Source organism: Panthera uncia, unplaced genomic scaffold (genome assembly GCF_023721935.1).
Source record: "Panthera uncia isolate 11264 unplaced genomic scaffold, Puncia_PCG_1.0 HiC_scaffold_295, whole genome shotgun sequence".
Lineage (NCBI taxonomy): Eukaryota > Metazoa > Chordata > Mammalia > Carnivora > Felidae > Panthera > Panthera uncia.
The window spans coordinates 1-67,226 of NW_026059424.1; the positions used below are offsets into that span (position 1 = coordinate 1).

Consider the following 67,226-nt stretch of genomic DNA (forward strand, 5'->3'; position numbering starts at 1 on the left):
GCTCGCACTGTCTCTCCCTCTCTCAAAGATAAGTAAACATTAAAAAAATTTTTTTAGAATTAAGAGTAATTGACTATTAAAAAATGAAGATCATTCACAACCAAAAGTATCTATCATCAGTGTTCTTTCCTAATTAATTGATAGGCTGTTCCAACTGTATTTTGGGGAATTACACCCTCTCCCATTATAAAGTGCATTTGGAAAAATAAAGAGACAAAACTGGTAAAGAAAATACTGAAGCAGCATTGACGAACCAACTTTATCATATATGAAAACACTATAAAGCAAGGTTTCTCCGCCTTGGCATTATTGACCTTTTGGACTGGATAATTCTTTTGTCGTCAGGGGGCTGTCCAGTGCACTGTAGGATGTTAGCAACATTCCTGCCCTCTATCCCATAGAAGCCTCTAGCACCTCCCAATTAGAATAATAATGAATGTCTCTGGACATTGCTAAGGGTTCCCTTGGGGGGGGGGGGGGGGGGCAAAAATTACCCCTGGTTGAGAATCACAGATTGTAAAGTGCCAGTCATTAAAACTGGGGAACTAATAGAATAAGTTAATGGGAAAAAATATTTATTAAAGGAGGTACCATATGTTAATGGGGTAAAGAAAATTATTCAGTATACTTAGGTCAACAAACAATTTAGTGGAGAAATAAATTTGAAGATTTCATATGATATCTAAAAGAGACTTTGATTAAATAGACTTAAATATGATTTTTAGAAGTCACATTATTAAGCTAGAAGAAAATATGATTGAAATATTAAATTGTTAGACTGGAAGAGCTTTCTAAGGCCAGAAACAAGAGCAATCATAATGGGGAAGATGGGCAGATTACAGAATTTTAAAATATGGTATATCAAAGAATAAAAATAAAAAAGCAGATTGGTAAAATATCTAGCTCAAGAAATTCCCAGCTAGATATAAAGTATCTAGATAGATTGGTTATCTAGCTCAAGGAAGTATTCTCAAATATAGATAAAAGGTATAAATATGATGATATTGATCACAACATTTAGGAAAACAAAAAAGCTAGAAACTATGTATCTAATCATAGAGTAATAAACTGTCATACCAACTTTAGAGACTATTATGTAGCCATTTTAAATGATATTATGAAGACTGATAAAACACAACAATAAGTTTAAGATATGGTAAGTTAAAGTAAATAATAATGTGTACATGTCATATACTTATGACTATATACAATGTGCATGGCAAAAAGATGAGAAATAAATACAAAAGTGGTTATAAAAGCTCGAACAAAAACAGGCTTTTGTGATAACTGTATGATGTTAATTGAAAAAATATCAGGACAGTATAACTTAAAGCTATATGGAAAATATATAGCTATAGATGAGAAAATGGCTAGAAGGAAATATACTACTTACTAAAAAACCTACACCATAATATGTGTAATAGGCATGATATTTGTAAGCATTCAGAGGAAGAATCATCAGAGCATATATACAAACAGAAAAAAAAAAGAAACCAGTTGTGAAAGAGATACTGAAGATGTGAAATATAGGAAATAAATGATGAAATAAGATAGAAGAACCTGTATGAAGGGTGAAGATTTGGATGGTACATGTTTCAGCTTTAAAAGGAAGGAAAGGGCACTTCCTTCCTCTGGTGAGAAGGGAAAGAAAAAATGGCAGGTAAAATTTTGATGTATAGAAGGTGTGGGTTCAAGAATGCATGCAGTATGATTTTTAGCTATGTGAAACTGTTTACAAGAAACATGATTATAAATATAAATGACCAAGGCCAAACTTCTTCTGTAGAATGTATGGTTTATCAAAATTCAACAAAAAAAGATTTCTATGAATATAAAGCACAAAGAAGTATTAAATGATATCAAACAGCTGCCCCAGATGGAAATAAAAAATGGAATGTATATGTTGGGTGTGATCTTAAAAAGTCCTAATAAAGAGAGTAAAATTCTAAGGTGACTCAGGTGCTAGGTATTTATTAAATAAGCATTTTCTGCTGCTATATTACACATATGTATATTCAGTCATTTAATGAAATAAGTATCTTGTTTTATCCAGAAACACAAAAAAATTCAAGAAATGCTTACCAAAGAAAGGCACACACGGTGGATTAATAGACCTGAGTTTTGCCAAATATTTCTTATAGTGATCTTCGCTTAACTCATGAGCTTCTTCTAAAATTTTCTTTTGGCGACTTGGTATTTGCTACAAAAAAAAAAAAAAAAAAAAAAAAAAAAAAAAAATTCAGGGAGTGTGAGTTTATAAAAGGAAGCATAGGTTTTGCCCCAAAATGCCAGGCTAAGAATAAAGCCCAAACACAACGGTATCAGTTTGATTCTAAGAATAACCACATCAAGACACTATCTTCATGGACCCCAGAACAAATTGCAAGAGTGTGGTGTGTGAGTGAAATCTAGCTTATCTTGCCATTCCTTATACAATTACGAGAGTATCTGATTTTATGTTATACATAAATTAAGTGCTGAAAGGTTTTTCTTCTTGTCACCTAGGCTAGGGCCCATGAAAGCATTTTAACGAGAATTCCTAATTTTAAAAGTGCAACCAGTTCAATACAAATACAAATATAGTGGAATTGAGACAATTCCAGGTTTTAAACTGTCACTGAAAACACAGATGAGGCACTTAACAATTAAAGACCATGATTCTTAAAATCCTGATTCTTCATTTACAAAATGACTAGACGAACCTACCTCAAATGTGTGGTCTAGTCTGTAAACAGGAGATGAGTTCATAGCACTGACAACCTCAAGGACACCATTGAAATTGTTCAGCTCTTGAAAGACTTGTAGAATCTCAATTATTCGACTCACCACAGCTACTCTTTCTTCTAAGTTTTCAGTTTCTACAATACATCTGGGAATCAAAGACAAAAAAATGAATTAAATAATCTATAATTTCCCCAACAAAGATATGCTTTAAGGAATTTAGTAAATAAAATAATGTGTGTGTGTGGGGGGGTGCGGTTATCAAGTAACCCCAGAGGATCTATATTCAGAACGACAGGTAAAGAGCAGGAGACTGGATCGCCAGGCGGTGCTCCAGTCAGGCAAGGTGCTCTTCACTGGTTTTCACACGGACACAGCCACCAGTCAATCATTTTCCTGCTGTATTAGAATTAACTGGTGAGACTAACATCTTGTTGACTGTCTGCTGGTCTTCGGGATGTGGGTGTGTCCTAGGGGAATTTATTCTGGAACTCAAGAATTCTGTGTCTCCTATTCTTCACCTAATTTCAAGATTTTGGTGATCATGTTTTCTTTCTTTGAAATAATTAGCTACATTTCTAGGAACGGCTCTTCAGAAAAACATTGTGATGTTAAAAAGTCAATGAAAGTATTTTACCATAATTAAGAATAAAATTTTTTTAATTACTAAGAAAGAGAAAAAAAATCAAAGGCACTTTACATTTAAATACCAAGAATCTTTGGAAGGTATACAGCTAATATACCAATAAATAGCTAAAAGAAAGCATACTCGGTTCAAAAAGAGAAAATTCCTCAGTGAGCATTTACTCTCTAATATTAGAGAGAATCTTAAATTTACTAATCACCAGTAAAGAAAAAGGCATTTTAAACTTGGTTTTTAATAATGTAATATAAAATAATGTATAATCTAAGAAAAACAATACACAAAAGAGAAAATAAATATAAATCAATATTAAACATTTTTAAAATTGTAAAGGTGAAAATTACATTATTCTCTGATGAGGATAACCTGACACTAAGAAAAAAACTGTCGCAGAACTATCAAAATAAACATAAAATCAAATTTGCTATCAAATTAAACATAACATGCTTACATGTTTAAAGCATTAGCTAGATCTCTACAAATACATCATATACTGGCTAACTAGTTAGCTGGACATTTAAAAGGGTATAATACAAGTAGAATATATTTACATCTTGTATTTGACTACTTCAGTTGACATTACCTAGGTATACAAATTGTCACCACCTGTGGAGTTTCTGTAACAACCAGGTAAGTCTGGGGTGATTTATCCATAGGTGACTCCAATTCTAATATACGTCCATGGCTAAGAGCCACCGTAGCAAACGGACAAGAATCTCTCACACTGAAAAGGCAGAAGTTGGAACCCCTGTGTACTGCTGGTGGGGGGAATGCAAATGATACAGCCACTATGGAAAACTGTATGGAGGTTCCTCAAAGATTAAAAGTAGAGCTATTGTATGATTGATCCACCAATCCCACTTTTGGTTATTTATTCAAAAGCAGGGTCTCAAGGAGATATTAGCACTCCATGTTCGTTGCAGTGTTTGTTCATAATAGCCAAGATGTGGAAACAACCCAAATGCCCATCTATGGATGAATGGATAAAGAAAATGTGGTACATACACACAATGGAGTATTACTCAGCTTTAAAAAAGAAGAAAAGCCTGCAATATGTGACAACACTGATGAACACTGAAGACATTATTCTGAGCGAAATAAGCCAGTCACAGAAGGATGAATACTGCATGATTCTACACATATGAGGTATCTAAAATAGTCACAATTATAGAAGCATAGAATGGTGATTGCCAGGAGTCAGGGAGAGGGGAAAATAGGGAGTTACCAATTAGCATGTATAAAAGTTCAGTTATGCAAGATGAATAAATCCTAGAGATCTGCTATACAACATTATGCCTACAAATTAATAATTTATATAACTAAAATTCTGTATTGCACAGTGGAAAAAATCTGTTAAAAGGGTACCTCTCATGTTAAATGTTCTTACAGTAATTTAAAGAAAAAGGAAAAAGTGCAGGAAATGGCCTTTTCAGTCATCTATTAAAAAACAGGACAGAAATAAAAATGGTCTATTTTATCAGTTATGTTTCTCCTTTACAGACACAAATTTTAATTATTATGATGGAAAAGGTCTTCTGCATATTTAAGTGGAATTATTTAATTTGATAATGAAGAAATCAGGAAGCAACACTTAGAGGGCAAATGGTAAAGTTTTACTGTTTACAGGCTAGGAAATAATAACATAAGTGACTTGGAATGCTTATTTCTCTTTAGGAATTGCTTTTAAGTCTTTATCCACATTGTAGCATAGGTTCTAGTCATTCCCTATGTCACTGGCCTCTTGTTCTGATAATTCCAATAGGAACCTCATATCACCCTTATAAAATATTAGTCAACTAGTCATAGTGTTTTTACTAAAAAAAATATGGCTGACATATATAATGCCAATCTGTGGCCCCAACTATAAAACTGCATTGAGATTCTAGATTGCTGACATGACCGTATAAGCAGGTCTGCTTACCCACTCCTCAGTGAAACCAGTGAAGAGTAAATATATGAAGAAAAACATAATCATGATTAATATCATCTTCCCCAACATTTAAAGTCTCTGGAAATGGCTCTAAGAGCAAATGGCAAATAAAGAAACATCTATTTGGGAAAACTACAAAAATTCAGTAAGAGAGGCAAGAGTTTACGGCTTTTGAACCAAGCCCGCTCCCTCCTTGCTCCCAGAGGACCCCAGGCAGTGGAGGGAAGAGTCTACTCCAGACAGCTGCAGCTGAGAATGCAGGCCTCCCTGTCCACCCGGCTCCCAGCTGGAGGGCTTTCTTCTCTGGAGGAACAGGACTTCAGCATTTCCAGTCCCCAGCTGGCGGGGGCTGAGGCTAAATCTCTGGCGAGTGTAGCTGGGAAGTGGGGACTCCCTTCTGCCAAACTCCTGCATGGAACACAGGCTCTCACCTGCAAGTGGCACACTGAGAATGCTGGGAAGACAGCCTCTCCCTGGTTCCCGAGGCAGTGGTTCCATGCCAGGAGAGGTGAGTAAAGAGGACCTTGCACACCACCTGCAACCAGGCACTCAGCTCCTAGAGCAGGAATGTTTCGGGGAAATTTGCCACCAGCACAAGAGTGCAGGCTCAAACAGCTCCTACTCTCTTGTCATTTGCAACAAACCGTTGGAGAAGTTTAAACCTAAAGGTGCTCTCAAGAACAGTGAAGGGGGTGCCTGGGTGGCTCAGTCCATTGAGCGTCTGACTTTGGCGCAGGTCGTGATCTCAATGGTTGATGAGTTTGAGCCACAGGGGGCTTACTTCTCTCAGCACGGAGCCTGCTCCAGATCCTTTGAGTGTCTCTCTCTGTCTCTTTCTCTCTGCCCCTACCCCACTTGTGCGCACGCATGCGTGTGCTCTCTCTCTCAAAACACACACACACACACACACACACACACACACACACACACACACAAACAGTGAAGGTTGTGGTGCAGGGCAATGGTAAGATTCTTGGATCTAACAATTGTTGGTTGACTAGTCTGCAGGAGAGAACCAGGGAATAAGAGCTGGGACGAGCCTTCCAAGGGTCAGAACAAATATCAGAAACCTAAGAAACCACTCCTTAAAAGGAGTCACAATTTGATTGGATTAGTTTGCAGAGCAATTTATACCACTAGGGAAATTGCTGAAAACAATAGAGCAACCAGCTGGCAATTAGCAGAGTTTAACAGCTGGATGTGGTCAGGACAGGAGTGAAAGAAAGCACTACCTCTCCTGCTGCCTTCTTGGAGTGACCGTGGACATACCCAAAACAGTACCTCTCAGAAGAGGAACTCCTCAGCTAAACATCTAAGTGTGGAGGGAGCTGGAGGATAGGCTTGTCGAGAAGAATCCAGCTAGTCACTAAAGGAACAAGCTCTGGGCGGTGGGGAGTCGGAGGGGCAGGACCCACAAGTTGCTACAACAGCAAGTGTCCAACAAAGAATTACCAGGCATGCAAAGAAACAAGAAAGTACAGTAGTGTCCCCTCATCTGCTGTTTTGTTTTCCCCAGTTTCAGTTACCTAGCAGCCAACTATGGTACCACAGATAGCTTCCTTTTGAGGTGTCGTAAGGTGATTTAGTAGCATACCGCTAATGTCACGGTGCCTAAAGCGTTCACCTCACTTCATCTCATCATGTAGGCATTGTGTCATCTCACATCATCACAAGAAGGGTGAGTACAGTGCAGTAAGATATTTTGAGAGAGAGACCACATTCACATACCTTTATTACAGTATACTGTCATAACTGTTCTGTTATTGTTAGTAATGAACAATTAAAAAACAGTATAAGGGGTTTGGTACTATCTGTGGTTTCAGGCATCCACTGAGGGTCCTCTGTGGATAAGGGGGGACTATTGTATGATCCGTTCACCGGGGGAGTAAAAGCAGGGAACAAGCATTGCCTGGGAGAGGGACCAGATGTCAGATTTAACAGAAAATGATTTCACAGTAGCCATTATGAATGTGTTCACAGAACTAAAGGAAAGAAGGCATGATTTAAAAAGTAAAGAAAGATATAATGACAATGTGCAGAAGAAAGTATCATAAAAGACACAGCAATAACAACTGGCAACTCAAACTGAAAAATACGACAGTTTAAAATAAATTTACTAAAGGGGCTCAATTTTTGAACCGCCAGAAGAAAAAATTAATTAACTTGGAGATAGAGCTGTTGTTCAAAAACGAAGGCAAAATAAAGACTTTCCCAGGTGAACAGAAACGGAGAGAATTTGTTGCTAGCACACCCACCGTACGAGAGATAGTAATGGAAGTTCTTCAGGCTGAAAGCAAAGAACCCCAGATGCTAACACCAGTCCACGAAAACAAAGAGCGGTGGTAAAAGTAATTATGTGATTATAGGAGACAGGATAAATGCCCGTTTTTTTCTCATTGCTTCTCTTAACTGATTTAAAAAGCAACTGTATAAAATAATGTGAATGTAACGTATTGTTGGGCCTATAAGATATACATATAGAATAAATTGCCAATAACCAGACAAAGGAGGTGGGGAAGAGCAAAGCTGTAATGGGCTAAGAAAATAACAAAGGGGAAAGCAATAATCGCTACATGTATTGTTAGATTTGCATCATTAATTATATGTAATATGTATGACAACAGTGCCAGGAAAAAGGAAGACAGGGAACAGAGCTATACAGGAGGAACATTTCTATCACTGGGATTAAGCTAGTAGAAATCTGAAGTGGATTCTAATAAGCTGTCTATGGTAAACCTTAAAGCATTCACTAAAAAACCCCCCAAAAGATATAATGAAAAAAATCATTAATGAAATAAAAATGCTACATTAGGAAAGTATTCACTCAGTGCAAAAGAAAGGAGGGACAGAGAACAAAAAAAGGACGCAAGACATATAAAAATAGAATTGCATTTAAAATCATAATAGCTGACTGCTCCGAAATGCGAGAGTGTCAGTAACACTTACTTCTCAAACCACAGAGTGAGGTTAGTGGTGTGCCGGATCATTTTTAGGAGATTAGGAGAATTAATTTCTTTGTCTTCTTTTGTCCACACGCTTCCAACTAATTCTGATGGCTGTACAGCTCTGAAATCATCAAGACATAATTCTCCATGATCCTTTTCCCTGTAGCATACTGTTTTACTAAGTAAATGAGATAAATAAAACTAAACTCCCATATAAACCTTTTGTTTTTACACCAATAGAAAGGTTTATGAAAACAACATATCACAACTAATTATAATTATGTATATTTTTCTATAGATTAAAAAAATATTTTTATGCATATATTTGTGTACTTTTATTATTGCTTTATAGTAGCATTTTGCTTTGGGCAACATTGAGATTTTTTCATATCTTTCCTAGCACTTAACAAAGATTATTTAACAAATTAGGGTGACAATGTAATCGGGGATTGTTCTTTTAAATAATGATACCTGTTATAATAATCAGTTCAATGAGGATAGTAATCACTGTAATTCAGAAATCTTTTTTTTCTTCTAAAGGAGGGAGGGAAACCCTACCACCTTTTGGTAAATAAAGGGAAATAAAATAGATTCTAATATTGGTTTTTGGGAATAGTGATGATCTTTGGGGTGGGAGGAGATCTATAAATTTAGTTCCTTTTTTTTTCATTTAGTTATTTCAAAAGTTTGCAATCCTTACTAGTCCCCATTTAAAACAAACAAACAAGCAAAAATGGACACTTTTTGAGACAGTAGTTACATCAATGTAGAAAAACTAAAAAAGGCTGTGACGGGCCAGGACTTAAGTTTACAACTACAAGGGCAGTAGCTAACTTACTGAGCCCTTACTCTGTGCTGGGCTAAGCACTGTATGTTATATATTGACTGTTTTCAATCTCACAACAGCCCCGAGAATAGGTACCGTTATTAGCTCCATTTTAACCTTGAGGAAGCTAAGGGACAAAGGGATAAAAGTTTCACACGAAGTTTAAAGTTGCCCAAGCATACCCAGCCAGCAACTGGTAAAGACACACGCTGCACTCAGCTTTACCAGGTAGGAGTGAGAGAAGAGGTGGCCTTCTATACATCAGGCTTTATTACTACTCCCCTTCATATACTAGCTCACTTAGGTCTTATAACATTCCTATAAGGCAGAAAACAGTATTTCATTTAAAAAATCAACTCCTTGGAAATGATTTTTCAGCTTGAATGTCAAATTACATACCGATATAGATCTGATTCAAGTAAAGTGAGTTGTCGAGCAATTTCTATTGGGTGTAAGGTGAGCAGGTCAAAAGTCTCTATGTGCCCAGGCCTGCTTATATGCCACTCAACTGTGGGAGGTGAACTCTGAAATGTAATATTATGACCTGGTCCATTGTCTCTTGCAATTTTTTTCCTTTGGATTATTTTAGTGATGGATTCAACCCATTTTTTCATTGCTTTACCTGAAATACATTACATTTTAAATAACATTTAAATACTTTTTACTCAATATTTTATTCTTTTAAAATATTTTAAAATCATACAAGTGATAGTTGAATATATATTTGCTATTACAAGGTTCAAATGATCAAAATAAAAAAAAAAATGGAAGTTCCTCTTTACCATTCCCTGTTCCCTATCCTAATCTCATTCTTCTTCACATGGGTAACTGCGGTTAATAGTCTGATATATATTCCTCTACATCCCTTCTAAATAAAATTAGAAAGTAATTTATTCATAGACATTTTTCACCTTTACTCTTCTGAACGTCAGTTCAAAATATTATAATTCTCCATAAGATAGATCTTACACACATGAGATTTAGAAGTACAGACAATTCATAGTCACTATTAATCTTATTAATGTTGCATTTTATAAACCAAACAGTACCAGAGGATCCATGCCTTCATTTTAGTGCGAGTTTTTGATGTGGCTTTGTTTTGTATTATGCATGAAAGTACTATTATTTAACTCTTTACTTTCTGATTCTCCTTTAGAGTGCACAAGGGCAATTAGAAACAAGTTTGTCTAGGTCATTCTTAGACCTATACGATCACAGAATCCTTAAAACTAGAGGGGAGACTTTGGAAACATCAAGCCTTACTCCTTATGTTACTGATGAGGAAACCCAAGTCTAAAGAATCAAAGTGGCTTGGCCCAAAGTCCTGTATCTGGTGAGTGGCAGTGTTCAGAAGAGAACTCTCGCTTCTTGGCTCTCGGTTCAGTCTGCTCTGCTGCCTCTCTGATACACCTAACTGGGTGTAGTCAGTTTCCTAACTGTTCACCTAACTGGGGCCTCGTCAGTTTCCATCAGTGGTGTTACAATGGCACACCGCTTCCTAATTGTCTTCTGGGACACAGACCTTCAGATAAGTGGAAAGACAGAATGAATTGAGACTTTTTCTGTCCAATTCCAAAATGATCAGTAAGTGGATTTACTAAATGCAAATACATTGGGCCAGCAGGGTGATTATTGAGCAATTTGTAGGTCAAAATGTTGTTTGGTGAAAATTTTTAACTTTTTCAAATGGTTATGTTGCCACTTATAAACAACTCTTAACAACACTGAACAATGACATCAACTGAGAGTCACCAAAAGGTACTTTTATTACATATGAAACCAGGCACTTAAAAAAACCATACCTCTTACTGTTCCAATAAACTCTTCCATTCGCTGCAAAAGATCTGCGTCTCTTTCAAAATCATAGAAATGGTGCTCTACCCAATGCCGACATACATTTAATACTCTATGGCATTAACAAAGAAGAATAACTGAATTACATGGGAACTCAGGCATAAATGTTTATCACAATGAATCACATAAATTAAAACAGTAATTCTTACCAAATAATTTTATAAGTGGCTGACTACTTTCAAAATTCTATGTTAATTAAGACTTATACAATAATTTCTGATAATTGCTTTCTACTTCACTCATTTTACTTGTTACCTTCTCCTTGCTTGGGAAAGATCCTTATTTATGTCAACTCTGGAACAAAACTTCAGTACAGACTTAATGCCTTCAGTTATTTAATTACTGCTTACCGCAGTTGTACAGGCTGTATGTATTCTTTCCTAAACCTTTTTAGTTCTGCACTCAAGGGTTGATCTCCATTCTCTATAGCTATGCGATCAGCTTCTGTTGGCTCAGGCTCTGGAATTTCAAACCTAACATAAAAGAGAACAAACTAATGAAAATACTAATAATATCAAGTTATTCAAATAGAAAACCTCAAACCTTTTCACCAGTCAGCACAATCAAGAGAGCGCTGTAAAAAATTACTAAAGACATACACACACATCGGTGAAAATAAGTAAGACTTCTACTGATCTTAATTTCTAAAAAAGAAATTAATACTTGACAATAAAAACAAACCTAGAAACATAGTTAAGAATAAAGAATACATGCAAAGTCTAAAAATAGATGTGATTATAAAGTTATGGGACTGATGTTTATTTTTGGCTGTGTAATCACTCAATCACCTAACATAAAACTTTACCCTTAAGGGTAATCCTTAAAAAGTAGACTGCTCTCTGAGTGGCTGAAACACTTCTCGATTATATAATGTATTTGTTCACTGACAAGCTCCATTGTATTCAACATGTGGTATATTTGAAAAATTCTGTTTAGAACATCTAAATCATCAAAATTTAGAAGTCTAAAATATACATTTTTTATATAGTTCTTTATATAATAAAACTATATAAAAGTCCAAAATCCAGAGTCTAAAATATACATTTTTATATAGTTCTTTAACTTGACTAATTCCATAAATATGCAATTTCATAGTTACCATATAAAAAAGAATGCTTATTTTTATACTTTAATAAATGAAAACCACAAGATTATTATAAAATAAATGGTCATCTAAGAGATTTTATTTCTTAAAAAAGTACTCACGAACTACAATTTAAAGCTCATACAATTTATTTCTGAGAGACATGTAGGATCTTAGCTCACTCTCTTTAAAAAAAAAAAAAGAATTTACACATTTTACATTAACAGACCTTTCTATTATAAGACTCAGTAGTTCTTGAGGTTTACAAAAGGATCTGTATGTTGTAAGAAATGTCCGAACAAAATTGGGATCTAAGAAGAAAAAGGAAAAATATCTTATTAAAATCTTTGATTCAGAATGATTAAAGCTATTATTAAAACATTTTCAAGAGAGATGAAAAACAGTCAGTTTTGAAATTCCCAAAATGTTTTGACCACATAGAATGCTTTGGACTTTATAACAAACTGCTAGCTTGAGCACTTCCTAAATTAGTGGCAAAACCATTGATACTAGGATTCTGTAACAGCTTATTTCTTGACTTCTGTACACTGTGACTAGCTGAACTGAAACTCCTCATCGGCTGCAGGAATGCAAAAGGAAGAAAGGCAAAAAGAGCACGCAGCACAAGCTCCCCACCTGCTACCTGGATCTTAGAGCATCTCTGGTTGGCTTCTTTCTCTTGAGAAAGACAAAGAGAAAGAGAAAGGCCACAGCAATAGCCCGGTACTTCTTCTGACATCCAGACTGTTTACCTAGGATCAGTTATCTAGATTTCTTTCAATCACATTAACAGAGCATACGACTAGAAACTGGATACTACAATGTTCTAGATTAAGCTAAATACGCTTTCTAAATGATTTGCTAGAGGTTTTAATTAAAGCTGCTAAAAGAAGCTTACACATACCTGTAAGTTATTAAAACTCTTAAATGTGTGAGAATGTGGATTTGGTTCTATTCACAACTTAATCCCTTTTATTTCAAGTAGTCACAATAAGAGTTTCATCATACGAGCAGGGGTCTCCAGCCCCTTCCAAGAGAGGACCTACTTTTCATTCACATCTCCATGAAGTAAATCAGGAGGCTGACTGAATGTCATCACTTCCCCAGGCCTGGCCTACTCCAGTCTCTCCTTGACAGTATTCTCCCAAGTTGTGGAGAAAGGCTGCCGTCATCAGCACAAGAGACCTGGTCTGTCATCTTCTGTGTAAAGAGGGGGAGAGACATCTTCCCACAATGGAAAAAAAAAAAAAATCACGCACTTCTAGAACTCAAATTTCATCAATGTCCACATTTAGTTGTAAGTCTTCAAAAAGAGGGAGGGGAGAATTCATTAACTTTTCTATTGGGAACATCCTTTTCCTATTTTACATTACAGACCGGTAAGCTCTAATTTAATGATAAATTCATTGAGAATAGTGAGTACCTTTGTGGATCCTTTCTAAGTACAATATCTTTTATTCAGATAGGATTTACTAAGACTCAGAGTTCATTTGTGTGGAAAATTTCTACTTAGGCTGATTCCGTCTGATTAAGAACCACTCTAAATTTAGCCTTAACATAAAATAATGATAATATATTAACTCCCCCAGCAAAGCAAATGAATGGATTTATCATAAAAATAGAAGTCTATTTCTAATCTATTGGTACATGTGGTCATCAAGATAATGAACTGACTTAAATATCAGACAACCTTGAATTTATAATGCTTTTATAAATTAAAGAAAATTTACAGAATAAAAACATACTGGTTTTAAATGTCCCTCTTCTCCTTTGCCTTCCAAGTCTACAGTGGGGTACTGATAAAGGTAATTTAAATATATACAATCCTTTAGTAATTTCCTCTCTGTTGGTATCTTATTGTTTGTCTTCAGTTACAGAGTTCCTCAAACGTTAAAGACTAATGTCTCATCCAGAAGAAAAGATTTTAAAACAGAAGGCTGTACAAGATTTTAAAACAGAGATTTATATCGGTTTCATCACAATCCTCCCTTTCAAGAATCTACTTCCTGTTCTGCAAATCTATTTGTAAGGTGAGGCTACTCAAAACATCCTATGTTTAGGAATCCAAAGCAGTGGCCACTATAGAGGTGCTGAGCTGTCTCTAATGGAGAGAGAGCCCAGACTCATGGTACAACAGAGTGTTCCTAGAATCCCTGAGCTGTGTTCTAAATTTAGGCTGACCCCTCCTTTTTAAAAAATTAAAAAAAAAAAAAATTTATTTTGGTCTAAAAGCCTAAAATTAATATTCAGATCCATTTCTTCTCAGATGCCAACTGAGTCAGGTTAAAAAGTTGTGGGATATCAAAGGTACTTTTAAGTTGAAAAACAGAACAAAAGCAAGTTCTAGATGAATTGTTTTTTAAGAAAATTGCCTATTTTTAAAGGCAAACTACTTTAAAATTGCCTTCTCATCTTCTACCAAAACTTCTGGTCATTTCAGTACTTGAGTAACTGATGACAATGCTGGGAAAGTTGTGCTAGGCCTTGGTGCCACATCAGTCACACGGGGATCAAATCAATTCCTGATATCTGTTATGTAACGTTCGCAAAGAGCATTCACATAATTTATTCCATGTGACTTCTGCAAAGTGAGTGGGGCTGTTGTTTTCCCTTTCTACATGTGAGAGAAGTAGCTAAGACTCATCCAAGGTTACACAGTAGAATGGCAGAGTCTAGATTGTGCGATTTCTAGTTTTATGCCTTTTTCTACTGTGTCACACATAACCTCGCTGGATTAAAGGATCCTTTAAGGTTTCCGCAGCTGTGACATATAAATATAAAGAATGGTTCCATGAGTTATGTAATCATTATAGAAAACTTACATAAATGATTAATTTAGAATATAGCTGTACTCTGCTAATCTTGGTTTAAGGCACTAGGAAAATCACTGAAAAATCAGCAGTCTAATTGTGATTCTGTAATTCTTGTTAAGCCTTCTTCCAGATTTTAGGAAGTAGCTGCTGTGCCTTCCTGTACAGTCTTCAGAAAAGGAGTTTCTGAAGCGGGCAGTGAGATAAACACTCCCACAATCGTCACTGTTGTACTACATTCTAAAGTGACTCAAGTTTAAGTTGTTTTTTAGCTTCATCAGAAGTAAAAGCAGTCTTGCCAAAACGAAACAAAACAAACAAAAACCAGCAGAAGCTAAAAATAAGCCAAAAAAATTTGGCAAAAGTTTAAGTACTTTCGAAAAATATCTGAAAGGCTGCATATATTCCCAGGCTTGTATAATTTATAGAATCCATTTTTAGTCTAAAGCAGTGCAAAATTGCTGAGTGAAAAACTTCTATGGAGAGGACATAACACCTGTACTTGAAACTTTACACGAAAGAAGGGTAGATAGTCCAGAAGCTATTTTTACCTCTATCAATTTCCCCACTTAGGTGATTCCAACATGTACTATGTCACACTAACCCCTAGAAACCGTGATCTTACAGATGATGTAAAGGACCCAGATAATTCAATATCTTAAAAATACTCGTCAGTAAGGACAGGCTGTGTACTTTTGTGAGAACGCAGAGTACAGGCAACCATCAAAGCTAAGTCTTAACGCTGGCTCTGCCGGCTGTGGAGGGGCCTCTGCCCACCTGTGTTATAAAACGGTGTTGCATAGACAGCTGGAAGGCAAATGCATGAAAATGCAAAAGCCAGGCCTGCTTTGGTTTTAAAACCTAAGTGCAAATACTTGTGGAGAACACAAAAATTGGCTATTTTGATAGTCTCTTTGTCTGTTTATCACTTGATTGTGGATGTAAATTCCAGGAGCCTCTTTCTCAAACATAATCCCAAATGGATTTCAGTGTGAGCGATGATGCAAACTTCCTTGTGGTTTTTCTTCTTCAATCATTTTACTAGATCCTCCTATCCCTGCAGTAAGATTTCCACCAGGCTCACTAGCTGGTCTGCTTCCTTCCCTCGATGCAGCTCGCCATGCAAACGCCTGCCGGCTGTATTAGCAGATTCCTGGGCTAGGTCCAGGTTGTTTCAAACACAAGCTGCAGGGACTATTTTCTGCTGGTCTTCTCGCTGCCTTGTCTCCCTAACTCGAAAACTATCCTTTGATAATACTTCATCGCACAATTCATCAGAATCTTAGGAACTCAGAATATACTATCCTACGTTAATGTTCAGAATATAACGTACTAAAGTTGAGGTGATAATCCAATCCCTTTTTCTTAGGTACCTATTTTGATTGACACTTGACATTTTATTTGGTAAGGTCAATGAAATTTATGAAATATTTGTTCTATGGAGCTATTTATGTAAAGAACGCCCCTTCCCCCACCACCGTAGTGAAACACTGTTAATCAGGATGTCTGTTCATGTGATAATTCTCCCTCTAATACAGCCATTTAAAAAGCCACCAGAAACAATAAGCTCCTCAACAAGGATTTATAAACAATCACTCTTGAATTCCTTAAAAAAGGAAACAGACGCTATGCTGACGCACAAACACTTTAAAAAAGTTATCAGAGAGTTTAAAAATAGAACAGTACTGCCCTATAGATCAAAAATTGTTCAAGAGATTTTTTTTTAAAAGTTAAGACACCCAAACTGAACTTATATAGGCCATGAAGGCAAAAGAAATCTAATTTAGATTTTTGAGGATTTTCTAGAAGGGCATAAAATACCAGTAAATACTTTAAAGAAAAATATCAACAGGCTTAAGTTTTTCAACACCATTTTCTAGAAAAGAGAAGTTCATCATGCATGGGAAACACCTTTTTCCCACACTTCAAACATGAAAAGCTTTTATTTCCATGTAATGTCAGTTCTAAATTTTCCCTATTTCAAGGTCACCTCATTTCTCTAAAACAAGACGATCAAACCAGACACACCATTACCACACATCTCTTTACTCATGCTGTTGAAAGTCTCAATAATTAATTTGTACTTTAGAAACAGAAGTAAAAGTCCTCCTCTCATCGCTGCTTCTTTATGTACATTGCTCTGTGCTTTCTTAAGGTAGGTAAGGAAGAAAGTCTCTTCCTATTCTTGCCAGATTCAGAATGCTCTAAGTAGATAATGCTCCCACGCCCCACGGCATTTGAAATGAATTCCAAAGTTCTGATGTAGCTAGTGACTTACTCGACGTCCAGAAATATTGCATCTGAGAGACAAGTATAAATCAGATTCCACATAAGACCCTGTGGCAATCTTGTAAGCAACAGTTAAGCATTTTCTAATTAACCTAAATTAAGTTTTTTCTCCCAGAAAGCTTTTCTTTACAGAGCACACAACACCAGTAGACTAATGACTGGATTTTGCTAAAAACTAAAATGATGCCCAGTATCTAACTATATACTAAAGTCTATGCATTAAAATGGAAGTTTATCCATAGTCAGAGTTAATTACCTATTTCAATAAGAGAAAAAAATTACTCTGCTAAAGTCTTCATAGTAAACTTGTGTGTGCCCAATGATGAACAAGCCATTTATACTACTGGAAATTCAAACCAAGCAAGAAATTCTCTTTATTTTTATTATTTGATACACATAGTAAAAATCATGTTATATTTTAATCATGAAGAAAAATTTGCCTTGGATGAGTCACTCTAACATGGTGGAAAGTACAGTCTATTAAGAATCAAGAAACCTAAATTTTAGTCCTTGTTCTGCAATTAATTGAAGATATAATAATTTCTGGCAAATCACATAATTTTCAGGGGCCTTGGGTTTTTGTCTCTAAATTCAGGGATTGGTAATCTGGTCTAACACTACAAATCTATAGCGCTGTTTGAACATTATTGTTAAAAACACTTGAGGGATCAGGTTGGTTAAAGCCACAGTAAAGTCTGAATTAAGTAAGGTTAAGCCAGTTTTTCTTTTTCTTTTCTTTCTTTCTTTTTTTTTTTTTAGGTTTCTGACCAACCCATAACCTAAAAAATGTGTGTAAGTGGTGCTTATCAGATATTAAGTTTTCTTAATTATAGCCATTGTCTTTTATTATAATTCTGTACAATATAATAAAAATGTGCAAGTTAAATTTTAGCCTTTGTTTCAGCCCAACTTGCATTGTGTGTCCTCCAATAAACATATCGAACCAACCAACTGAGACAAACAAACCAAAAAGAGCAGATGAATAATTCTAAAAACAAATGGCAACTTGATCTGTTATTATGGTAGTGAGGACTCAAAGTACATTTGGGCTGGAAAAGACCTTAAAAAATTAACTGCTTTCATGTTTTATGAGTTCATAGATGGTCTATCAGAAACATCCCACGTTGCGTGTAACACGTTCACTGAGACCCCGTCCAGAAGAGCCCAAATAAGCTAGGAATTAATACTAAGCTGTGTGTACTGTAAATCACAGCTCATGAAAACTGCTTGTGGATTCTGGTTACACCAGTCATGTACTTTAGTCACATATGTTAAAATATTCAATTAAGCTTCAAAAGAAGATAGAAAAGAAAAATGTCAAAAAACTCGGCCACAACACTTCCAAAACCAACACTGGCATTTTATTCCTCAAGATATTAATGATTTTTTTTTCAAAATTTTGACTTTTTAAAAAAGTAAAACAGTCTTGTCAATTTAAATGCGAACACACTTAACTTTGCAAAACTTCTATAAATTTAGAAATGTCAGTGTTTTATATTAGCTAGAAGTAAAACACTTAAAAATACTATTCTACTCAAAAGCTAGAAGTTAATATAAGTGAATGCAACTACCTAGAGGGACGAATAAGAAGCCATGGCACACATACTGCGTCTGCAGACTTGGCCAGTGTTGTGCACGTTAAGGAGAAAACACAGCCAAGATGCAGAAAAACCATCGGCTATGCTCATTCACGTCTTAAAGTAGCCTCGTTCAGAAAATAAGTAAAAGGCACACAGTTCCCCAGAAAATATTTAATTGTAGTTCTGCAACTGCTTACTAATAATAGTAAGTTAGTTCTGTGAAATTCAGCAGGCAGTTTAAAAACAATTTTTATCATTAACAATCAAGTTTTACAGAAACAATTACATTTAAAAATTGGGAATTTGAAAATGGTTTCCAACTCAGATCCCACTGACGTGACAGTAAACATTAGGTAAGTCTCCTTAGCACTTTCCACTAATACTGTTCTACAAGAAAAAAAAAGCAGTAAAGCTTTGGTCCCACACAGATAAAAATCTAAGGATCAATTTTACGCTAAAAGGTTTAAGAGCTCAAAACACAGGTATTTAAAATAAAATGATGAATAGCTTAGAATACTTATGTTAAATAAATCAATGACTCTTTCAAGACGCTTAAAAATCAGAATAATGTGGCAAGAAGAGCAATTTAAGCTTGTGTAACCTTAAAAATTCCTTAAAAAGCAAAGAAATAAGTGTTTTGCAACCACAAATTTTGAGTACTTTAATGAAACATTTTTGTAGTTGTATTCTAGGTCTTAAAGAAGTATACAGAGGTTGAAAATCATTTAATAAGTTGGTCATAATGATTACTGAAAATTGCACCTCTCAAAATGTTTTATATGTAAAAAAGTTGCCAGAATAACCTATTTCTTTTTCATGTAAAATCTTAGGCAGCTTATTTAACTTTCCTGTGCTTTGACTTTTTTTTTTTTTTTCTGAGTCAGTAAAATGGGTGCATGGACTGTGGCAGTTTCTAGGCAAAAAATCAGTAGTAAAATTGGAACGCCAGACTAGTCTTATTTCGCCACCTTCAATGTGTTTCAGCTACTGACTGCTATTACCAAATGCAGTCTGTTTAGAGAACCCAAACTGCTTTTAATGGCCTATGGAAAGCACTCATATCTTACTATGGAAAAGGCTAGCAAGAGAACTACCAATGAGAGGCCAAATAAAAATTACAAAGAAAACAAAAGTCTGGCTTATTTATCCCAGAGACATGTGGACACAATGAAACATTATGTTTATAAAAGTGTTTGATATCACTGATAAAAATATTCTAATTTAATTTTACTTTTTTGCAAGGTGGCCCTGATATAGTTGCCAGGCCATTTAAGTAGTTAAGTGGCCATTTAATAAACTGAAAAGATTAACGTTATTGAATGCTAGTCATCTTTGTTACAGTCGAGTAGTTAATGGGTATCTTTAAAAGTTTAATTTAACTGGTGCCAGAGCAGTTTCCAGAGAGAACTGAGAACCCATTTATAGGACTTTAAACAATGAAAAACATCAACGATGAAAAAAACAAACCAAAACCAGAAACACATCTCCCTCAGAAACGCACATCTCCTAGAGACAGAAATATATTTAAGCAAGAAGTATAGGGATGGAGGTTAACTTTCTCATTCAACTATTTAAGAATAACACTTATGTTCTAAGAGTTACATTTCAGTTTATAGGTCTTTGTAATAAAAACATTCTTTGAAAGTAAGTTTACATTTATATTTACAAAGAGCTTTCACCTTTAGCAGTTCATTTATTCTTTCCGACAGCATTTGAAGATAACTGTTGTGATGTTGATTTTTGAGGTGAACTAAGGTTCTGGGATGGTAAGGAGCTGTGACAGAGTGACGACATAAATCCAGATTTCCACTATACCATACGCTACAGTAGTTTACAATTACCAAGCTTTCTACTGAAGGTCGAAGAATATTGGATTATCATTGGTTACTTTATTAGAAGAAATAAAATTACTTAAAAAAAAAATCATCACATTTGTTCCCTGACTCTCAAACATCGTATTTGATTCAGCCTCTACCAATCTTCCTAGGTAGTTTGGACATGTTTGTCCTTAAAAAACTGCCCTACTAAGATGGACTTTTTTTTTTTTTTTTTTTAAATAACATCGGTTGTAAAATGCAAAAAATACTGAAAACTTACATGACTCTCAGGATTGCTAAATTTAATTAAGTCTTAGGAATGGAAATGAAGAAAACCCAATGCTGTGTGTATTTGTACTACCAGCACAATTTTGATGATGAACATATATAAAATTTTTACTGACTTTATCGTCTCAGTAATGGAAACAGACAAAAGAAAAAAAAAAGTGGTGAAGTTTATGTGAAAAAGTTTTTTAGACCCTAACGATGATGATTTCTCAGGACTTTTAGTCTTGTTCCTGCCGCTAACTGGGAAAATTTAGCCAAGTGATTTTATTTTCTCATTTGCAATCGTGGTTATAAAGCTACAAAATAGTATGTAAATGTGGTAGACAAAGTATAAATGGCAGTGTTTTTTAGGCAAAGGAAAATGAACTGGGATAATGCAGAGATCATCCTTCGTTGTTAGTCTGCTTTCTATTTTAGGCACAGTGACCTGTGCAGCAAAGAATCTCAGCTGGAAGCAGCAAAACACAAGTGACAGGCAACTCAATTACATTTCTTACCTGCGTACATATGGTACGTGAGCCTCTCAATAAGCTTAATAACAGTTCCTGCTTTGATAATTGGAATTCCAGCCTTGGGCTGTGTGTTCTCTTCAAATATTATATTCTCTTCGGAGTCAGGCTCTGCAAATCGATAAACATCAGCACTAGGGAGCCTCATCTGCTCCTCCTTCTCTTCCTGTAGCATCGTCACGTCAAGCATCCTTTCCAGTGTGCTCCGGTACTGGAGAGATATCAGTGCTGCCATCCAATTGTTTTTCTCTTCAGCTGACTTGGCAGAAAATATAACACTATTTTCATCTTTTAAAATTATTTCAAAAGCATGCTTGTACTCACTGGTGTCATCTTTGTCATTAATTTGTACCTTTCTCATGAAAAACTTTTCTTTCAGACGATACTCTGCATTGCTAGCACCAGGAAGTCTTGGCTGCCCATGATTTGATTTACAGCAAATCATTAAGCCATCAAAGAGAAATATGTGTCTCTCATGCTTGGCTCCTACACGTGTAAGAGTTCCTTCCATTATAAATTCATTGCAACACTGTCCAATGTCTTTTCCCTCCCAACCATCAATATTCTTTTGAATCTCGTTCATTTTCTTGATTGCTAGTTGTTTCCCCTTCATTTGCTGACTATAAAACCGACATGCAGATTCACTGGGATAAAGGAAAAAACAGTATTAGTGCACAGGTAACAGGCAACCTAGAATTCACGTAAATAAAGGACAGTAATAAGAGTACATTTAAAAAAAAGTTGCACTGACAAGGTGTTCACTAATTCTCCACATATATTAGTGATACAAAACTGTACCATTTAGAAACCAAAGCAACACAGTAGAGACTTTTTTTAGTGACTACTGACAAAATTCTACTCTATAAATCCAGCTACGGAATGATTACTTCTACCTTGGCTACTATTTAGAATGACAAATATTAAAAAGTAGCTCCATACAGTGAAAAGAAGAAGAGACTTAAAAAATTATTTAAAAATGTTTAAGTGGATAAGAGCTAAAGCTAAAAATCATGCACAGATTATAATGAGGAAACTGGAAGCAATGTATCTGAATTAATACCTCAAGTTACATAACCCCTAAATAAAGGACACTACGAATTTTACTTTCACAGAACGGTGATGTTGACATAAATCTACGCAAGACATTTTTCTCTCTCTCTCCTTTAGCTTACCAGTTGGCTCTCAGGAGGTCTTGTCTGGGAGTATGCAAGGAAAATGCACAAATATGAAAGGTTTTTCAAACAATAACAAATTCTCTTGGCTTTGATGTCACTTCCTCTGAAAGACCAAGCTTGTCACTAAAACTATTTTCTTCATTGTTTACTGACGAGGGAACTGAGATCCCTGAATCTATACCAAAATATTCAGGGTGAAAAGGAGGATTATTAAAAAAGTAAAAATATTCACCTCAGTCTTCGTTTTGCAAGACTTTTAGAACATATTTTTTCCATACCACTCTGAACATTAAGCAAAGCTGTTATTGCTTGTTTCAAACATTCCTTGTCTTCTTGATCTTCACTCTTTTCTTCTAACTGCTGCAAAGTCAAAATGACAAATCTGAACCAGTAGGACAGTTTGGGACAAAAAGAATAAAGATAACATCGATTCAACTCTTTCTATCACAATGCAACTTGTAAATGTGTCATAAAATGCATTCTTTTAAAAAAGCGTTTTCTTCTTTATGTATTACTTTCTATATTAACATGCAACCAAGTTTTCCACATTAAAAAAAAAAAACAAAAACCAGTAGAAGCAGTGTTAAGAGATGTCACACCTTGTGACAGGCAATAGTGTGCAGTTTCTCAGGTGACTATTCCTGAAAAGAAATGAGGGACATAAAGTGTCTTCTTAATCAGCACAGGATTTGCACAGCAGCAAGCACATAGATGAGGTTTTCTTAAGTATGGAATCTGGTCTTAGGTTTCTGATTCCAACACGGCTGCTGTAGCAACAGGATGATTAGGAAGATAAATACACACAGGAGGATGCAATATGGTGGAGAGGAACTTGAAGACACAAAACCTAGGACCAAATTTTGACTCTACTGCTGTGTGACTTTGGGGCAGATTATTTGACTTCTGAGTCTCACTTTTCCCAACTATTAAATGAAGCTTCATAAAAATCTTGCCCTGCCTACTTAATGAGGTTCTCTCTCTCTCTCTCTTTTTAAAGTTTACTTATTTATTTTGAGAGAGACAGAGACAGTGTGAGTTGCAAAGGGACAGAGAGAGAGAGAGAAAGGGAGGGAGGGAGAGAGAGAATCCTAAGCAGGCTCCACACTGTCAGCGCAGAGCCCAACGCAGGCCTTGAACTCACAAAACCGTCAGATCATGACCTGAGCCGAAACCAAGAGTTAGACGCTCAACTAACTGAGCCACCCAGGTGCCTATTTAATGGGATTCTTATTAAAAATCAAAGCACTGTGTAAATGGTAATGTACAGTATAAGTTGTTTTCTTTGTAGTTCTATAGAATTAATATTGGTATCATGAAGAATTTTGTCAGTATTCACACGTTAAGATTATGAGTAAAACTAGAAATGTAACTATTAGTGAAACCCAAGCACATTTTCTACTGGTGGCAAAAGTCTGTGCTTAATAAGGATTGAGTCATCAATTACTACCAGTTATCAATACAACAGGTGGCTATAATTGAAGCAAGCAGTTAACTGAGCAAGGTATGAGTTACAATAAGTAACAAGAATTCAGTAAACTTATAAACCTGCTTCTGGCTACCAAAAAGAAAAAGTTAAGAAATAGCATTTACCAATAGTTTTCATGCAATATTTAAGAACATTTACTCTTTATGACAAAGGAAAAGACAGGAGAAATAAAACCACAAAATATTCAAAGTACCTTGTAAAGGTTTACTTTTTAATGAGAGTAATTATTCATTATGACTCTAAGGATTTTATGTTCTTGAAAGATATTCCTTAAAGATCAACAACAAATTCCTTTTCAGTTCTGCTAAAGACTATATACACATTCTGATGATTTGTGAAAAGTAAACTTATTTCTTACTCAAAGCCCTAAACCGTTTTTCTAAAAATAATTTACTTAAAATACCTTAAATGCTCAAGTATTCCAGAAGTTATAAATACCGTATTGTAAAGTCTATTTAATGCTCAGCTTTTATCATCCAAATTTCTTATATTCATTATTAAAAACTCACCATACTTTCAACTAAAAGGTGCAAACTACACTTTTTAGAAAAATATTCAGTCTCAATTGTGTTAGTAAAATAAAAATCTATTCACAATAATCCCCCAGATAAAAAGGGTAAAAAAATGGTTCTCCCCCCAAAGGATAAAAGACTTAAAATATACATATATCTCATTTATCTATATATATCAGAAGATACTCAGATATCACTTACTCATAGTATTGTTCTTCACTATGGCCAGCTAGATTAAAGGAAGTCAATGGCCAAGTGTTCATGAAAGACAGCTACTAGATTTTTACTTAACGGCTATTACTGGTAAGCTGAAGGCTGGACTTTGGGTAATCTCTCAAAATACCTTCCGTCCCTATCACTCTAAAACTATTCACCTCTCATATGGCAGAATTTTGGGAGACAAATAAAATGTTACTGTTAATCCTTACTTCCAAGTCAGCAATCTCACACTGAAAGCAATGTTCATGAAAAAGAGGCAGAATTCTACATGGCATAATGAGAGCACCACGAATGAGAACTATTTCACTGAGTTGTTTCAGAATTTAATTGCTCAAATATTCAAGTCAATAAGACACATGGAGAGTTTTTAGTTTTAAAGAGTTGGCACCAACAGGGAACAGAATATTGAGTCCTTCATATTCTATCCTGTGGTATTTTTTGTATTATTAATTCAGGCAAACAAACCTAAAGTCATACAAAACACAGTTTTAACATACATAAAAAGAACTATGAAAGTAACAAATGCATTTTGGCATGTATTTAGTTTTCTATTCCATAAATGTTTGAAGATTCTGGGTCATTTATCTATCATTTAACGACAGCATTTCACATACAGAATATACCAGTATCTCAAAAATATTGTTAATACATTCTAAAACCCCAAACCCAAAGTCTATGTCAAAACCCATAAATCTTTACTAATAAAGTAATTTTTAAGTTTTTTTTAAAAGATTTTATTTTAAAGTTTATTTATTTATTTTGAGAGAGAGAGAGTGCGCAGAGCAGAGAGAGAGAGAGAATCCCAAGCAGTTTCTACATTGTCAGCACGGAGCCCTATGTGGGGATCCAAACTTACGAACTGTGAGACTATGATCCAAGCCAAAACCAAGAGTTGGCCACTCAACTGACTGAGCCACCCAGGCGCCCCATGAAGTAATTTTTAAATGTAATTTTTACCTTCATAGCATTAGTCAAGCATCTAAAATAAATTTCAATGTAATAAATGACCTTTCTTATAGGCACTTTTGCTTAACATAGCTGACTTAAACTGGGCATTGGTGCAGAATAGTTGAAGTTAACTACCATCAAAGCGGTGGCTTATTGTTGCTACAGAAACAAAGCAGTGGCAATCAGTATGTAAATAAGACTCCACAAAGCAGCATCCTCTTTTTACCGAAGTGATGTTCAATACCATGCTTGTCATGGGTACCTATTTAATAACATTGTGCAACAGCAACAATTTAATTTTACAAATACAGTTCTGCTTAAATAGTTAAAAATGATCAAGTCTTGAGGTTAAATTGCTGTATATGAGATTATATTTAAAATAATCCACAGAATCATATTCCAAAGCACAGTGAAAACTCATTGCTCTATAGTGTTGATAAAATTTATATTCTCAAAAGAAAGGATCCACTTATACCAGTGATTACTTTTTCTTGGTCCTTTAGAAATAAGTGAAGGGGCAGAAATCAACATGGGGTACTGCGTGTCCAAAGGAAACCCTGGGAAGTTTCCAGGGTTTAAATGGGTTTAAATTTAAGAAGCTGTGAACTGGAAAAGGAGACAAAACTGAAGATTGTTTACATACAAAAAATAAAGTGTTACACCTGATGCATTTTATAGGAGTCCAACTAATTCACAAACATGTAATGGTTTCCTTTGGTTAAAAAAAAAAAAAAAACCCTTTGAACTCATGTTTTTATTTCTAGAAATTACTTTTTCCAACACTAGATTATTTAAAATGAAGGAATTGCCATTACTTGATGGCAGAGGCAGGCAAGACCCAGGATTTCTGACCCTGAGTTCAAGGGCTTTTCAATATACTAACCAAAACACCAAAATAAGTTTGAAATACCTATTTAGAAAATATTCACCAAATAAGATCTAGCCCATTCAGATAGGTAAACTGCATGCAGTGCACAGGATGGCAAAATATAGAATCAAGAAAAATGTAATTATCTACGGTTTGGGACATAAAATAAAGATCTGTCTTTGTCTTAAATGTTGCGTGTATATAGAGAGTTTATTACAGAATGGGAAAACACAAGCAAAGATGAGGATCACATTTTGATTGTGGAGTGGTTACTTGTATACTCTTTGATGAGACGCTAAGAACAGATTACAAAGTGGAAAATATATGGTCAAACAGTAAATTTAATTTACTAGTCCTGTTAACAAATGTATGGAATATTATCCAAATTATCCAGAAACCAACTAATTAAACCACTGCTCCCGACTCTTTGCTATGCTTTAACCTAAATATCCCTTTAAAGGCTGAGCAAAGAAAGGCAATGACCCTCAACTATTCTTTTATAGTAGCAGCACAACTAAAAGCTATGGGTGAAAAAGATGAAATTCTTAACTAAAATGAGATTTAGAGATTATCTTCAGCTTTAAATTGCTCATATTACTTGTTAAGTCAGAAAGTACATTTCAGGATGCCTGGGTGGCTTATTTGGTTAAGCGTCTGACCCTTGGTTTCAGCTCAGATCATGATCTCACAGCTCGGGACTTCGAGCCCCATGTTGGGCTCTGCACCAAAAGCATGGAGCCTGCTTGGGATTTCTCTCTCCCTCTCTCTCTGCTCTTCCCTTGGCTTGTTCTCTCTCTCAAAAATAAATAAATAAACATTAAAAAAATCTTAAAAAATATATTTTTTTAAATTTAAACTTTTTTGTTTTTAATTTTATTTATATTTGAGAGACAGAGTGCGAGTGGGGCAGGGGCAGAGAGAGAGGGAGACACAGAATCTGAAGCAGGCTCCAGGCTCTGAGCTGTCAGCACAGAGCCCGATGTGGGGCTTGAACCCACAAACCACGAGATCATGACCTGAGCCGAAGTCAGACGCTTAACCAAATGCACCACCCAGGCACCCCAAGAAAGTACATTTCATAACCAGTTCCCTCCTTTCCCCTCAAAGTTATTTTTTAAGTTAGTGATTTCATATATGCAAATAACTCTATTATAATATATGAAATTTCAACCAGGAAGTGATGTTAATGATATTAACAAAATGTAATCTTCTTTTACTTAATCAGCCTAAAGAAACCCTCATTTTCCCCCAAGACAAGTGAGCAGATGACCATTACCAAAGCTGCATATAATACATGGAATAAACAGTATAAATTTATGGCATAAATGTATACTTCTTCTACAGTTGTAAGTTAAATAAGTAATATCTTTATAAAATTAGCCAGTGGTTGAAAATATAAAAATGAAATCTTAAAATATAAATTATAACATGACTTATAATTCACTATTAGGAAATAAAAGCAATATTCTCAAAGATGTTTCAGGAAAGTCACAAATTTTATTGAGATAATTAAGTAGATGTCTTTTTGTCTTTTAGAAACTAGAACATTAATAGTAGCTGAGTGGAAAAAAAACCTCAAAAGGGCAGATCAACAAGGCAAAGCCAATCAGGTCCCAACTGGAATTAATTTAGCAAATATTTAATTAACCATCCATATTTATAGCAATGAAAATATGATGGTGAGCAAGCCCATTTGGTCCCTACTGTTAGCTTAAAGCATGGAAGAGAAGAGAAATGAATGACAAAGTGTTATGTAATGGGGGAAATATAGCCTTCTGGAAATACACAGCAGGAAGAAGGGTTCCAGAAGGAAATGACTATAGGAACTGAAGAATAAGAATGGGGAAACATTGGTAAAAGAATTTAAAATAGGCAGATGAAATAATATGTGTGATTGAGAGATTTTTAGGGACCAGGACTGAGAGAAACTAGCTGAAGAGTAGAGCCTGGTGGGTGGGAAGAAAAGAAGTTGGAGAGAAGTGATGGGTCAACCTCAGGCTTTATTAGGAACTTGGACATTAACCTGCGGCAATGGGGAGCCATTAAGGGTTTTAAGCTAGTGACTAACATGATCAAATTTGCAATTTAGAAGGATGACTTTGGTTTACTTAGCTCCTCAAGAGCAGATTGTGTAGGGAAGGGAGATGGAAAAGGCAAAACTAAAGGGAGACTTTCAATAATAGAGATAAGATGATCATGGCCTTCAGAGTATTGAGAGGAAACGAAAAGATGAATCTAAAAGAAGATCCTTTTCAAGAACGAAAAGGACTTACTTGGTGACTAAATGGATGTGACAGAAAGAATGAGAGAGAAGAGTTGAAGACTCTTGGGTTTTTGTTTTTTTTTAATTTTTATTTATTTTCGAGAGAGACAGACACAAAGTATGAGTGGGGGAGGGGCAGAGGGAGAGGGAGACACAGAATCTGAAGCAGGCTCCAGGCTCTGAGCTGTCAGCACAGAGCCTGCGCGGGGTTTGAACTCACGAACTGTGAGATCATGACCTGAGCCAAAGTCAGACGCTTAACTGACTGAACCGCCCCAAGGTGGCTTAACTGACTGAAGCCCCAAGGACTCTCAGGTTTCTATTGAGCAGCAAGATGGATAGTGGGGGCTGCTCATGAGAGAGTGAGCACAGAAAGAGTACTTTTGCTAGAAAAGATAGTGAGTTTTGAAGAAAGTGAATTTGACGTGCTTACATAATAAACAAGCAAAGTTGTTCAATAAACAGTTGGATAATAAACAGCCTACATTTCCACGTTCCCCCTTTTTTTTTTAATGTTTATTTATTTTGAGAGAGAGAGAGAGAGAGAGAGAGCGCACAAGTAAGCACATGCCCGTGGGAGAAGGGGCAGAGAGAGAGAGAAAGAGAGAAAGAGAATCCCAAGCAGAGTGCACTGTCAGGGCAGAGCCCAATGCGGGGCTTTATTTCAGGAACGTGAGATGATGACTCGAGCCGAAATCAAGAGTCAGACATTTAACTGACTGAGCCACCGAGGCGTCCCTCTACATTTCCCTTTTTATACCCCTCTCTTCATTGAATCCTTTTAATTCTAATGAGAACTGCATAAGTTCCTAATTTTTTTCATGTTGCCATAATCAACGTTTGGTGTGGCAGTTTATTACCTAATAGCAAAGGGGTCACTGCTTTATCCAGAGCAATTTCATGAGTAAATGATGGGATTGGGGGTGGGAGGAGGTGAAAGGAGTGATGGGTTTCAGGACATGCTACCCCCCCAAATAGCACCTTGACATATTAAATATTTTAAGTCGAAGGGGTTTTAGAAAACAGATCAATGACCTTCTTGCTTCTGTTTTCTTAAGTTCCTTCACCTTAAATATTCAGTGCGCCAATGCTCCTGTATCATGTAAAAGTGACATCAAATAAACTTGTATGAATAAATAAAGTTGTATGCTTTTTCTCCTGTTAGTCTTTGTCAGTTTACTTTTCAGACCCAGTAAGTGGGTTGAAGAAAAATTTCCTTCCCTACAGGTCCTTGGAGCTGAATTTGTTCTTTTTTTTTTTTCAGTACATTTTAATGGAGAACACTTGGCATGGAAATTATGTCTCAATAAAGCTGTTTTTTATTTATTTTTGCTGTTTTTTTTAAAGTAATACTTTAACACTTTTAGCAGATGCTAAATATGTGCTCTTCAGCTTTCTGTATACCTATCAGAGTATCTTCCTTCTATAAAAAGACTAATAGTTTTAGCAGATTGAAGCTAAGTTCAATTTCTAGTCTGAAACATGCAGTAATAAAAGAAATTACAGAGGCGCATGGGTGGCTCAGTTGGTTTGGCGGCCGACTTTGCCTCGGGTCATGATCTTATTATGGCTTGTGAGATTGAGCCCCACATCAGGCTCTGTGCTGACAGCTCAAGCGTGGAACTAGCTTCAGATTCTGTGTTTCCCTCTCTCTCTGTCCCTCCCCCCTCTCAAAAATAAACATTAAAAAAAATTAAAACAACAAAAAAACTGTGTTTATTCCCCAAATTATACACAGCTCAGGCAGCAGAAAACTGAAGCCTTACTGGTTTCACATGCCAGGGGATAACGTTTAAAGCTGAGAGAATGGCTGGAAATTAAGGACGAAATCTCCAAGTATAAGGGAACCACAGAGACTGTGCCCACAAATCTGAACATCATCTCTGCCCACACACTTATCTGACTACCAAATCATACATGTGTAGGGAAGATCCAAGAGAATCAGGCTAAAAAAGCATCATATGGAAATCCTAGAAAGTAAACAGAGATATCAGCTGCTGTATAACACAGAAGAGACAAATTTGCAGCTGAGTCCAGGAAAGTTAACTGTCTACTAGCGTAAAAAACCAACAATCCAAAAACAAGAATCCCACAATCCTCAACACTATAGAATCCAGAGTTGTTAACTAACAAACAACAGGAAAATATAACTCATGTTCAAGGAAAAAAAGTCAGTTAATAGAAACTGACACCAAGTGGACCCAGATGTTGGATTTAAGAAAGGCTTCAAAGTGGCTTTTCTGATCATGTTCAAAGAATTAAAGGAAAACATGGTCTTACTGAATGGACAGATAGAGAGTCTGTGGAAACTGTAAAACAAAATCCAAATGGAAATTCAAGAGTAAGCAAGATACTAACAGTTCTATTGATAGATCAATAAAAATTACTAATTTGAAGAACAAAGAATAAGATTTAAGAAAAACGAACAATCTTATAGATCTGTGGGACAACATAAAGTGGTTCAACATATATGTAACTAGAGTTCCAGAAGGAGAGGAAATTAAAGAAAAATGGCAGAAAATGCAAGAATAATGTAAAAGCAAGTTAAAATCTGAAGGATGGAAAGGAGTCTGAAACTTTAAACAGGATATCAACCCTAAAAAAATGTTAGGATAGCTCATTTATAAAAATAAAACACCTTTCAAAACTATTCTTATCAAAGAGAAAATTACCAAAATTATAAACGCACCTCACAGCAGTTTGATTGATTTAAAATTTAAAACTGGAATAGTACAATAGCCAGCTGTTAATTGTGTTTTTACTACAATGGCTCCTGAATTACACTATCCTATGCTTAACTTTAGACATTTAACATCTGTAGTCAGCCATAATACCATTTAGCTCACTGCTTTGAACCCATGGTTTCTGGATAAGAATGTCTAAATTTAGAAATCTAGTTTAAGGGAATGGAAGCTAGATAGACCTCTGTTGTGCTTATTTTTATGATAGAAGCTGTTTTCTAAATCTTCTCTTATTGCTCGTATTAGGACATCAGCTCAGGGGCGCCTGGGTGGCTCAGTCAGTTAAGCGTCCGACTTTGGCTCAGGTCATGATCTCACAGTCCATGAGTTCAAGCCCTGCATCAGGCTCTGTGCCGACAGCTCAGAGCCTGGAGCCTGCTTTGGATTCTGCGTCTCCCTCTGTCTCTGTCCATCCCCTGCTCATGCTCTGTCTCTCTCTCTCAAAAATAAATAAACATTAAAAAAATTTAAAAAAAGAAAGACATCAGCTTATAGGCAGTATAAAAAATGGTCTGATGGGGTACCTGGATGGCTCAGTCGGTTAAGCATCAGACTTTTGATTTTGCCTCAGGTCATGATCTTGTGGTTGTGAGATTGAGCCCCACATCGGACTCTGAGATGAGTGTGGAGCCTGCTTGGGATTCTCTCTTTTTCTGCCTCCCTCTCTGCCCTGCCCCCGCTTGTTCTCTCTCTTTCTCTCTCAAGAAATTAACATTTTAAATAAATAAATAGATAGATAGATAGTTTGAAGCATATAGCAGTTAAAATAAATGCAAAACATGAAAAAAAGAAGATAAATTATCCACAGTAGCAGACGTTTGATATTGTCCAGCTCCCAAACGTAAAGGCAGCGAACCAAAGCCATTAACAAATGTATACAAGATGTTTGCAGAAGGGGTCTGAGGAGCAGATTTCTTTACAAAGAATTTCTGGCACACTATGTGAGGGTCACTAGTGAGTGTTTAAAGTGTATGATGTAGCACAATTTATATTTGCCTTTTCCAATTTGTTTTGTGTAGCATTAAAAAAAAAACAGACTATTTGGGGAGGATAAATAATCTCTTAATTTTAACATTTCTCAGTTAAAAAAAATTTTTTTTAACGTTTATTTATTTTTGAGACAGAGAGAGACAGAGCATGAATCAGAGAGAGGTCATGGTCAGAGAGAGGGCGACACAGAATCTGAAACAGGCTCCAGGCTCTGAGCTGTCAGCACAGAGCCCGACGTGGGGCTCGAACTCACGGACCGCGAAATCATGACCTGAGCCGAAGTGGGCCGCTTAACCGACCAAGCCACCCAGGCGCCCCACCATTTCTCAATTTTTGATCCTAAGTTTTCCACTCAACTGCACTATTCAGTTCTAAGTTTTTTTTAATTTTATTATTATTATTTTTTTAATGTTTATTTTTGAGACAGAGAGAGACAGAGCATGAATTGGGGAGGGTCAGAGAGAGAGGAAGACACAGAATCTGAAGCAGGCTCCAGGCTCTGAGCTGTCAGCACAGAGCCCAACATGGGACTCGAACTCACAGACTGTGAGATCAGGACCTGAGCCGAAGTTGGAAGCTCAACCAACTGAGCCACCCAAGTGCCCCTCAGTTCTAAGTTTTTATCTGTAATCCTTTCCCACACAATTCCTGTACTTAAGCATTTGGGGCTACAATTTTTGTAATATTTGTGATGGTAAGGGGAAAAAGGACCAATCTTCAAATTGGTCTACTACACAAAAATCCAAGGAACATTAAAAAATTTAATGTTTAACTTTAACATATAGCCAAAGTCCAACCGTGCGAGCCTTCAGATTAAAGTTGTTAGTGTTCTTATTTTCTAAAATAAAGCTTATTATCACGATAAACACTGCACTATTATAAATGAAATTACATCAACTACAATCTTATCATTCTGTTGGTCCTCAATTTAATCTTCTCTATAAATACATGGTTATTATGGTGTTGAAATTAAACTCAGACATGTTTTCCCTCAATTATTTTGCTAATCTTGTACTTTTTATTACCAATAAAACCTAAGAAAGGTGTGGAGATTTCAAGTGTTAAATTTTCTATTTTTTCATTTAAGAGAAAGCATACATGATAACCTCAAACTCAATTATGTACACTTAGTCTTATTCAGATGATTAAGTTAGTAATTTTGTATTCCTGTTGGTTTTTACCTGCCTATAGTCCATGTATATGAAAAATACTGCAGCTGTTTGCTTTTTGCTAGATTTTATGGATGCGTATATCCAAGGTTGTTTCCAAACAATTGGCCATGTAAACAAAAAGGGCACAAGATTAAAATATCTGATGATTCCTTTCAAATTCACTCCTGAAACTAGAGAAAACGCACCACTTTTTTGCAGATTCACTTACATTGCCCTTTTTTTTTTTCTTTTATAGAAAGAGGGGGAGGAGAGGGAAAGGCAGAAGGAGAGGGAGAGAAGAATCACAAGCAGGCTCCATGCCCAGTGGGGGGGCTTGATCTCATGACTGTGAGATCATGACCCGAGCAGAAATCAAGAGTCAGATAACTTAACCAACTAACCCATCCAGGCACCCCTACATTTGTTTCTTAACTAGAAAAAGAAAATAGACATAGACTAATATTCATGGGTGCTCACATAATAATTCACAAACTGGTAAAAAAAAATTGCATCATATTTGAATGTTTTATAAATAGCAGTAAGAGTTATCTTACCTTCAAAAGCTCAAAGTAATGCAGACAGTGGTAAACAGGGGCTAGAAGTAGCCTGGGTAAAACATATTGAACAGCTTCTTTGAAACCTTCGCCTATTGACTAAAAAAAAAAGTGATTAATTTTTTTTAAGATTACTTTTCAGACATCATATATCTTGATTTAAAAATTACTATACCTGTAAATAGAGTGCTGCTCCTGGCTTTGATAACTGACTAAGGAAACGATCATGAAAACCAGGCCGTAAGATATCTCGAGCATATGATTCATATGGATCAAATGCCAGTTCCTTAGAAAATAAAGAAGGTAAAACATAAATAAACTTTCTCCAAGTTAAAACATAAATAACCTACCACCAGAAATACAGACAGATGAAATTATGGGTACATCTAAGCTAGCACAATTAGGTACTTCTCTTAAAGCCTCTAAACAAAATTACATGGCTATTAATTATAATTGTTATAGGATAAGTTTAATATTCTCCAGTAAGAGAGTAAGTAAATCAGTTCTTTCTGACGAATAATGGCATTCTTGTATTTTATGATACTTCCCATCACGGATTCTAGTAGAGCATTTTCAACAAAAACAGTCATAAGAATGGGCAGACTTTTGGTTCCAGAAAACAAAGTTTAGCCTGAACAACAAAAATATAGATATCTACAATGAAGTAAAGTATATAATAAACCTTTAGAATACAGATGCCCAACATTTATTTTCTCAAGGTTATTTCTTAGTGGTAGACTTTTACTTTCACATTCTGTAAGCCAGAGGTAACAGTTTATAGCATCTAAAATTCATTGCTATGGTTTTCACAAGCAATTAAACAAGAGTTTAATCGAAACTGCCCAAAAATTCTATCATCAATCGTTAATAGACTAAACAATTTTAATGGTTAGGTTGTAATCTATTGGTTTTGATGATTCCTGAGGAACAAGAGAATAGGCGTCATGATTTTAGCAGAAGCCATCCTATGCTCTAACTTATTTATGGTTTAAGAAACTATTATGAAAACAGTACTCTAGTTTCTTGCAAGAGCTCATTTCTAGGAAGGGTAATTCTAGAAAGAGGAAGAGGACATCTAGTGGAGGAGTACAGAAAGGACTGACAGAACAAATGATGTTTGTGTTAATTACCCTTAATGTTTCTTAGATTTTTTTTTTAAGATTGAATAATGACAATATAAGATCAGAAATCAGGAGACCGGAGTTCTATTCTTTGTGAAACACAATATGGCTTATATAGTTCTAAGTCATCCTGAATTCCTTGAACTGGTTCCTAATTCATTTCCCAATTTCAACTCCTTCAACTACTTTCCCAAGTAAAAATTTCTATAATAATGTAAACTGGAAATTGCAGTCCACTGTAGGTTTTACAAGAAGGGATAGTAAGGTTTCAGCAATAACAAGGAGTCAGGTATGGACAGAGTAAATGGGAGAGAGGAATAAAAATGTGATTTGATGCTTTTATCTTGGGTCTCCTGAACTCTAGAAATTATCTTGTACAGAAGATAATGTTTGCATTCCTCCTCTTTCAATAAACTCAAATGTACTATAGAATTTTTATGACAACTATATACACAAAGGCCGTAAAGTGGCTTAAAAGCCTAACTTTAGAGTCATAGGGACTCAGATTCTAATTCTGATTGTACTACTTATTAGCTATGTGAGCTCTGATAAACAAAGCCAGTTTCTTCACTGGAAAATGTGGATAATACCTACTCTCAAGGGGTTGTTTTAGGAATTAAATGATAACATGCAAAATGCTTACAAACAGTGCACGCACATATAAAGTACTGAATAAACAGTATGCAGTATTATAATTTTACCTGGCTAATCTCAAAAGGGAAAAAAATCGCCAACTGGGAATCCAACCTCTCATCACATAGTTTTATCCTTGAGCATAAATTTGTAGAACTCTTAGCACTACTAAGAATCCTTATATAAGTTAATACATGATTTTCCTTATATCCTTATATAAGTTAATACATGATTAGTTTACTGGTTAAAATTCAATACAAGATTCACAAAACAATGATCAATATACACAATTGTATATTAATGATTAAAAATGTAGAATATTCTAAACATACAGAAAAGTACATTAGAACAACTAATGTAACTATATTCACCATTCAGCTCCAAAAATTTCAACATTTTATAATTTCAACATTTTATAATACAATAAATAATAATATAATAAAAGAAATAATAATTTCTTTAAAAAAAAAGAAAGACAGTTTAGTGGTAATTGATCCTTCTTTCACAAGCTTATCTCCTCCCCTGCTGATCCCCACAGGAAATCATTATCCTGAATTTGAATTTTATCATTTCCATGTATGTTTTTATATAATTACACATGTATCAAGAAATAATGCAATGCTTTCAAACTTTATATAAATATCGTAATGTATTTATGCTTCTGCAATTTGTACTTTATATTCAAACTTATGTCCAAGACTTATCCATTTGGATTAATGTAGTTTCTTCCACTCATTTATTCTAAATTCTTTAACATTGTATTGAATAAATATACTTTTTTTGAGATAGTTTAGATTCACATGCAATTGTAAGAAATAATATAGAAAGATCCTGTGTGCACACTACTCAGTTTCCCACAAAGGTAACATCTTCCAATAGTACAATATAGTGCAATATCACAACTTGGCCACTGACATTGATGTAGTGAAGTACAGAACATTTCCATCACCACAGGGATCTCTCATTGCCCCTTTAGAATCATACCTCACTCCCTCCCATTACCGCCCAAGTCCAAATTATGTATTTTTTTGTTTTGTAGCTCATGCTTTGGTTGTCACATCTAAGAATCCTTTGCCAAAGCCAAGGTTGTGAAGATTTAGCCATGCTCTCTTCTAAGAGTTTTATAATTTTAGCTCTTACATTAGATCTATTTTATGTTTGTATATGGTGTGAGGCACAAAGTTCAACTTCATTCTTTCATATTCTCATAACTTTATAGTGTCTTTTTGTGAATAGAAGTTTAAAAACTTTAATCTTTTATGGCTTGCACTCTCTAGGTTCTTTACGAAAACTTTTCTTTTTAAATATAGTTTTTTAATATTTATTTATTTTTGAGAGAGAGAGAGAGAGAGAGAGAGAGAGAGAGAGAGAGTGGGGGAGGGGCAGAGAGCCAGAGGGAGACACAGAATCCGAAGCAGGCTCCAGGCTCTGATTTGTCTGCACAGAACCCGATGTGGGGCTTGAACTCATGAACCATGAGATCGTGACCTGAGCTGAAGTCAGTCGCTTAACTGACTGAACCACCCAGGTGCCCCAAGAAAGCTTTTCTATCTCAAAGTCATAAATATATTCTCCTATATTCTCTTCTGAATTTTTTAAAAGTTTATTTGAGAGAGAAAGAGAAAATGTGTGTACAAGTGGGGGAGGGGCAGAGAGAGAGAATCCCAAGCAGGCTCTGTGCTGTCAGCATGGAGCCCAACGCGGGGCTTGGTCTCGTGAACTGCGAGATCACGACCTTTAGTTGAAATCAAGAATCAGACACTTAACTGACTGAGCCACCCAGGTGCCCCTCTCTTCCAAACTTTCAAAATTTGCTTTTTGTTTTTTAGATTTTTAATCTGTTGAGAACTTGGGTATGAAGTGAGCTAAGGAAGGAGTTTTTTCTTTCCATATGGATAACCAGTTTTTTTTTAAATAAACATTGATTTATTTTTGAGAGAGAGCACACACAAGCACATGCACGTGAGCAGGGGATGGGCGGGAAGAAAGGGACACACAGAATCCCAAGCAGGCTCCACACTGTCAGTGCAGAGCCTGACACAGGGCTCAAACCCACGAACCACAAGATGATGACCCGAGCTGAAATCAAGGGTCAGATGCTTAAGGGACTGTGCCACCCAGGCACCCCTGCTGAACACATGTTCTTACATTTAATGAAATCTAGCTTATCAATCTTTTCTTTTATGGTGTTGGTGTCTTGTTTTAAAAATCTTTGCTTATTCTAAGGTCATGAAGATCTCTCACATTTGCTTCCGCAAGCTTTATTATTTTAAATTTTGAACTCACTCTTGAATAAAAGTTTAGTTGGACAGAAAATTCTATTTTCCCTTAGTACTTGAAGATATTCCTCAACTGACTGTTAGCCTCTATTGTTAAAGAGAAGTCTTCTGTCATTCTAATTATAGTTCCTTTTCAAGTAGTACTCTTTTCTCTCTTACAGCTTTTAAGATTTTCTCTTTATCTTTGATCCATAGTTTCACTGTTAACGGTTTTTGACTGTAGGTTTATTTTTATTTATCCTGCCCACTATTTGGAATTCATTTTTGACCTGGGAACTCATGTCTTCATTTCTGGGAAATGCTCAGCTTTTACCCCTTCAAATTATTCTTCTCCACCATTCTTTACCTGAAACTCCTATTAGACAATATGAAAGTCTTTCAGTGTAGACTTCATTACTCTTAGCTGTTCTAAGAGGATCATATTCTAATCGTGGTTTCTGTGTGTCACATTTTCAGTGAATTCCTCAATTCCTTTTTCCAATTCATAAATTTTCTCTTTGAACCAGGTCTAGCAAATGTTGGCTACATAGTGAGTTTTTATTTATATTTAATTTCCAATATCCCTAATTATTTTTAAGTTTTTATTTGGTTTTGAGAGAGTGCACACATATGCGTGAGCAGAGGAAGGGTAGATGGGGTGGGGGTGGGGTAGAGGATGTGAAGTGGGCTCTGGGCTGACAGCAGAGAGCCTGATGTGGGGCTCAAACTCACAAACTGTGAGATCATAATCTGAGCCAAAGCCAGATGCTTAACCAACTGAGCCACCCAGACATACACCCACGTCCCTTTTTAAGTAGGCTTCACGCCCAGCACAGATCCCAAAGCAGAGCTTGAACTCATGACCCTAAGATCAAGCAAGACCTGAGCTGAGATCAAGAGTCGGACCCTTAACCGACTGAGCCACCCAGGAGCCCCTAATTGTTTCTTTTGATAGCTACCTGTTCTTATTTTCCCTCCACTTATTTTTGCTTCACAATGTCTTATTTATAAATATTTCTTCATTTATCTCTTTGAGCCTCCTAAACTTCTTTTAAAGTCTTCATATGTCTATTGCACAAAATTAATTTCATCTGGAATGATATTTTTCCTAATTGTTGATTTTGTTAGATATCACACTAAGCATTATTATTTGTCCTGTATTTTGGAATTGCGTATTAGGGATTTCTTAGGGGGAGGCTTCTAATGTTTGGTTTCCTTTTTTTCTCTCCCATCTCTTTATGATCATTCTTTCAGACCAGAACCTGTTCTGTGATTTTTGGGTCTCAGGCTCTGTAGTCACATTGGCTTAATATTGTGGGATAATTTGTTAAGTTTTAAAGTATATTTGTTATAAGGTAGTGTTTCTGTTCCCCCACCTCAAGTCTACAACTTTCTATAAAACTTTGCAGGCAGGAAATTGACAGATTTCTCTGGCATCCTCTTACAATCAGGGTCTTGAAACAAGAAATCTTGCTCACTTTCATGGAGCACATTTAATCTTCATTATCCTTAAGAGTTGAACACTCAGCTACCAGAGATCATTACCTTGAATGCCTACTCTATTTCTACTCTACTACTGATCTTATTTTTTAGTCCAGTTATGCATATTCCTTCTTTTTAAGTTTATAAAAAATATCTATTTATTTATTTTTGAGAGAGAGAGAGCACACAGTGGGGAAGAGGAGCAGAGGGGGAGGGAGGGAGAGAGAGAATCTCAAGCAGGATCCACACTCAGTGAGGAGCCCAACACGAGGCTCGATCCAATGATCCTGGGATCATGACCTGAGCTGAAACCAAGAGTCAGATACTAAACTGACTGAGGCACCTGGGCACCCCATATATATATATATTCCTTTTTTTAAAAAAAAATATACTCTATGACTTCTATGTGTTTGAAGCAAGAGTAGAGGGGCTGTTAGTGAAGCTTAAGCTATTCTGCCTGAAAATCTTAAATTTTTTATTTTACAAACTCAACTCTGTGTTTGTGGATTTTAGAGTAAGAACAAAGGAAGAGCTAAAAATTTCAGAATGACTACCAATGCGAACTTATTAGGACTAACTCATATACTGTAGCATTTGAATACCCAAGGAGAGGGTCACTATTTTTCCACCCCCACAGCATTTGAATCATCTAGGTCCTAGACCTGATTTTCCTATTCACTTCACTCCTACTATTCCAAATTGTAACGTATAGTTATCATATATTGAATAGCTTACTGTGTGAAGGTGGTTAGCTAAATATTTTAGGTAGGTTATTTTAATTTTCACAAAAATCCTGAGACCTACTATTATCTCTATTTTATATATATATATATATATATATATAAATGGAGGTTTAAAGATTTGAGATAAATTGCCCACAGTCACATACAACTAGTAAGTAGCAGAATTTAGACCAGAACACAAGTAGTCTAACCTCAGATCCAAGTTCCATGGCTTCTTCATTGACAGGGCATTCATGGACTTTTCTTAGCTTTGCTATATAAGACAGATGATTGAGTGTCAGCTGTAAATGCCTCTCCTTGGTGGGATCTCCTTTTTCATAATGGATAAGAGACTACTTTTTTGTGGGTTTCATAAGACAATAGAAACAAATGTTGACAATGACCCTATGAGGAACAGGCAATATAGCTGAGTGGTCATCAGTTAATATCTATGATTTTAGTTGGAAACATGAATTAAGACTCCAATTTTAATGCAATGTAGGGCTTTTATATGGACTTTTTTGGGTGTATAATTAAAGTACTTACCTCTGCTAAGTCTTCAAAGCAGCTTCCTACTAAGGGATGGGGACTACCTTCATCAGTCATTTCCACAGTATCTTCTATATGGCCCAGTAATTTTACACTAAGTTCATGTATATCTACTATACGACTAAATATATTTTCTACGTCCTGTCGGGAGGAAAAACATATTAATTCAGTTAGGCTATAGAATAAAAAACAAATTTTAAGCCAATAAGTCATTTTATAATCATAAAATTTAACATGACAAATACAGTGAGAAATTTTAACAACTTAGAAACGTAAGCAAAAGACAGCTCAAGAATTCTTTTTGCAAAGGTGTACAATTTGCAAATATATTTCTTTAAGGTCAGTGGTTCTCAATATATAGCACTTTTTTGAAAACTGTTATTTCCTTAAAACAGTGAGAAGACTGGCACTTTTTTACATTTTTGCAAATCTCTAATAGACTTAATAGAAGGTAGCTCGATTTTCATATATATGTATTTAATCTGTTGTGAGACATTGTTTTGGTTAAAGCATACAAAGAAAATCTAGCTTTACACAGATAGGTAGTTGGAAAAGGGAGGAATATTTTAATTGTCTACTCAAATAATTGTAGATATCCTTTTCTTTTTCAGTACAGTTTCTTTATTAAGATGTAAGTCACATGCCATAAAATTCACCCTTTTAAATTGCACTATTCAATGGTTTTCACATATTCAGAGCTGTTCAATTATCGCCAGTATAAAATTCCAGAATATCTTTGTCACCTCAAAGAGAAGGTCTATCTATGTCCATTAGCAGCATCCTCCATTCTTCTTTTCTGCCCAGGGGGTGGCCACCACTAATCTACTTTCTATCTCCCTGGATTTGCCTATTCTGGACGTTTCATATAAATGGAGTAAACACCCTTTCATGCTAGTATGCCCAAAATCAACCAATGATAGTTTCTTAAAGGTTAGTTGCAAGTGGAATCTGAAACCACATCAATTTTGTACTGTTACATCAAAATCCATCGGGCTATCTTAAATTTTGAAAGGATTCTTTACCTATGTGTGTTTTCGTAGCATTATGAATTTGGTCACTTGGAAAACAGTGGTCCATTGAATTTTGCAGATTTTCCAAATGTTAACACATTTAACTATAGAATATTAAAAGACCAAACCTATTAGTATCACCACCGATCTTGGGAGTAGATACAAATTTTCCAAAATTTTATTTCATTTGGAAGCTCAAATTTTATCACTGTCAACAAATATTGCCACGCTCCTTGAAGTGACAGGTTTGTTCGTTTTATTCCCCCATTTCATTCATTTTTGAGAAATGTCTGCCAAACACACAAGTCTAAATAACTACAGACCTGTCAGTTGTTCTTTCAGGTAAAAGTAGTGTTTCATGAAGAAAATGGCTAGTTCAGGTAGCCATTCAGTCATACGGCGCTTTCCTTCAACACAGCCACCCTACTTTGGTATGGAGCACAAGTGCTTACACAAACCTCCCAACTGCCTCAGCGCTTCTCTTACCTGGGCTTTCTCATGGGATGCCCAGCTCTTGTTCTACCAGTAGTGACAGAAAAAACCCCCATGAGTCCAGACAGTCCCCTTTTACTTCATGTCTTCATTCTATTCCTTTGTTATCTCATTTTTGTTACAAGTAGACACGATACAAGAATGCTCAATTCAACACTGGGTGACTTACGATGTTCTGTAGGTCAGATTCCTGGATGGGCTTCTGTCATGGGGTTACACACTTGAAATGTCAATGGACATTTTCTTTAAAACAGTCCACTGGTCTACCCTCCCATAAGCAGTGTATGGGAGTAACAGTTTGGTCAAACCCTTACATACAACCCTTACATACAAGATTGTCAATCTTAACTTTTAGAAAAACGTCTAGGTAATTGAAAAACAAATACTCATTTGCATTTGTTCAGTTACTTTTTTTATTTGATTATCTTTATTATTGACTATATTTTTTTGTCAAATCAACTTTGAAGTAGGATTCATATGCAATAAGATATACCTATTTTGATGTACTTTTAGATGAGATTTTATGATGTTACTCTTATAACTGTCACCACTGTCAAGATATAAAACACTTTTATTACCTTGAGAAGTTTCCTTATGCTCAATCCCCATTAATCACCTCTATTGCCCCCAGGAAACCAGCAATCTGCCTTCTGTCACTACAGATTAGAATTCTACAATATTAAACAAATGGAATCATACATAATCATATTTGTTTAGTTTCTTAGGTTACGTTTTTGAGATGCATCCATGTTGCTTATATAACTACTTCATTCCTTTTAATTCTGAGTAGTATTCCATACGTATGGACATACCACAATTTGTATATCCATTTACCTGTTGATGGATATTTGGGTTGTTTCCAGTTTGGGGCCATTACAGATAAAGCTGCTATGAACATTCACAAACAAGTTTTGTGTGGACATGTTTTCATTTCTTCTGGGTAAAAACCTAGGAGTGGAATTGCAGGCAGTATGGCTAGTTTATGTGTAATGTTACACCAACGGCCAACCTCTTTTCCTAAGTATTTGTACCAGATTACATTCTTACAAGCAACGAGGGAATTTTACATTCCCACAAGCAGTTGCTTCACACTCTTTTTGACATTTGGTAATGTCACTTTTTAATTACAGCCGTTCTAATGAGTTTGTAGTAGTATCTCATTGTGGTCTTAACTTGCATAACCCTGAGGGCTATGGATGTTGAGCATCTTTCAATGTGCTTTTTGGTCACTGGAATAGCTTCTCTTATAAAGTGTGTAAATTTTCTGCCCACTTAAAATTGTCAGGCTGTTATTCTAATTATTGAATTGTCTAAGTCCTTTATATATTATGGGTTCAAGTCTTTTATTAGATATATGTATTTCAAATAGGTTCTACCAATCCGTGGCTTACATTTTTATTTCTGAGACAGTGTCTTTAGAAGAACAAAAGTTTTTCATCTTAATGAAATCCAATTCATTAATTTTTTACTTTATGGTTCTTGATTTTTGTGTCCTAAGAAATCTTTACCTATTCTTTACTCCTTTATTTTTCAAAACAACTTTATTAAGGTAAAATTTACATACCATGTAATTTATCCATTTAAAGTCAGCAATTCAATGTCTTTTTTACTATACTTAAAGGTTTGTGCAACTCATAAACCACTCCTGTTAACTTTTAACGTTCACTCATTGCCGTAACTTGAGCCCCAGTGCCAGCTTCTGTAGTGAGCACTGCTTTTCTATCAGTCACCCATGCCTAGAGTTCTACCTTAGACAATCTATGAATGCAGCCCCCTTAGACAATCTCAACTGTTCTCAGCATTCAGCATTTTCCCAGGATTCAGTTAGGTTGGTTTGATTGCTATTGTAAGATCAGTAATCCCTTCTCTAATTTTCAATGTTATTGGCTCCCTCTCTTTGCTCCCCAAAATATTGTCGTCGCACTTCTATTATGGTAATTACCGTACTGTGTTGCAATTTAACATCAAGTTTACATTTCCATCTTGACTAGACTCAATTTGAGGTAAGGAATTGTTTCCTACTCATCTCTGAATCCTCACTGCCAAGTACTGTATGGTGCCTAACAGTTTATACAGGCAGTACTGATGAAGTATTAGTTGAATGACTCAAATGAGTCAAAATAAACAAAAAAATCTTCCACTTTAACAAGAGGCTTTATTCCTTGGAGTACATGGAAAACTGAATTCACTTGCACTTATAGTTCAGTCTAGTTTAGATTTGGTCTTTTAATTTTTGATGTTGAATTTATTGAAACTGTTGTAGCAACTCTGAGATCATAGTCACTATGAATTAAATCACACAGCTTAAAAAGTTATAACAAATTAGCAATCATAAACTACACAAATTCAAATTTAAGGGATCACGTAAAATTAACACGTACAATGATATATGTGTATACAACAATACTTACATTAGCTGAAAATAATTTTGAATTGGAGACAAAGGGCTCTCTAAAAACTTTTATAATTAAATTTAGTTCCCTTATGTACTGTCGAATTTCTGCCATAAATGCTTTTACCAAATCATAGTAAGTTTGCTCTCCTGAGGTGGAAGGCTCTTCATCGGTTAAAGATAAAATATTTATATCTTCTACATCTTGATGAAACATATCCATCAATACCTACATAGTCAGAGATACAAAAAAAGTACAGTGAAATATGAATCTGTAGTTAAAGATAAGCACCCTAAGTTGCTCTTTGAATACAGTTCATAAGTGATAAAAAGCAGAAACACAATAATCTCTTCTTGGCTATATTGCCACTGCTTCCTGCATATTTTCTCTACAAACAGAATTCTACATCTAATATCACAAACTGCCTCCTCCAAGCTCTCTGTTAATACTGCTACCTGTCCGTCTCTCTTGTTAACCTATTAGTTCAAATTTGTTCCCAAATCTTGTCTTAGACTTCCCTTAGTTTCCTCTGTTTCATACCCTTGTCATCACCACCTCATTCCAGGGCCTCACTGCCCTGTATCTGAATAATTCACAGTCTGCTAACTGGCCTCCTTGACTACGTTTGTTGGAAACTGATCAAAACTAGTCCTGCTTCTTCCAAGAAGCCTATTATTATTCTCTTACTAAATCTCACCTTTCCCCTTCTATAAATTTTGACATCATTATCTCTACAACATGATGAAATATTTTATCTTGTATTACTCTGTGCTTGTTTCACAAATGTAAATTTCCCTTCATCAACTCCGCAGCCTTGTTTTATACTTCTTTTGCATCTCCTCTCTGTGTAAGCTCATAGTATGTACTAAAAAATATTTTACTTATCTGATTTAAAAGGTAACAAATATTTTATATTCATTGAAAAATATTTTAAAAACCAAATAGTTATTCATTTAAAAATGTCAATACATTTGAGACCCTTCCTCAGATCAGGTGATTTTTACTCTATATGTTCACATTCTAAAAGAAAAAATAAACACTAGAACATAATTAAGTGGATTTAGTAATCAGAGAGAATAGTCCAAATCAATAAGAGTATAGTGAGGAAAAAATGGAACAAAATGCTCATCCGAAAATATTTTCTTTTCTGAAAAGTCATTTTCATAAAATGAAAATATTGAGGCAATCTAGAGTAATAACTAAGAGCTTTATAATGAGATCTAGAGTTTGAGTCCAGGTTTTGAAACTTCTTAGTAAGTTCTGGGTCAATTTCTGTATCTCTCTAAACTTCAGTTTCCCTTTTATAAAGAGCACCTACCTTACAGGGGTACCACAAAGACGAAAGGAAATAAATTACATATATGCTTAACTTCAATAATGTTTGCTCTTTTTATTTTTAGTAGGCTCCACACACATCGTGGAGCCCAACGCAGGACTTGCACTCATGACCCCAAGATCGAGAGTCAGACACGTAATCGACTGAGCTACCCAGGTGCCCCAATGTTTGTTCTTAATATTTTTATAATAAAACCACAGAAGTAGTATCTAAAGAGAGTTAGGTGTTGAAATAAAGCCCTCAAGAGTTTAGTATTTTTACATTTTCAGAATTTGTTTTCAAAGTTTGTCATCTTCTAAGTGTTCCAATCTAAATAATTTAAAGAATTTCACTAATAAGAGATTATTACTATCATTTACTCTACTTGCAGGAACACATAAAAGAAAAACTGCATGACATTTTTAAACACAGTTTACAGGCAGCTGGGTGGCTCAGTCAATTAAACATCTGACTCTTGATTTCGGTTCAAGTCATGATCTCATGGTCTGTGAGATCGAGCCCCAGGTCAGGCTCTATGATGACAGTGCAGAGCCTGCTTGAGATTCTCTTTCTCTGCCCCTCCCCCACTCACAGGTTCGCTCACTCTCTCTCTCTCTCTCAAAATAAATAAATGAAACATTTTTAAAAATAAACATGATTTAATACTACATACATAATACTCTATTTCCATAAAGTGATATCTTGTGTAGTTGCTATTAGACTACTGGAAATATACCCTAACACATAATATATAATTTTATTATCTGAACAGTATGTTAGCATCCAATAAATCAGGAATAAAAACTTAAGAACAAGACATACAGAAGATCAGTATCCTACCTTATCAGCACACATTGCCACTTTAATATCTTGTTTTGTAATTTCATAATGCCGTATATTTCGTACATAATTCCCCACCAGCTTTAAAATGTCTGCAGAAATGTATTCTAATACTGCTACTATGTAAACAGAAACCTGGTGGTCAATTTTATAACCTAGGACCTCCTGAAAAATTAAAAGAAAAACATGTTTAAAAATCAGATACTATAAATTTGACACACTGATGAAAAATTTAAAAAAACATGTATACAATTTAGCTTAACTTTTACTGAGGCCTGTGATTATCAACAACATTTCGTTGTAAGTGGTTCATCTATGAATAATATACATATTGCTATTTGGAAATGTAGGTAGAGCAAAATTACCTACGATCATGTAAAATACTTAATAAGTACAGATTACTAAATAGATCATCCTTAACTTAAGAAGGGAAGCCCCAGTTTGGGGGACAGGAGAAATGCTCACTTTACCTAATCTGAATTAGTAATCTGAATTAATCTGAAATACCTGGAATTAACTATGACAAAAGAGGTTTTTTCTTTATTCAGAACAAAAGTTAATGTATTATTGATATCTGGGAATATGTACACTAGCCTTATACCTCTGTTCTTCATTCCAAAGGAATCTGGGATCCCAAAACCCTGGTGGCGCATTTCTGGTATTTGTACTGTTTCAATGAGAAAAAACGTATGCTATGTTCTACTGAACAACAGTGGTTACTAAGAACATGTTAAATAGTATTATTAGACTTCAAAGAAGGTATGGGCTTTTGTGGGGCTGACCAGTTGCTACAGGGAAACAAATTCTATTTTCTAAACAATCCTATTTAAAAAAAACCTTTGAAACACGAAGTTTACTTATAAGTTGGCGGCAGGTGGCATTTACCTTTAAAGATATGTAAAAACTATGAAATGGCTATAGTGATAAAGATTTATTAATAAACTGAAATGGTATCTGCAATTAGATCATAAAATTCAAAATTCAGGATCATTACTGACACAACAGGCACATACCTCAATGTGTTAATTCTCTCAGAATAAAATTCAATGTATGGCTAGTAAAAATTAGGAAAAGAGAATTATACAGAAATATGTAATTACTAGTAGTTTAGTAATTCTCTATAGCTTGCACTTATTTCCTCAGACCAGTAAAATACAGACAGATATTTCTATTCCAACAACCCGAGTACAAAACATAACCTTTGACAGTCTTAAACATAATCCAAGTGTTTAGTCTTAAATCTTAAGTCTTGGACGAGATCAAACAGACCTGAATTCCCTAACACCATCACTTGGAGCCCTGTGAACATGGACTAAAAGTTACTTAATCCATTTTTGCCTCAGTCACCTCATCTACAAACTGGGGATGACAATAATAACTTTGTTGAGTAATAAAGTTTAGAGGTAATGTACGCAAAAGCATTAACATTTTGCTTGTATTATAGTACATAAAAATTATCTGTATCATAAGTATTAAGGTTTTAATTACTATAATACCTATATTTTTGACGTGAGAGTTAATCTATAGTTTGTTAATCTTATTAAATAAATAGAAACAGGATTATTAGCATTTCCAACAATTATTCTTTCTACTAGCTCTGGAGAGATTCAGCTGACTGATTTAAATGAGAGGTGGGACTGGGTAGTTCAGGTAATCTTTAGACAATTTTTGCTCAGAAATTACACATAGCCCTGTGGCAGACTCACAGAGGTCCCTACACATCTAACAACGTGAAGGATTAAGATTTGAAGGATGTGTAGGGACACTTAGGCCTACCCAATAAGAAAGGAGTTTTATAAATTCTCTTTGAGGTACTAGTAACACCAGAGCTGAACGAAATCCACAATTATAACTTTTCTTAGTCCCTTCAATTTGCATATTTTTGTCGGTATGAAATTACTTTAAATCATGTTGCCCAACTTATATTTCCCTATTGTCATATCATCCCTCCCCGTGACATGAATTTCTGGAAAAATTAAAATGAGAGAATTTTACTCTTCAATTGACTATTATCCATAAAATATATGCTGAGTGTTTGAAAACGATGGGTTTTATTTTGCTTTTAAAAGGCAAGAAGGTAGTATTTCAGCTTTACCTTTAATAAAGGATGAATTTTTTCTACTGGGAGAGATAAAGGGTTTCTTCGCTTCCTCTTTTCAATAGCCGATTGGGCATCAGCTATTGCCCACTTATCAATTGGATGAGGGAAACTTTTTTGAACACGTTCCTTGGAAAATAGGAAAATAACAACTAAGCAACAAATATATTAAATAGTGCTCTTCACTTATAATTTACTTTAAAAATCAAAGAATACCAAAAGCAGGCTTTTCACATGTGCTATAATTTATACTACAACCATACTTAAGAGAAAACTCTACTGTCAATGGATTAGTTTCTTAATTAGACAATTAAGAGATTAAACATTCTTTGTATTATCTAGGGGAGAAAATCACATTCAGGATTTCAACTTAACTGTGATAAAGCTAATGACAAGAATGATTAGAATAAACATATAAAATCTCAACAAGACCTAAGCTCAAGAAGCAAGTATCTAAATCTAATTTTCATTCATTTGACCTTTTAATAATACCAATTACAACCTCAAGTAGCATTTTGCACTTGAAACCTCTAAGAAATTTTTTCTTTATTCATCATGCAAAAGTACTTGACTTCAAAACTATTTACAGATCATGGAAAACAAGGGTTTACACTGGTAACAGCAATTTTTATACACCGTAGTTCATCATTAGAGTTTGAACCCTCTATAAGTCATTAATTTTTACAAAATACTTCTCTTTAATTTCTAGCACTTACTTGGTTAGCATTTCCATTGAAAGTGAAGAAACTCATGTTAATGTAAAAGCTGAATTTTCCTACTTTAATAAACTAATGTAGTTCACTTCAAGCAAAAGTGACTCTTTCAGGATACCACAGTGAAAACCAGTAGAGGTCGCTATTAACGTAATTTAAACCCATGTAGATAACTAGTTTGTAAAAACTATTAGATAAAATTAAATGTCACTCCTGATTATAAACCTAAATAAAAAGTTTTGTCAGTTGCTGTTAAAATGAAAAATAAAAAAAAGAGACTGTCACATGACACTTTGGAGGGAAAACGTGTTGATTTTAGGACATCTTAAGAACAAATTTATAAAGTGTAATTTTCTCTTCATCTAGGTTTGAGGCTAAATCAGCTGCCAAAGTTAAGAAGTGATCATTTCAATTCTAATTAATGGAACTGGAGGTATGTTGAAAGAAATTATTGTAGTTATAAATGGAGTTTACAAATTTATTGAAATGCCTAGTTAAAAAGCTATCTGCCAGGACACTATACAGATAATACAAAGGTCCAAAATATTGGGGGAGTTTGGAAGGTAAAAAAGGAGAAAAGAAAAGGAGGAGAAGGTGGAAAGCAACATCCAAAGCTAAAATTCTTTTCCTTTCTCCCAGTCAATACTAGATTTGCTAATCCAAAAATGACAATTAAAGAGATTTAGGACTAACTTAACTATGGCTTCCAATTAAAAATTTCAGTGATGGGTTTAACCTGTGGTTAACCATGGTACAAATCTTATAATGGTATGGCCCTGTACTGCTATTTTCTTTCCCCTCACCTCTTTCCCTCCCTCCCTCCCTCCCTTTCTTCCTTCCTTCTAACCTCAACTCACAGTAAGAAATAATAAATTCTTAATACATCTCATTGCATCCTTACACATCATACACATACTAAACAAAGTTCATAAAACAAAACCTGCCCTTATTACACGCTGATATTACACTGATATTTTCTATGCATTAAAAAAAAAGTTAGTTGGGCAATGCATAACGTGATTTTATGACTTACTAATGTGTCCTGACCTAGAGTCTAAAAAGCACTGGTGTATGGTAGTGAAAGTATAAGAGAAAAGACGTTGAACTCAATACAATTCTTAAACATATTTCACATAGGTCTTTGAAAAAAAAGTCACTGGTAGAATTACATAGGCAAAATGGAGGCAGGGGTTGAGGTGGAAGAAAAAGAAAATAGAATAGCAATCCCTTCCCAGAGAAAGAACAGGTATAATTATGGAAAGACAAGACTTAAGAAATTAAATAAAGAAAAAAAATAAATTTAACAAAGAATATACTTTACCAGGGACACAGAACAGAAAAAAATACTATTAGTTTTTTCTTCTATTTTTTTTATAAAGCTTAAATACAGAAAACGAGGGAGAATGAACCAGATTGGAGCAATTTTTATATACTATCTTCTAACATGAAAAATTATTGTGAAAAGACAGAAACAAACAATACATATCCCTCCTCTACATTCCCAGAGCACTCATATAAATGCTTCTTTATTCATCGGGAACACTGCCTGACAGATAGCAATACTCAAATACTGGCGGCATGGATTGTTGAATTTTGGCTACGTCAGTAAAACGAAATCCCTTTCATTTGGACTCTGATAGTTCACAATCTTTAGTACAATTTCTCAAAACTTTTCAATTAACATAAGCAAGATTAAATAACATAATATTCAATTAACATAGTATAGATACATATATAGTCCATCAGTTTTCAAGCACTTTCAAAGTATCTATATTCCTAAAACTATAGGGCAACTAAAACCCACTTTTAGTTTTTCATTAAAATAAATCCCCTTGGGGCCAAGTATTAAGGAAGAATTGCTACTCTACTTTGAATTATGTTTATACTTTAATCAAAACGTATTCTTTAGAAAGACAGAAATTTTATATATTGCATTAATTCAGACTGATCTATTTTTTTAAATATTTATTCTTGAGAGAGAGAGAGAGAGAGAGAGAGAGAGAGACAGAGAGACAGACAGAGAGACAGACAGACAGACAGACACAGAGCATGAGCAGGGGAGGGGCAGAGAGAGGGAGACACAGAATCCGAAGCAGATTCCAGGCTCTAAGCTATCTGCACAAAGCCAAACGCAGGTCTTTTTTTTTAAGTACGGTTTTTAATATGGGCCTCAAATTTTTAAAAAAACTTTGATGAATTATCTCTTACCTCAAAATTTATTTGAAGGGCTTATAAAATTCATGACCCTTATGACTTAAAAAAAAAAGGCTCTGTAAATGTATTAAGGAAATAAAACAAATGTATTAAAGAAATATAAAATCCTTATGAACAAAGAAAGTGAAAAATTGTTTTCTGATAAAAGAATCTAACACACCATTATATTCATTTAAAATCTCTATATATCTATATTTTTGTCTAAATACGCTTCCAGGAATGGTACAGGAAGAAGGGTATTTGACCATGATTAGATTCCAGGTTTCCACCTTTTTAAAAATCTGTTCTAGGGGCACCTGGATGGCTCAGTCCACTAAGTGTCTGCTCAGGTCTTGAACTCAGGGTTGGGAATTCAAGCTCTGCATTTTATTTAAAAAAAAAAGAAAAAAATTAAATCTGTTCTACCATTCTGAGGGCTGTGTAATCTATAAAATAAGCAAAGTAATAACTACTCCATAGGGTTGTTGTAAAGACATAACTATGTATATAACTGTACTCTGAAATTACAAAGCCCATTACCCAACTGATGGCTATTTCTATTTCACTCATACATTCTTCCCAACCTTTCCCAATTCCAAAGCCAGCTCATTGGTATATCACATGGCTACATCCACTTTAAGGGCTCAGATTTACCGCTTAAAAATAACATGACAGGGCACTGGATAATTATATATCTTCAATATCTCAGAAGTTTTCTATTAAGAAGCTAAGAAATATCCTTTATTAATATTTAGAGTCTTGAGGGCCTACATTTTGATCAAACCTGTGCAAGTCAAAAACTGACACAGTAATTTTCAAGAATTCATGGAGATCTCCTTCAATATTGGAAAAATTATATATTAGTTTCTGTATTAATAAAAATAAGGAAATTAAATAAACACAGTATAGTATGAGATATCAAGAAAGAACTGAATTTGAGTTTGCAATGTTATCAAACTAGCAAATTCCTAGAACGCCCTCTAACATCAGAATGATAATAAGCAAGATGAGTTCCATAACCCTACTCTAACACACTAGGCACAAGGCTGAATGCTGTATTTTATAAACACTGTGGGAGAACCTAACTAAGATCCAAAAGAGCAACTGGAATTGTTCATGAGAAGAGTCAGGCAACGAGTTCTATTCAAGATCTACTCTGAAGACCAATGTAATTAAGTGCCTAAAGGAAATCATGAATAAAAGATAGTTGACCTTATAATTCAATGGAAAAATGGGATAAAAATGTATGAAACCTTCTTTAAATTACTTAAGAAATCAAAGTGAATTACTATTCCATTGTATACAATCTTTTCTACATCTACAACCTCTGTAGTTCAATGTTTTCAAATATCTCTTTGCCTCAGCTGAAATCTGGAACTCCCCTGAAGACTTCGAGAGCAAAAACCGCCCTTGTCCCAAAACCTGCATGAAGGTAAATTTAGCATCTTTTCCATTCCCCAAGCTGTTTCTGGATCATGTAAAATCTTGTCATGATCCTGTGTGACCTTACTGTCTACCTTAAGGACACATGAAATACCCTGGCCTCTTAATTCTTTGAATACCTCATCTTGGAGACTTTCTACCCCAGCCACCATCACATGGCCACATCCCGCTTTGTAACTGTGTTACTGAGGAAATCTTAAATTCCAACAACTTTGTCTCTGATCCCAATCTATTCTTTTAATTCTCTCACTCAGGTATTCTAGTGTTATCAGTTCTTAACCTTATTGGGAAATCCAATACCCTAATTCCCTCCATGTTTTTCCAATCTACTTGTCCTCTCCTGGCAGGATACTTGAGTTGTAATGTACATGCAAAAAGCTTAGACTTTCTGGGCTACAGTCTTGACTTCACTACTTATTAGCTGTGACCTTGGGCAAGGGCAATTTATCTAACCTCTCTGTGCTTCAGTTTCCACATTTATTCATTCAACATGTTATTTCCTGAGTGCGTTCTCAGTGCCAGACATTGTTCTAGATGCTAGGAATTTGGCAGTAAACAAGAAAAATAACCTTGGAGCTTACATTCTAGTAAGAGAAGAAAACAGCACCATCTTCATGGGGTTATTAAAAAACTTTAAATAAAATATAAAGCACGGAACTGTTTAGAACAGTACACATTACAGCAAGCACTTAAATATCAGCCATTATTATATGTCACTTTTTCTCCTATCCAGTTTAGGTTCTCTGATGCTCTTTTCAGAAGTTTCTCATTAGATATGCCTATATTATCAATCCCTCATCCCCTGGGGGACAGGGTAGGGCCTGGGGTAGATAGATATACCTCCTACCCAGCCACCGTTTGAGATAAAATCTTTGTTATATTCTATGTGTGTTGTGTCTTGAAAGGTTGTAAAGCCCTGTTATTACCAATTTCCATAATTTCCTTGTCCTACTATTCTACTGTATGTCTATGGTGAAATTCCATTCAACCCAACTATCTTTCTTGTGCCCACATTTGAGTACTGCAAAAGAAATGCCAGAGAAACTCAAAGATTTGTACTAGTATACATTCAAGGTCATTAAAGTCAAATGTTCTTTATCGTTGTTAGACAACTTTTATATTTCCAGCTCTATCTCCCATTTTCTACAGTTAGAACTTCAAACCTTCTTTCTTTTCTTCTCAGACTTTTGACTTCTTCAGATGCCTCTTCTGGGAAGCTAATCCCTAAGCCCCAAGGCCTGTGTTATTAGTTTGTCCCTTTTATGGTGTCCCTCAAAACTTTTATGCACAGTGGATCACATCCTGTTATTGCCATTATTCCTGCATCTCCACCAAACTTTAAGCCCTAAAAAAGACAGGGCCAGGTCACTGCTGTAGTAGACTGCAGAACTTCCTAGGTTTTTACATGTTTCTTTCCCTTCCAATTGGTGGGAAGGAGTTCACTTACTATCTAAAATACATGTAACAACTGAAGACCAACAGATTAATAACTAAATGTTTTTATTTATTTTTGAGACAGAGACACAGCATGATCAGGGGAGGGGCAGTGAAAGAGGGAGACACAGAATCCAAAGCAGGCTCCAGGCTCTGAGCTGTCAGCACAGAGCCTGACACAGGGCTCGAACTCACAGACTGTGAAATGATGACCTGAGCTGAAGTCAGACGCTTAACCGACTGAGCCACCCAGGCGCCCCAAAATGTTTTTAAATGACAGTGGGCTTTAAAAACAAAAGAAACATTTGAACATATTCCACTCTTAAAACTGTGTGTGTGTGTGTGTGTGTGTGTGTGTGTGTGTGTGTGTGTGTAAAATTCTAGTATCAAGGAGTAGTGTTTAGGGGTGCCTGGGTGGCTCAGTTGGTTAAGCATCTGACTCTTGGTTTCAGCTCAGGTCATGATCTCACAGGTTCATGAGTTCGAGCCCCGCATCGGGCTCTGCGCTGGCAATGAGGAGCCTGCTTGGGATTCTCTCCCTCTTGCCCTTTCTCTCTGTCCCTCCCCTTCTCACGCTGTCTCTGTCTCTCTCAAAATAAATAAACTTAAAACAAAATAAAGGCAGTGTTTTGAGGCCAACAAAAGTTCATTTCAGAACACTTTCACTGACACTGCAACAAGTACACAGTGTGTGTGTGTGTGTGTGTGTGTGTGTGTGCGTGTGTGTGTGTGTATAAAGCAAATACAAGGCAAAATTTATCATACCTCTACATCTGAAGCACTTCGGGGCTGAGCTTGGCATAGCATATTTAATAACTGCAAAATTAATTCTTCAACATACTGAAGAGCATCATCACTAGACTCAAGAGTAGGATGAACTTGCCCCTGGACCTATAAACAAAAAGCAAAGTAATTAAAATGTAGGTTTATACTCAAGCACATGGTCTGAATTGCAAGTACAGATTTAAATGTGATGACCCAGAAGTTCATTCTCAATCTCTCCCCAGCCACAATACCATACATGCTTATTAACATGCTCCTGGAGGTTCAGATACCTAACTGCAGATTTCAATATATTTTTTTCTTTAAACCACAGTTACCCTGAGACATGGGAATGCAGAGAAGGAGGGAGAGGCTATGGTTTTCATCCAGAACCAGAACATTTACTCAACATACTGCTTGGGCAAAATTGACCTCCCATGGGTCTCTGGTCCTTGTTTTAACTCTACCTTTCCTCCTAAATGATAAAATCCAAGAAGGATTTCTCTTATTCACCAGTGTAACACTAGCACCTAGCACTGTGCAGGGCACAGAATACAAACTTGATAAATGTTTGTTGAACACAAAATCACCCTATACCAAAGGACACAAAATGGGCACTTTTGACAATCTGTGACTGTCTCTGCTTTATGAAGATAACTTGGTAGTCACTCATTCATAAATGCCTAATCATCTTTACCTTCATTTTCCTCAACCATTTGGTTGGAGGCCCATCAGGCCACTGGCCTCTGTTAAATTTACATTTTAATTACCAGCATGCTAGCCTTTACGTGCATCCTTTTGTCACTCACTATGGGTCACAACTATTCCTTTTAACAAATGGCAGAAAAATCAGTTCCAGGAAACAAACAATATAGGTTTTAAAATATAGTCAACTCTCCAAAGGGCAGAGCCCTCTTGGGAGAAAAGTGCACAATACTCGCTGGCCAAGAGCATGTAGTATGATCTGTCGTATTACACCTCATTATCGAACAGGGTATGACAGCCTTAGTGTAGGGGTACATTTTTATACACAGTGTACTATATTATCAATTTCTGGAATGTGTGTTAAAAATACATAGATATGTATATATCCGTACACATGAATTTAAAATACTTTTTAAGGAAAAATATTTTAGAGGCACTCACAATTCAGAACTGTGGGGGGAATGCTACATCAAGTATGAGGTTTCAAGCAATTTTTTATTATTTTATAGGTGAAGAAACTAAGCCGCAAAAGGCTTAAATCCCTTGCCCGATCATTTCCGGTCATATTCAGTATAGCAATTACCAATCTGATTGTGATTAATCTGTTTATAAATCTCTTCACCCTGTTAGATGACTGAATGGTCGTGCAGTTAAAATAACGGATAACGTTTGGACTTAGAACCCCAGAATTTGTGTTTCTCAGCTCTGGGCTTACTATTTGCCATGCCATCACACTCTAATGGGTGTAGCTAATGGACCTTGTAAACTTACTTCCCTTCAGCACATAACAACATTAAACCACCTTTTTGTTTTTAAGATGGAATTTGATAAAAAGTTTTATTTATTTATTTGAGTACAGGTGACACATAATGTTACAACAGTTTTAGGTCAACAACAGTGACTCGACTTCTCTCTACCTTATGCTATGCTCACCACAAATGTAGTTACTGTCATCATGCAATACTAACACAATACCATGGACTATTCTGTTAATAATCCCGTGATTATTCATTCCACAACCAGAAGTCTGTATCTCCCATTCCCCTTCACCCATTTAGCCCATCCCCAGAGCCCCCTTCCCTCTGGTAGCCATCAGTTTGTTCAGGTCTGATTCTGCTTACAAAATTTTATTTTTATTGATTGAATTGCATGCACCCATTTGGCTTAAATTGTCTTGTCAGATACCCGTTAGCTTCATAACCAACTTATCTTCATTTATCAGTGAATCCTAACACCACATAGTGGGCTTTTCTTGAGGGACTCTCAGTCCAGTCTTTTCATTTTTTTTTTAAAGTTTATTTATTTTGAGAGAGAGCATGGGGCGTGGGTGGCATGGGGAAGGGGCAGAGAGAGAGGAGAAAGAGACAGAATCCCAAGCAGGCTCTGTGCTGTCAGTGTAGAGCCTGACATGGGGCTTGATCTCACAACTGTGAGATCATGACCTGAGCTGAAATCAAGGGTTAGATGTTTAACCGACCAAGCCACCCAGGTGCCCCAAGTCTTTTCATTTTTTAATTCTCTTTTCTGACCAGTGACACAACCTGTCCTACTTCTCTTATTTCTTTGCTCCTTTTCCATTTTCTTGTGGAGTTCCTTAGCTTCCTCCACCTCTTAACTGTGGATTCTAGCCTTTTCTGTCTGCTCTTTTCTTCTGTTCTTTCCCAAGTAATCTTTACCTCCACAGTTTAAACTACAACCAATGCAGACAACTTCAAATCTACCCCTAGTTCTGACTTCTCTCCTGAGTTTTAATTTTTTTTTTAAATATTTTATTTTATACTTTAGAGAGAGAGAGAGGGAGAGAGTGCACACGAGAGCAAGCACAAGCAAGGGAGGCACAGAGAGACGGAGACAGAATCTGAAGCAGGCTCCCAGAGCTGTCAGCACAGAATGAGCAGTGAGATCATGACCTCAGCCAAAGTCGGATGCTTAACCCACTGAGCCACCCAGGTGCCCCTGCCTCCTGAGTTTTAGACACACACTTCAAATCACTTGTTAGATATCTCCATCTATCCTACCAAAATCTCTAATATAACTTAGTGAGAAAAAGGAACTTACTATAAAAGTTTAATAAGAAAAACTATATCTCAGGGTGCCTGGCTGGCTCAGTTGGTAGAGCATGCAATCTCTGGGTTGTAGGTTCAAGCCCAGGTTGAGTGTAGACATTACTTAAAAGTAAATAAAATCTTTTTTAAAAAGCACTTGAAAAAATAAAGAAAAATTATATGTCACACATAGAACTCAGTTTAACAAATGAAAATATATTTTAGAAAAAGACAATATAGAAGCTCCTGTTTTCACTAAGATGTAGTACTGGAAAATGTAACTATAATTGGGGTTACATTTCTGTCCAAGGCTCCAGCATCATATAAACTATAGCTATAGATTTATAAAACCACAGAATTTTAGAAATAAAAGGGACTTGAGAAGTCATTTAACTCAGCGCCTCTATTTAGCAAATGAGACAAAGGAGATGCCCATGATCCTGCAGTTAACTAGCAACGCTGTAAATACCGAACCTGGGCCTCCTGGTGTCTGGGCCATATAGTTCTTTCCACTAAACCCTTGACTGTCGAATCTGGAGTCTGAGGAGTGTGCTAGTGGCTCCATCAGCACAGAGAGAATGCCCACAAACTGTATCTATTCACATAACGGGCTTCCAGAGAACACATGGCTTGATGTATGCTGTCACACTTCAATAAACATTGTCATGTAATCAATGCAAATGCAGCACTATAAATCTCTATCATCTGAAAAGGTAAAATCATTTTACTCATTCAAAATTACAAATAAAGTAAAATTTATAAATTACAAATTCACGAAAAATCCAACATATAGCTAAAATGCTGGAGATAATAAATATTAAAATGAAAATACTCGGGGGCGCCTGGGTGGCGCAGTCGGTTAAGCGTCCGACTTCAGCCAGGTCACGATCTCGCGGTCCGTGAGTTCGAGCCCCGCGTCAGGCTCTGGGCTGATGGCTCGGAGCCTGGAGCCTGTTTCCGATTCTGTGTCTCCCTCTCTCTCTGCCCCTCCCCCGTTCATGCTCTGTCCCTCTTTGTCCCAAAAATAAAAAAAAAAAACGTCGGAAAAAAAAAAAAAAATGAAAATACTGGGGCGCCTGGCTGGCTCAGGCAGTACAGCATGTGACTCTTGATCTCAGCGTCGTGCATTCAGGCTCCGCAGTGGGCATGGAGCTTACTTAAAAAATAAAAAAATGAAAAAAATGAAAAAGAACATATTTAATCAGCAATCATTTTAATTAATTTTTTAAAATATCAAAGACTTTTGAGGTATAGGTACACAGAAACACATTTTAGAAAGTGTTCAGGAACGTGTAAATTAATCAGATTATTTTTTTAAAATGTTCTTTGTTTTTCAAAGAAACCCATGGAAACATAATTCTTCATTAATATAGGTCCCTCTCCAGCTGCTCTTCAACTTACACTTTAAGCTGAAGCAGCAATTCAAACCATTTGTAGTTTGCTAAAACATGGCATGCAGTTTCACTCACACTGTTCTCCATGCCTGTCATTCACGCTCTCATCTACCTGTTTGACTTTCAAAACCCAGATCTCGTCTCATTTAGGAAGACTTCCTTGTTTCTTGCCTCTCTCTAAGGCAGAATTAATGTCATTCATTTAAATGACTTACTGACCCCATTATAAATATCAGACTTTGTTGGTATTGGATACACAGAGCTAAGCCAAAAACAGTTCCTGCTCATATGGGCCTTATACTCTGCTAATGCTTGTACTAGATACCACATTTTTGTTACCAGTTTGTCATAATGAATTAAAATTACACGTTCCCTTGTCTGCTTGATGTCGATGATCCTACTGGGCAGGGCCTTCTTCATCTATCTATAGAATCATATTCTCTTAGCATTTCACTCTCAATCCCCGACGTTCAGAGTATACTCACTCAAAGCCTTGGTGTTGCAGGGGTGAGAGGGATAAAATATTTCATTCTTGGAATTAAGGTTGAAAAGGGATAGTGGTAAGGCTAGATGATTTCAGGAGCATAAACCCTTAAAGCAGAAACCGTTCAACATACAAAGACAAAACTAAAATAGATGTTTATTTTGTAGAATCAAATGAACTGTATATAACCACAGTGGTAAAATGCTATGCTTTAGACAAACAAACTTGATACTGCTTACAATTCAGGCACATATAATCCAAATGCTGGCCAAGTTTGACACCTAGCATGATGCATAAAATTTTAGAAATTTAAATTCAAACAGTTTTATTTATTGATGGTTATTAATATCCAAATAAAACCTATTAGGTAAATAAATCACACAAAGAATTAGGCCTAAACAGAAATAATGCATAATGCCAACTGTTACTTCTAAGTTTCTGAATATTAACCTTCATCATATATTAAACCTGTCAAATTAGGATCAAAAGGTTCCTTCATACAAGAGACTAATAAATTATTTTACTTCCTTAAAAACAAAAAGAATACTTCAAAATCTCTGGCTGAAAAGCATGGACAATGGTAAATACTTCAAGACAAGCAGAACACCAATTTCTGAAATACAGACTTTGCTCTTTATTCTTTTAAGGAAGATGCTATTAGGAGATTTCTTTAATGAGCAGACAGAAGTAGTATTACATTTCCTATACAGACAGAATAAAAAACACTTCTTTTCTATGGGATAGTATTACAGCTAAAGTGTTCTATTCCATTTAAGTGGTACTGAAAGGTATTTAATAGATCAAATGATCCAAATTATTCAAGACCATACAGAATAGGTTACACTGCCAATCTTACGACAGCCTTCAGAAGTCATCTACAGCTGATATTCATTAAGGGTGTGTGTGTGTGTGTGTGTGTAGTTATAATAAGCACTTAGGATTGGGTTTATAAATTAGATGTGGGTTTTCCCTTATACACAGTTTTCAAAAATATTATATTTTATACTTCTATTTACTGATATCAAAAACCTCACATACTTAGAAAATTACTTTAGGCAACTTAAGTAAAGCAAATGCAAGAACTTCACTGAAGAATTAATTAATCATAGTCGTGAATAAGAATGTCACATGATCATGACAAGAATTCTTTTAGGGTATAATCATCATATTCAACTAAAGATGCCACATTGAATTTTAAACCTTCTTTAAGGACTGCCTGTATTTCTCTTGATGGTTCATTTGGTCTCTAGTGGTTTCCAACAGATTCAGAAGCAACTGTTGGCTCTTATTGCCAGATTTTGTGGAATCTGAAAAAAACAAGGATCAGGTCTGTATCAAATCCTAGGTTGTTTGAGACTTGAGTTCTCTAAGTGTACTCAGCAGCCCCTTGGGTAAACTGCCAGAAAACACTATGTTGAATTCTGATGAATTTTTAATAGGCTTTTCTAGCTAATGGCTCTCTGAAGAATTAGAAAGGCTTCTAGAGTGTATTTTGTCATATCTTGAGCCCAGATCTGCTACTTTTATTTATAAATATAACAGGAGAATATAAAATAAATCTTGTATTCTCAAAACCTTTATCATAGCAAATAATAAAGATTTGCATTGTTAAACTTCTTTGCAATGTTACAATGATTATTTAGCCAACATCTGATGTTTCAGGTCCTCATTTTCCCTCATTCATAGATTTAAAAATCAAAGCAAAACCTTTAAAAAAAATTAAAGGAGATAAAAATAAATCAGAGAACTTAAATCTTTTCTAGAAATAAAATTGACTAAAAATATTTTCTCATTTCTTGGAGTCTGTTAATTAGCCTTTAGGTTCATATATGTAACAATCTTTTTAATTTCGTGAGCTTTTTTTTTTTTTTTAAGTTTATTTATTTTAAGAGAGGGAGAATGCAGAAGCAGAGAGACAGAATCCCAAGCAGGCCCCACGCTGTCAGCTGTCGGCACAGAGCCCAGCACAGGGCTCGATCCCTCGAACGGTGAGATATGACCTCAGTCGAAATCAAGAGTCACATGCTTAACAGATGAGCTACCCAGGCGCCCCTTTCCTAAGCTCTTATTTGCTGGGGACACAAAGAGGACACAAAGAGTTCAGTTCACACAGTCAATATACACAACTGACTTAACATAGTGTGATGAGGCTAAAATGGAGTTATATTTAAGGCACAGTGACAACCCCCAGCCTCAAAAAAAGAGTGACCCTTGCTGAATGGTGTGTGAGGATTATCAGAAGTAAGTATCAAGTAAAACACACTTGAACCGGTGCACAGAGAACGAAGGTGTTAAGGGCAGCACATATGTTACTAAAAAAGCTAGCATATAAAAAATTACAGAGGCCAAGAAAAAATGTGAGGACAGCTAAGCCTGGAAAGGGCAGGCTTGTGTGGAATGCTAAGAAGTGGGGAAGTAACCAGGGAAGTAGAAAATAATTGAAAGGTTTTAAGCAAGACATTGACATAATTAGATCCCTTTGCTTAAGAATCTTTCTGGTATCAGTATTAAGAATGAGTTAAAGGAAGATGAGGTTGAAGGAAGCAAAACTAATTGGACGGATGCTGCAAGGTCTGGAAAAAGAAACCGTGGATGCCTGAACAGAGGGAGAAACCGTGGGAGGTGGGAAAGTGAGGAGGTGTGTTTGGATAACTATTTTGGAGGAGAATGGGGGCAACAATCAGAACCACTAACTTAACCAGGATAGGAAATATTAGAATAGGATAATATTTTGCAGAAAAGAGAAGAAATTCAGTTTAACACCTCAATTTAAGGTTTTTGTATTACATGTAGTGAAACAAAACTAAAACTGTTTTTTTTTTAAGTGGTTTTGAAATTTTTATTGTATTTTATTTTTTTGGTTGTGGAGAATTATTTACCCAAACAGTGTTTCAAATACTCAAGTAGCAAAACAACCTAACTACTGGGTATTTACCATAGAGATATATTTACTTATTAACTTACTAGCTGTCATAACTACAGGAAGTAAAGAGGACTTATTTAAAGAATATTTACAAATAACTTAGTCCCAATTTCCAAGATTCTTCCCCTTTACTAATGTTAGATGAAAATGGTTACAATAAATTAACTGAAATAAGTAAAAATTATTTAAGACTACTTATCACATATTTTGTCGTGTGAGCAAAAATAAACAAAATATCTGAGAACCTGTGAACACTGTAGAAGAAGCTTTAGACCACTACTATGGCCAAAAATATGCATATACAAAAATAATAAAGATAACTTAAATTGTAATGTAATTAAATTTTAAAAATGAAAGCAATGAAAAAAATGATACAGCTAACATACAGCAAAAACTTTAAATTATAGTAAATATTGTTACTAAAAAATTCTATCTCATATGAAGAAATTTCCAACTATAGTAGGAGATATGCACAGAATTTTTAAAACACATACACATTTAACTCTTAATTCAATCTAAATTGTAAATGAAAATATAAGCCTGGGATGTCTTATTGTACCAGAAAGCAAGGAAGCTCTCAGATGAATGGGCCATAACAAACAAAACAAAACGTAACAAAACAACACAGGAATCTCATGAAAAGGCAAAGGGCTACCTCAAAAACCAAATCAGCTGCAACTAACTGAAACACACTGAATCTGTGCTTGCTTCAAGCAGCATATATACCAAAAATCGAAATGATACAAAGAAGATTAGCATGGCCCCCGCACGAGGATGACATGCAAATTCGTGAAATACATTGAATCTACAAAAACCAATGAGGTCAAAATGAGGTTTCAAAAAATACCAAATTGGAAATAAGTGGGGCACCAAGTCTTTATCCTGAAAGAATTAATACACATCCTTCTTTTCCTGTCTGAACTATACTATACTCTGGGATAAACCAAACAACTGGCATTGATGAATTGTTCCTTATAGAAGGATTCCAGGTAACAAATGTAAAAGGAACAGAGTTAGAAAACCACCCATTTGCGACTTGAACAACATAAATTCAGACACTAATTACCAACAGATGAAAGAAACCACTACATAAAGAGATGATCTTTTTAAGTAGGGCTCAGGCTGTTACCTCCTGAATCCCCTGATCAATCTTAGTTAACGTCACTAAAATTGGGGCCAGACTTGATGCAGTGTGAAGCCACAGCACCACCTGTGAAGTATTCTTGCCAAAAAAGCTAAAAATAAATCTAATCAAGCTTCTAAAGCTGACTTCCATTTATAGCAACTATGACAGATATAAGAAAAGTTAGATATTACCCCAAGGAAATAAACAGAGAACTCCAAAATGTTGAACATCTTGCAGGACAACTGATTCAGTTCCTGCAATAAGTCAACTGGAAGAGGAGGATCTGTATATTAAAGAAATTTAAGAGACATAACAACTACACTTAATATGAAGACCTTGATTCCAATAAACCAACTGCAAAACTGACACTTTTCAGACACATGAACAAATTTGAATTTTGACTGGTATTATTAGATAGCACCAACAAACTGCTGTTAATTTTGATAACTGTGATAGTGGCATTGAAGTTATGTAAGGGAAAAATGACCTCTGGTGAACTCAACTTGCTTTCAAATACTTCGGAGAAAAATAAAAAGGTAGATGAAATAAATGTGACAAAATCCAGATACCTCTTAACTCTAGGTAATGAGCACATGAATATTCATTCTGTCTACTTTGTGTACATTTAAATTTTTTCATTTAAATATGGCTGAGTTCGAGCCCTGCACTGGGCTGCCTCTCTGCTGTCAGTGTGGAGCCTGCTTGGGTTCCTTGGTCTCCCTCTCTCTGCTCCTCCCCCACTTGCATGCATGTTCCCTCTCTCCCTCTCTCTCTCTCCCTCTCTCTCAAAAGTAAACATTTAAAAAAAAAAAGACTCTTTAAAAACACCGGAATGGGACATAAAAATATTGCACATCGCCTACAGAGACTATCAACAATGCAAATCCACCCCACTCCAACTATTCCCTTTGCCATGGTCTGGGGACGGGCCCCAAGGTCTGCGTTTTTAACAATACCTCAGGAGTGTCTCAGGAGATCCTTTTTTTTTTTTTTTTTAATATTTATTTATTTTTGAGAGAGACAAAAGACAGAATGCTAGTGGGTTAGGAGCAGACAGAGAGGGAGACACAGAATCCGAAGTAGGCTCCAGGCTCTGAGCTGTCAGCACAGAGCCCGACATGGGGCTCGAACTCATGAGCTGTGAGATCATGACCTGAGCTGGAGTTGGACGCTCAACCAACTGAGCCACCCAGGCGCCCCTGTCTCAGGCGATTCTTGCAAGTGGTCCTGAAATCACACTTCGAGAAATATTAACATAGAAGAATGAACTCCTAGGGGCACCTGGGTGGTTCAGTGCATTAAGGGTATGACTCCTGATTTTAGCTTAGGCCATGATCTCACGGTTCATGAGTTTGAGCCTGACACGTGGGGCCTGTTTGGATTCTCTCTCTCTCTCTCTCTCTCTCTCTCTCTGCCCTCCCCCACTCACGCTCTCGCTCTCCCTCTCATGTCCTAAATATATCTGGACCAGTTAAGGGGGGATTGATAGAAGATCTACAACCTAAGCTGACTTTTGAAAACTGAATGAAAATCGTCTGAGTGAATCAAAGAGAAGGGCAATCTAGAAGGAATACTACAGGTAACACAAAGAGATATCAGAGTATGTATTGCAGGTTAGGAAATGTCAAGCAGTTTTGTATGATTAGAATATTAGGAAGCATGGGGAGGTGGTAAGAACTGAGGTGGGCAAGAGATAGAAAATAAAAGATTTCTGTAGGCCATGCTAAAAAAAATTAAACTACACTTAATATATTTGGTGTTAAGGGAAATTTTATTCTACATTCTAAACAATTCAGTTATGGGACTTTGGAAACAAACCATAGTGCCTTGAGGACTATTTTTGTCTTAAAAAGGGTCTTGGTAAAAAGACCTTTTTGTAAAAAGACGAGATATCACTATCACAAGGTTACCTTCAACTAGGTTCCCTACCCTGTCCACTACCTAAAATGAGGCTTAAAAATAGGCACTAAAGTCAAATGTTCTTAAGTAGAATGACAAAAATAAAACAATATGCCCATGTTGCCATTATGTACCTAAAGTATGTGCCTATGTACATACTATGAAATACATGTATTTCCTAGTTCAGTCCACTGAGAGGACCTAAAGGTACATATACCTTAGTAACAATGAGCACATCCAGTGCCCTGGTCCTGGTTTCCAACACCATTCTCCAAAAGAGAAAGCAGGGTTCCTTGGCAACATGCCTGATTCTAGGTCAGAGAAGGGAATAAACAAATTGAGCCTAAAGCACGCTGTAGTGCTAGAAAGTAAAGAAGTGTTGGGACGTCTGGGTGTCTCAGTCGGTTGAGTGTCCGACTTCAGCTCAGGTCACGATCTCATGGTTTGTGAGTTCTAGCCCCGCGTCGGGCTCTGTGCTGACAGCTCAGAGCCTGGAGCCTGCTTCTGAGTCTGCGTCTCCCTCTCTCTCTGTCCCTCCCCCACTCATACTCTGTCTCTGTCTCAGAAATAAACATTAAAAAAAAAAAAATTAAAAAAAAAAAGAAGTGCTCAAAAAACAAAAGGGTAGGGTATGTAAAAAAAAAAAATCATAGGGGGGAGTGGGAGGAGCAGAAAAGAATGAAAGGGAAAGCAATACAGAAGCCAACATTAAAGAGCTCCCAATGGTTAAAGCTAGAACAATTTGAGCAAGAAAATAAGTAATATAGTACTGGATTATAACCCAAACCCAGAGTACAAAATAAACATCTATGCGGCCATACTGATACAGATAGATATATGAAACATAAATATGTATTTATGTTCTAAATAGAGATTGTCTCTTTCCATATATATATATATATATATATATATATATGGAACACACACACACATATATGAAACACACACACACACACACACACACACACACACCCCTATAAAATTACGCC

The 67,226-nt window shown here is 35.7% G+C and overlaps 1 protein-coding gene, 1 long non-coding RNA gene and 1 other non-coding gene across 3 annotated transcripts; 2 read left to right on the forward strand and 1 right to left on the reverse strand.

Annotated features, from left to right (window-relative positions):
- Positions 1 to 1,068: 1,068 nt before the first annotated feature.
- Positions 1,069 to 56,400, reverse strand: LOC125917917 (son of sevenless homolog 1). Its single transcript, XM_049623991.1, has 16 exons — positions 55,665 to 56,400; positions 49,114 to 49,245; positions 47,019 to 47,183; positions 44,882 to 45,091; positions 40,966 to 41,109; positions 34,379 to 34,489; positions 34,204 to 34,302; positions 22,704 to 22,831; positions 21,285 to 21,940; positions 12,233 to 12,314; positions 11,270 to 11,392; positions 10,868 to 10,971; positions 9,465 to 9,687; positions 8,241 to 8,360; positions 2,707 to 2,869; positions 1,069 to 2,200 (listed from the first exon to the last, which is right to left on the reverse strand). Exons 1-16 carry the CDS (start codon positions 55,704 to 55,706, stop codon positions 2,024 to 2,026), a joined length of 2,679 nt encoding a protein of 892 aa, XP_049479948.1. The 5' UTR covers positions 55,707 to 56,400; the 3' UTR covers positions 1,069 to 2,023.
- Positions 13,695 to 20,777, forward strand: LOC125917919 (uncharacterized). The gene is made up of 2 exons (XR_007456331.1): positions 13,695 to 14,033; positions 20,392 to 20,777. It is a non-coding gene; the product is annotated as an uncharacterized LOC125917919 (long non-coding RNA).
- Positions 56,401 to 63,916: 7,516 nt separating the features above from the next.
- LOC125917920 (U6 spliceosomal RNA) lies at positions 63,917 to 64,021 on the forward strand. The gene has a single exon (XR_007456332.1). It is a non-coding gene; the product is annotated as a U6 spliceosomal RNA (small nuclear RNA).
- Positions 64,022 to 67,226: the final 3,205 nt, after the last annotated feature.

Bases quoted from the DNA above. Each gene is read 5' to 3' on its own strand.
- LOC125917917 (XM_049623991.1), bottom strand. From the start codon at position 55,706: ATGCTATGCCAAGCTCAGCCCCGAAGTGCTTCAGATGTAGAG. The intron at 45,092-47,018 runs GTAGGATACTGA...CTGACTATGTAG, and splicing joins TGGCAATGTGTGCTGATAAG to GTATTGATGGATATGTTTCA. The intron at 2,201-2,706 runs GTAGGTTCGTCT...TTTTTTTTGTAG, and splicing joins GACTAGACCACACATTTGAG to CAAATACCAAGTCGCCAAAA.